The sequence below is a fragment of the Silene latifolia genome, chromosome X (genome assembly GCF_048544455.1).
Source record: "Silene latifolia isolate original U9 population chromosome X, ASM4854445v1, whole genome shotgun sequence".
In the NCBI taxonomy this organism is placed as follows: Eukaryota; Viridiplantae; Streptophyta; class Magnoliopsida; order Caryophyllales; family Caryophyllaceae; genus Silene; species Silene latifolia.
Window position 1 is genome coordinate 192,874,417 of NC_133537.1, and position 72,089 is coordinate 192,946,505.

A 72,089-nucleotide genomic window follows, 5' to 3' on the forward strand; every position below is an offset into this window, starting at 1 on the left:
ACGAGTTTATCAAGTAGAGAAAAACAGCTAAGATAGTCGGTTCACCATGATTCTCAAGAAATCTAGTCTAGGGTCTTAGGTCAATGCAAATTCGATCTACAGGGTAGTGAAAAGGTCCTTCCGGTCCGCTATTCGCCCTAAAACATTACTAACTTAGCTTCCGCCCTCATTAAAATGCTCTACTGTTCACTGCATGTCTTACCCATTCCAATCTTCCGATCCCGGTCAAGGTGTACCAAGGTTAATTATCTAATTACGTCGACTCAAGTAGACAAGAACAATTATTTGCAGTAATTAACAACATAGATCTAATTCGCACTAAATCCTAATCACCTATTCATAATTCCCTTAAAATCATGGCTCCCCTATGTCCCACCAAAGAGAATTAGCTACGCATAAATAGAAATAGAACAAGAACAAGAGATGAAGAAGAAACAAACATAATAAAGAAACGAGCAAGAGAGAAATAGCATAAAAGAAAGAGAGAATTACAAGGAATAAGGTCTGGAAGGAAGAGCGAAAATAACGTCTGACCAAGAAATGTCTACTGAGTATTAACTCTCTCCTATTTATAGGAAAGATAATTATTAAGCTAATACGATATTAAAACCCTGCGGCAGATAGAAAAGTACTCGATCGAGTACTTTAAAACTCCTCTATCTAATAACTTCTTGCAAATACTCTCGATCGAAGATTTTAGGTACTCGATCAAACACTATTAAAAAGAGGCCATTCGATCGAAGACAATAGGTGCTCGATCGAGCAAGATAGTACTCGATCGAGTAATTTTCAGCGCACAATTCCTACTTCGCGCACTTAATTTCAAACGGCCGCCATCTCTTCGTTACATGGGCAAAAAGAGCGTTTTTGGTGGCGTTGGAAAGCTAACAGGACAAGCTTTTATCTTCAATTTGAATCACTTCAATATCTTTTATAGAACTTGAGATATGGCTCCTCAAAATGGGCACTAGTAATTTGAAGCTCTTTCTTTGTCCGCTAAGCTTCCTTACTTCTATGCGCATCTCAAAATAGTAGTCTTCAAGCTACGACTCAACTCATCTCCTAAATGCGTGCATAGGTAAATGTATTAAGCTTGATTCCGCTTCTCTTTGATTCATTCCTGCAAATAAGACAAGAGAAACCAAAGTAGAAAATTCGGGGGACATTTGTAGGTAAACACTATTAAATATGCATAGAGATGCGTGCAAAAAAGGTACAATAAGTCTATTTAAAATGCACGCATCAAACTTCCCCCAAACCAAACCTTTGCTTGTCCCCAAGCAAACTATATGGAAAACTAATTGAACAAAAAAGAAAACTCAGAGCTAGCTACAATAGTGCAGCAAACTAACACTTATAGCAAAAACTGTCAAATGCAAACGAGTTGTAAGATGTTTATAGTAAAGCTGAACCGTCGACCTTGCAAGACCTTTGATGATGGACTTTCACGGGTCACTTTTCTGTCACGAAGCAAAGGGTAAGCATATGAGTGTAAGAGAGAAAGAAAAATAGTCGCTCACCTAAACTACGACCGACATAAACATGCATGCAACTAATATGATAGACAATTCTAACTACCGTACACATACATTCCAACCAGACAAGGTCCCGTCACAGCAGAGGGCTTACAAAAATATGGAAAAGTGAGGCAATGGGTAAGAAAAGGAAAAACATTTCTGGAAATGTGAGGTTAATAGCCAAGCTAGCTAACAAAACAGAACCAAATGAATCATATCCGATTCTTAATCCAATAAAAATAAGCATAGTGCCCTTAATTCGGCACACAAACTCACCAAACCAAAGTAGACATACTTCTCATAAGATATAAATAAATCATAGGAGTAAAACTGTCCTTATTCAACCTCTTTTTTTCTTTTTCTTTTTCTTTTTCATTCGATTTTTCTGGTTTTTTTTTCAACTTCCAGCTTCCTTCTTTTTCATAATTACCAACTCCAAATCAATACGATACAAACCAAACTCGGCACGATAAATTATATACCGCAAAAACATACACTAAACTAGCTTGACAAGGCAGGCTAAATTTGGATGTAGTTAAGGGTCAAAATGCAAATTTGGCTAAATGTGGAGTTAATGGGTAAAATGGAAGAAAAGGGAATGTAAGCACCTCCCTGCATGTGACACCAACCACTAACACGAATGTATGCAGGCAATAAGCAATTGAATTTCATACTTGTGCAAATTAATGATACATGTTATGCAAAGAGTAACTGCTCACAATCCTACATGAACTGGTTATAAATAACACCAGTTTTAAGGCTCTTAAAACTTAGAATTTATAAGTAGGTTGCCAAAATTTCAGGTCAAGTCTATTCGTTCAGCTAAATTTTAACATAAACTCGTAGATATGCAAAATGACAAAGCTAAAAAGGTAATTAGTTTATACAGGGCTTAAGCAAAACGACAAAAAGTAGTGCAATTTCATCATCGAAAGACACTGTTCCGACTCAACCTATATGCAAAAGTAAACGTGAAATTTTTTGAATTTTGGTAAATTTTTTAATTTTTATGAGATTTTTGATTTTTGTAAAGATAAAGAACAATGCATACTAATATTAAACGTGATAACATAAATGCAATAAAGACATAAATGCAGACACAGATATGATGGATGCATAACCTCCCCAAACCAAACCGTGAAATGCCCTCATTGTACCCAAAAATAGGGAAGGGAAATGCAAACTGGAAAGAAGAGTGAAGATGCGGAAAACTTACAAGATAACGCGAAGTAAGGACCTCCCCAAACCAGCCAGCAACATGGGAGGTCACTAACAGCTCCATAGCAAACCAATTGAAATGAAACCAAACGACTGAACTCGATCGAAAGAATTTTGTACTCGATCGAGTAAATATGACCGCGAAAGTGCTCGATCAAGGGAATATTAATCACTCGATCGAGAGTAATAAGCGTTCGATCGAAGGGGTACCTGCAGACCACAAATGGCGACAAAAACCAAGTCTAAAATTGTTTACAGTCTATGGTTTGTAAGCCAATTATTAAGCACACAACAAAACTAAAATGTTCGAAAATCAACTAAAAAGAAATTTAAACTCCGGGTTGCCTCTCGAACAACGCTAGTTTCAGATAGCTCCCAGCTCGACCTTCTTCTTATCATCCACCGACAGAAATTAACGGCCCACGACAAGGCTGTTGACTAAATGAGGTCCCCTCAGCGTCCATCAGCTTGACCTTAGGCCTCCATACCATCGCATCAACAGAAGAACAGCAACTTATCGCAGCGTAATGGCCTCCACCTTTGGCTCTCTTGTGCGCTTTCTTTTTGTACGGCCTAGCCTTGTCCTTTCCCTCGCCTGGGTCATCAATCCACACTGTTCCAGTCTCCAAGGTCAACATATGATGCCCACCTCCTGAGTCCGTTAACCTATCAGTACCTGCAGAAGAAGTAACACAGGAATTAACCTTAATTGCAGAATCATCGCCCGAAATAAATTTAGACGACCATTTATTATTATCAGCAAAAACGTTACTCGATCGAGAACTTAAGTAACTCGATCAAGAAGTTTTGTTAGCATTTGTACTCGATCGAGCAACTTGTGTCACTCGATCGAGGACTTGGTTTTCCTCATTGCTCGATTGAGAACAGACATCCTCTCGATCGAGTACTTCCTCAAGAATTTCAGTCGATCGAGCAAATAGAAGTCCTTGATCGAATTTCGGAACAGGGGCATGTGTGGCTGCATTGAACTCTTCCTCTTGAAAAGAATTTTTAACATCTGAGCCATCATTTTCATTAATAGGCAGAACCGGCCCTTCGCGGGGAATATAAGTCCTAGTGCGAACAACATAGACTGTCTCGGGTCGCCTAAAAATTTGCCAGGCCAATACTTGAGCCTACTGAGCTTCAAGTCCCTTGATAATGGCGTCTTTAGTTTGCATAACCTCTTGCACTTGAAGCGCAAGTGTCTTCACTATAGACGTCAACTCAGCAATTTCTTCTTTATGTTTATTAGGAGGAGGAGTTTGTTGTGGCGGCGGCCAAACAAATGGATGCTTTTGATAGCCTCGTTGCTGAAACGGATGTGGTGGCACATATGCAAAGAAATGACTAGATTGTCTACGTCGCCTAAACGCATAGACTACATCGTCATCCGCTAGACAAATGACAGCATCGTGCCCCGCAACACCACATCTCTCACAGTGGACCACCTGTTGCGCTGTAGTGTGGGACTGAGGTGGACTACTCCAAGACTGTCTACTCTCCAGCTTGCCAGATCTTGAATTCTGAGCTTCATAACTATGCTATAATTATGGAGACGCTAGTCATCTTGGTAGAAGAATCAAAGGTACTTAAGCCTTCCCTTTGACGATCTTTCTCCTAGAATCTTGTCTAGGTAAGACCTGTAGGACCTATCAAAATAACACTAAAGGAAAAAGATAAAAACTGCCTCAAGGAGTAAGTTGTTCCTTGAGGCGAAAGACAGACAAAAATAAAACAAGTAAATAAAATAGTTGCCTCCCCAGCAACGACGCCAAAATTTTATACCGTTGTTTAGTACCAGAAATAAATACCTTAAACAACTAACAGAAGCTAGTGGAAGTAGGGTCGATCTCCACAGGGAGGCGGTCAATATCTACTCGTTAATTTAGTCCGTCCGAGGTCACAAAATGGGGGTTTGAGTATTGTTCTAATCTACGGAGATTAATAGAGAAATAAAGCAAAGAGAAATAGAGTAGAGTTTTGACGAGTTTATCAAGTAGAGAAAAACAGCTAAGACAGTCGGTTCACCATGATTCTCAGGAAGTCTAGTCTAGGGTCTTAGGTCAATGCAAATTCGATCTACAGGGTAGTGAAAAGGTCCTTCTGGTCCGCTATTCGCCCTAAAACATTACTAACTTAGCTTCCACCCTCATTAGAATGCTCTAATGTTCACTGCAGGTCTTACCCATTCCAATCTTCCGATCCAGGTCAAGGTGTACCAAGGTTAATTATCTAATTGCGTCGACTCAAGTAGACAAGAACAATTATTTGCAGTAATTAACAACATAGATCTAATTCGCACTAAATCCTAATCACCTATTCATAATTCCCTTAAAATCATGGCTCCCCTATGTCCCAGCAAAGAGAATTAGCTACGCATAAATAGAAATAGAACAAGAACAAGAGATAAAGAAGAAACAAACATAATAAAGAAACGAGCAAGAGAGAAGTAGCATAAAAGAAAGAGAGAATTACACGGAATAAGGTCCGGAAGGAAGAGCGAAAATAACGTCTGACCAAGAAATGTCTACTGAGTATTAACTCTCTCCTATTTATAGGAAAGATAATTATTAACCTAATACGATATTAAAACCCTGCGGCAGATAGAAAAGTACTTGATCGAGTACTTTAAAACACCTCGATTGAATAACTTCTAGCAAAACCTCTCGATCGAAGACTTTAGGTAGTCGATCAAACACTATCAAAAAGAGGCCATTCGATCGAAGACAATAGGTGCTCGATCGAGCAAGATAGTACTCGATCGAGTAATTTTCAGCGAACAATTCCTGCTTCGCGCACTTAATTTCAAACGGCCGCCATTTCTTCGTTACTTCGGAAAACAGAGCGTTTTTGGTGGCGTTGGAAAGCTAACAGGAAAAGATTTTATCTCCAATTTAATCACTTCAATATCGATTATAAAACTCGAGATATAGCTCCTCAAAGTAGGCACTAGTAATTTGAAGCTCTACCTTTGTCCGCTAAGCTTCCTTACTTCTATGCGCATCGCAAAATAGTAGTCTTCAAGCTACGACTCAACTCATCTCCTAAATGCGTTCATAGGGACATGTATTAAGCTTGATTCCGCTTCTCTTTGACTCATTCCTGCATATAAGACAAGAGAAATCAAAGTAGACAATTCGGGGGACATTTGTAGCTAAACACTATTAAATATGCATAGAGATGCGTGCAAAAAAGGTACAATAAGTCTATTTAAAATGCACGCATCAAACTTCCCCCAAACCAAACATTTTCTTGTCCCCAAGCAAACTATATGGAAAACTAATGGAACAGAAAAGAAAACTCAGAGCTAGCTACAAATTGTCCACTTAAACCAATTTAGTGCAGCAAACTAACACTTATAGCAAAAACTGTCTAATGCAAACGAGTTGTAAGATGTTTATAGTAAAGCTGAACCGTCGACCTTGCAAGACCTTTGATGATGGACTTTCACGGGTCACTTTTCTCTCATGAAGCAAAGGGTAAGCATATGTGTGACACCCTCATTTTTAGCGTAAAATAAACACGTAAAATTTTACGGAAAAACTGACAGGATATGTTTGTAATTGGTTCAACCAGATAAAACCTGTAATTTTAAAAACTTTTCTAAACCAACCACAAACACTTCCAAATGAAGAGTGCCAAAACATGCAAATACTAACACCCTAATTTACATAACATGCTAAAGTCGCGAGAATAAAGTGATACAAACCAAAATAAGAGAGGGAGACATATGTCCCTTCAAAATATAAACACAACCAAATGTTTAAAGGTTTACTACAAAATAGCCAAACTAAGTCCAAGGTTCTTTTGCTCACTAGCTCACGTGACCCCATCTAATCATCATCAACTGTCAATCGCATTTTATACAAACACGAAAGCCACAATTCAGTGGGGAGTAACTTCGAGTCCTCCCAGCCACGAAATGTCATATTTAATGTAACATGTAATGTAACATGTAAACCACATCACAAATAATCTAGATATCAAATATTCTAACAAGTGAACTCTAAACTGACCAAATTAAACTATCATGTGAAACATATAACAAGCAGTAATCCAAACTTTATCAATTGTAACCGGCTTGCATCTCACCTATTACAATTCATAAAATCACCAAACAAGAAAGGACAATAGATCAAAGATGGGCATAAGTTCTTAGTACGGTCAATAGTCACTCTGTAACTCGAGTCTATACCACGAGGTAGGGAAGGTAATCGAACCGGTATCATGGATCAGAGGTTCTATCAAAACATGGCCAAGACACAACACAACCCTAGCCTAAAATCTGCGCAGACCTAGACATGCAGATACACACCACCGCACCCAAGACCCACAATTTTTCTAAAACAAAGTGAGTACCCTAAGGAGTCCACCAAAGGGTTGGCTAGTACTTAAGCTGACCACTTACTATCAAAATAAGTAACGAGGTCATGCCCCAACTTGGATATAAACCCACCAAGTCAGGAACACAGAGGCTATCAAGCAGTGAACATACACTCGTCAAGGACTATAATGGCCTATCTATGATGAAGGCCGAAATACTCACCTAGGACCTAAATAAAACCAATCTAGGTCCCAGCTTGAATACTTTAGCCCACACCACACAAGACAAGTAGGACACCCAATTAACCAAAAGAGAGGCAAAGAGTCCAAACTTGACAATATTAAAGGTTTCAGGGAATCTAGGGCCGTTTCTACAACATAAGAAACCATTCAAATCAACCAATAGCATATGTGAAATAAAAACATAATAAATGGCCTAAAACAAGAGTAAGGCCAATTATCCAATTTACACAATAATTTCATCCAACCGAATTTTTACCCGCAACCCTGACCTGCGACAGTACGGGTTCAATCGTGGTGACCAATCACACGATTGATTGACATCGATTGATCAAAGGGACTAAGGCTCGGTTTTCAAGCATAATCATCCAAACATTACAATTATCGCTATAAAATTCATTTTAAGCCTATTCATTACAATTTCATATTATAACCTATCCTAACATGTGCAAACTACTAATATAAGCATAATTTTACCAACATCATTATATCCACTACTAACATTATTCATTTCATATGATTACCCATTTACTACTTATACTAAATATAACATTAATTAACCCGAAACGACGAACAACGCATGAAAAACCGCGAATCAAGCAACGGGCCGACCCGGGCCAACCCCAAGGCAGCCGTGGGCCTGCCTGGGCCTGCCGGGCCTAGTGGGCCGCCACCCCAAACCCTCAATTTCTCCATTTTTGTTCAGTTTAACATCGTCTGAAGCATCAATTAGTCATTCCCAATTAATTCCCATACTAATATGTGAACTTAAACATACAAAAGACATGAATTAGACATGAATTTAACCCATATTATCATGTGAAATAAACCACTCAATTAACAATCACAAAATCATACAAAAAGCAAAGAATGTGACATTTAATCGTCGAGTAACTCGAAATATGTTACCTTAAGCTAGAAAAAGGCAAATAACCCTTGAGAAAACCCTAAAAACAGTAGCTACCCATCATCCTCTACTACATAGGAGTCCCCTATATCATCCTCATAATCTTCACCTATTAAAAACAACAAAAACACAACAATAATCACTAAAACCAAAATTATGCCCCAAAATCATCTTAAATCAACATAATGAAAACTGAAATTAAAACATACTAGGATGTAGATCTTGAAGAGAGGATTCCGAAAATATAAATTTTGCGAAAATCGGACTAGAAACGAAGAAATTATGATGAAATTACGATTGTAAGATTATCTTATTATTTTTTTTTTGTGTGGATTTCGGTCAAGAGGCACAAAAGAAGAACAAAGGAAGTCCTAAGAAGGAATGGGAAGGAGGAAGAGGAGGTGTGCCGAGAAAGGAGAAAGAGGAGCGGGATTTGGCGGAATTTCATTAGTCGGTTTTGACTCGATTCGACGATAATTAGAACCGTTTATCAAATACAAATTCCGACAAGGCCAAAGTTCTTAAACACGAGATTACAAGAAGATTGAGTACTCATATGACCCATTTCCAAAACCGTTTACCCAATTTTCACAGAGTTGCCATTTTTCCCGATATGCCCTTATTTCGAAATAAAAGGTTTTTACACGGTTTAAACTATTTTTAAACATTTCGAAACTATCAAAATAAATACTTTACTTCAAAATATAATAGAATTATATTTCTTTGAATTATTTTTACTTCAAATACATTAATATTAATTTCAACTTGACTAATAAATTACTTCCGCAATATCATAACGGTCCGAAATTACGGGGTGTTACAATCACCCCTCCTTTTAAAAAGTTTCGTCCTCGAAACTTAGAGGAGAAATTATAGTAAACAACATCTTAATAATATAGTCATAAGAAAAGTATAGGTATCTTTCCAATGAAACGGTGATACTCTTGTTGATCAGACAAGAACATCCACACTTCATATCAAGATATAAAAACATTTCTACACCAATAAATGAGAAAACCCATTATTGGGACGTCTCCAATAACGAGATTTAACACTCATTAATGTTAAAATCATTAAAAATCATAAAAGTATTTTCAAAATTCTAGTTCAAAGTTTTATTATCAGGGACAAATCAAAATACGAAATCATTCGCCGATAAGTGCAGAACTAGTTACTAGACATCTCTAATAACGAATCCTGACAACGAATCAACGCCAAAACAAAATGAAAGCGAAAGGTTAAATGCAATTGTTATAGAAAAATGGTAAATCATTTTTCAAACTTTCCAAAAGTCAAGTTTTCCAAATCTAATACAAAGTTTAACAATGAATTGAAAAGTTAACTCACATTGGTCCGAACTTACACAAAACGAGAAATAGCTTAGGTATCAAATCGAACACTAAAGTTGAAAGAGAGTGAGGAATCATTTTCAAATGTTATAGAAAGAAGTCAATTTGTAGATTTAACTCCCAATTCAAAATATTGAACCAAAAGTTTACTCAAACTAGATAGAATCTATGCAAGATGGAAAACCACTCGGGAACGCGGAGTGCAACTCGCGATAGGGAACTCACAACCAACAGATCAGAAGGAACTGAACTCTTGAAGGTGGAATTTTTGGATGAAGTCAACAAAGATGTCAATGAACAAGACGCTTTACTCAGAAAGTCAAATGAGTTCCAAAAAGGCGAACCCAACGGAACAAGCCAGAATAGCAAGAATGACAATTGTCGGAGATCGGAATTAGGAAGATCGGTACCTCGAGAAAGGTTCACTCAATTTCCAACCACAGAGTCATCCTACTAGGTCCTCCGAACATCAACAGGGCAACAACCAGAGGCCACACTAATCCAAAGAGCCATCAGAACCACTCAACGACAAGTCTACTTATAAGCTAATCTTTGAGACAATCATATCCTCTACAATTATAACTTAACAATTTCCCAATCAAAATGTTTCCACCAATATCCTCCACCGAACAAAATCAAAATCCAAAGTCGAAACTAGTAACAATATTATACCCTTACCAAGATTCAACATTCCCAAACGCATTCCTACTTGAAACCAACCCGCAAGCAACAAGTTGCACTATCCGATCCATAATTAGCACTAACTATAAGATAAATGGGTTCATCACACAAATCATTTGATCAGTTTACTCAAGATTCACTATCCTACTTCCCAACAATATTCCAATTCCAATAGAAAGATTCCTCAAAGAATTAAATATAAGGTCCAAACTTACAATAACATTCCACTAACTTAGCTATCAATCCCCAATACCGTAAAGTAAGGCTCAGATGACAAACGAACAATCCCCGAACGAACAATGCCCAAAACAAATCCAAAATAACCATAAGAATACTCCACCAAGGTAAACTAATCCCATTAGTCTCATCATCAAATCGAAACCAAAGTGAGTCTTATACCACCAAATAACGCGAACCTCAAATCGCAAGGAGACTACAACATTGCCATCATAAGAGTTCCATCAAAAATCCAGCTCTCATATTACATGGTCAAATACAGACACAAACTCCTACACCAATTCCCGACAAAAACCAAAATACAAAAATCCTCAAATCACATCCCACTAACTCTGTAAACATGGTCAACAAGGTACCAACTATACTAAGTAGATAAGGAGTGATAACGGAATAGAGAAACGGTAAAATATTTTCGAAGGGTACATGAGCATGACAAGTTAGGAAACTAGGGAGTCGGACCGTAAAGATAATGGTTGACAGAAATAAGAGGTACTCGAGTTAAGAAGATATCTCGGGCAAGAAGAAGATACGTAAACTTTGGCATAAATACAGGGTTCAACGAACGCTAAAGAGAAAGAGACGAGAACAGAAGCGGCATAATGAAAGGATTACCGCTTAACCAAGCGCTCCTCAGAGCTTATGATCAAGGACGAAGGGAATTTAGACAACACTCAAAACGGTTCCAAAAACTTCCTAACAACAAAACTCATAACCACATCACTCCCAAGGGTTTCCTCAATCGCTCATGTTACCTCATCCTAATTTATTCCCTGAAACAAGGTACTCCATTATAAGTGTGATCTCATCTCTCCAAATCCTCAAACATACAGAAACAATTTCACAAGCCTAAGGTCAAGGCTTCCAACAAAGCTATATTCGTATCCAACTAGGGTCAATTATGGGTTCCTCAAATATTCCCCAAAGTTCTCCTTTCAAAACAAGGTAGTAACATACCAACCCAAAATCTGAAAAATCAATAGGATCTCAAGTTTCTCTATCCTTTTACTTATTAAGGATTCCCAAAAGCGGAACTACACTCAGCTACAACATCATCACATCATCTCAAGTACCCAACGCGGCCTCAAGGTCTATAAAACTATAGGGTTAACAAATTCTTCTCCATACTAAATCTCTCTCAACTCAAGAACTCTCAAGAGCCAACTAATACCAGATCACATCACCAATCCATTATGGTCATCAACATCCCAAAGAGTATTCTTTCACATTTGACATCTTAAAACTTACTTACCATCAAATTCCTCAAGAAACAAGGGCTTAAATGTAACAACACTTTATCACCTCAAAATTCCTAAAACCATAAATTGAAACTATGTTCTTTAACCTAATAATTGGTGACAACCATACCTCAAGTAGTAATCAATACCACTCGCTAAAACCAACTAATAATCCCACATTTAACATTTCTCCCATGGTAACTTATACATTATCAAACCCTCATATCCAAAGTGATTATGGGAGCCAACCACAACCTCGACTACTCAGTCAATTCTATATCCTCAAATTCACCATTCAGTTTCATACATTTAAAGTCAAGTACTAAGCACTAGTATCCCAAACATAAACAACAATGTCATGTTCCATAACCTTAGTAACCAATGCAACTCACACTTGGCACACAAAATCCACCAATCCAACGCACTCACTTTATCAAGGATCTATGGGTTTAAGAACCATCAAGTATGTCTCATCACACTACCTAAGTCTTTCCAACATCAAATCCTCTCAAAACCAGGAAAGGGTCAAACACCAACAAACTCCTCAAAGATCAAATTTCCAACCAAGGTCAACATTCCTCAAAAGAAAGAGTACCATCAAAAGGTGTTAAGGGAGGATAAGCAAGGAACAAAGGACAAGTTAGAGAATATAAAAGTGACTTACAAGGAATAAGAAAAGAGGATTTAGAAGAAGGAGTAGGCATTAAGAAGTAAAGAACGGGGCAAGGTACACAAAGAATGAGAAACATCTTCGAGGAAGTAGAAACATTCTTCAAAGTTGAACAAATCTTCAATCCTCAGCAATAGGCACCAAATCTTGATCACCACATTGTTAAGCTCACAGTCATTGATCCAAGGACACAACACTCATTAAATAACAATCAACAAACATGTTAGAACCTACCAAAGAGCAATCACAAAGAGACTACAACATAAAATCCTAAATCTACCCATCCTACCCATCTCTCAAGTTTATTATTTTAAAATCAAATTATTTATATTGGGGTGCACAAACGTGCGTCGGGAGCAACAAGCTCTGATACCAACTGTGACACCCTCATTTTTAGCGTAAAATAAACACGTAAAATTTTACGGAAAAACTGACAGGATATGTTTGTAATTGGTTCAACCAGATAAAAACCGTAATTTTAAAAACTTTTCTAAACCAACCACAAACACTTCCAAATGAAGAGTGCCAAAACCTGCAAATACTAACACCCTAATTTACATAACATGCTAAAGTCGCGAGAATAAAGTGATACAAACCAAAATAAGAGAGGGAGACATATGTCCCTTCAAAATATAAACACAACCAAATGTTTAAAGGTTTACTACAAAATAGCCAAACTAAGTCCAAGGTTCTTTTGCTCACTAGCTCGTCGGTGACCCCATCTAATCATCATCAACTTGTCAATCGCATTTTATACAAACACGAAAGCCACAATTCGGTGGGGAGTAACTTCGAGTCCTCCCGGCCCACGAAATGTCATATTTAATGTAACATGTAACGTAACATGTAAACCACATCACAAATAATCTAGATATCAAATATTCTAACAAGTGAACTCTAAACCGACCAAATTAAACTATCATGTGAAACATATAACAAGCGATAATCAAACTTTATCAATTGTAACCGGCTTGCATCTCACCTATTACAATTCATAAAATCACCAAACAAGAAAGGACAATATATCAAAGACTGGCATAAGTTCTTAGTACGGTCAATAGTTACTCTGTAACTCGAGTCTATACCACGAGGTAGGGAAGGTAATCGAACCGGTATCATGGCTCAGAGGTTCTATCAAAACATGGCCAAGACACAACACAACCCTAGCCTAAAATTTTTGAGACCTAGACATGCGGATACACACCACCGCACCCAAGACCCACAATTTTTCTAAAACAAAGTGAGTACCCTAAGGAGTCCACCAAAGGGTTGGCTAGTACTTAAGCGGACCACTTACTCTCAAAATAAGTAACGAGGTCATGCCCCAACTTGGATATAAACCCACCAAGTCAGGAACACAGAGGCTATCAAGCAGTGAACATACACTCGTCAAGGACTATAATGGCCTATCTATGATGAAGGCCGAAATACTCACCTAGGACCTAAATAAAACCAATCTAGGTCCCAGCTTGAATACTTTAGCCCACACCACACAAGACAAGTAGGACACCCAATTAACCAAAAGAGAGGCAAAGAGTCCAAACTTGACAATATTAAAGGTTTCAGGGAATCTAGGGCCGTTTCTACAACATAAGAAACCATTCAAATCAACCAACAACATATGTGAAATAAAAACATAATAAATGGCCTAAAACAAGAGTAAGGCCAATTATCCAATTTACACAATAATTTCATCCAACCGAATTTTTACCGCAACCCTGACCTGCGCAGTACGGGTTCAATCATGGTGACCAATCACACAATTGATCGACATCGATTCAGTCAAAGGGACTAAGGCTCAGTTTTCGGCATAATCATCCAAACATTACAATTATCGCTATAAAATTCATTTTAAGCCTATTCATTACAATTTCATATTATAACCTATCCTAACATGTGCAAACTACTAATATAAGCATAATTTTACCAACATCATTATATCCACTACTAACATTATTCATTTCATATGATTACCCATTTACTACTTATACTAAATATAACATTAATTAACCCGAAACGACGAACAACGCATGAAAAACCGCGAATCAAGCAACGGGCCGACCCGGGCCAACCCCAAGGCATCCGTGGGCCTGCCAGGCCTGCCGGGCCTCTTTGGGCCTTGTGGGCCGCCACCCCAAACCCTCCATTTCTCCATTTTTGTTCAGTTTAACATCGTCTGAAGCATCAATTAGTCATTCCCAATTCATTCCCATACTAATATGTGAACTTAAACATACAAAAGACATGAATTAGACATGAATTTAACCCATATTATCATGTGAAATAAACCACTCAATTAACAATCACAAAATCATACAAAAAGCAAAGAATGTGACATTTAATCGTCGAGTAACTCGAAATATGTTACCTTAAGCTAGAAAAAGGCAAATAACCCTTGAGAAAACCCTAAAAACAGTAGCTACCCATCATCCTCTACTACATAGGAGTCCCCTATATCATCCTCATAATCTTCACCTATTAAAAACAACAAAAACACAACAATAATCACTAAAACCGAAATTATGCCCCAAAATCATCTTAAATCAACATAATGAAAACTGAAATTAAAACATACTAGGATGTAGATCTTGAAGAGAGGATTCCGAAAATATAAATTTTGCGAAAATCGGACTAGAAACGAAGAAATTATGATGAAATTACGATTGTAAGATTATCTTATTATTTTTTTTTTGTGTGGATTTCGGTCAAGAGGCACAAAAGAAGAACAAAGGAAGTCCTAGGAAGGAATGGGAAGGAGGAAGAGGAGGTGTGCCGAGAAAGGAGAAAGAGGAGCGGGATTTGGCGGAATTTCATTAGTCGGTTTTGGCTCGATTCGACGATAATTAGAACCGTTTGTCAAATACAAATTCCGACAAGGCCAAAGTTCTTAACCACGAGATTACAAGAAGATTGAGTACTCATATGACCCATTTCCAAAACCGTTTACCCAATTTTCACAAAGTTGCCATTTTTCCCGATATGCCCTTATTTCGAAATAAAAGGTTTTTACACGGTTTAAACTATTTTTAAACATTTCGAAACTATCAAAATAAATACTTTACTTCAAAATATAATAGAATTATATTTCTTTGAATTATTTTTACTTCAAACACATTAATATTAATTTCAACTTGACTAATAAATTACTTCCGCAATATCATAACGGTCCGAAATTACAGGGTGTTACAATATGAGTGTAAGAGAGAAAGAAAAATAGTCGCTCACCTAAACTAAGACCGACATAAACATGCATGCAACTAATATGATAGACAATTCTAGCTACCGTACACATACATTCCAACCAGACAAGGTCCCGTCACAGCAGAGGGCTTACAAAAATATGGAAAAGTGAGGAAATGGGTAAGAAAAAGAAAAACATTTCTGGAAATGTGAGGTTAATAGCCAAGCTAGCTAACAAAACAGAACCAAATGAATCTTATCCGATTCTTAATCCAATAAAAATAAGCATAGTGCCCTTAATTCGGCACACAAACTCACCAAACCAAAGTAGACATACTTCTCATAAGATATAAATAAAGCATAGGAGTAAAACTGTCCTTATTCAACCTCTTTTTTTTCTTTTTCTTTTTCTTTTTCATTCGATTTTTCTGTTTTTTTTTTTCAACTTCCAGCTTCCTTCTTTTTCGTAATTACCAACTCCAAATCAATACGATACAAACCAAACTCGGCACGATAAATTATATACCGCAAAAACATACACTAAACTAGCTTGACAAGGCAGGCTAAATTTGGATGTAGTTAAGGGTCAAAATATAAATTTGGCTAAATGTGGAGTTAATGGGTAAAATGGAAGAAAAGGGAATGTAAGCACCTCCCTGCATGTGACACCAACCACTAACCCGAATGTATGCAGGCAATAAGCAATTGAATTTCATACTTGTGCAAATTAATGATACATGTTATGCAAAGAGTAACTGCTCACAATCCTACATGAACTGGTTATAAATAACACCAGTTTTAAGGCTCTTAAAACTTAGAATTTATAAGTAGGTTGCCAAAATTTCAGGTCAAGTCTATTCGTTCAGCTAAATTTTAACATAAACTCGTAGATATGCAAAATGACAAAGCTAAAAAGGTAATTAGTTTATACAGGGCTTAAGCAAAACGACAAAAAGTAGTGCAATTTCATCATCGAAAGACACTGTTCCGACTCAACCTATATGCAAAAGTAAACGTGAAATTTTTTGAATTTTGGTAAATTTTTTAATTTTTATGAGATTTTTGATTTTTGTAAAGATAAAGAACAATGCATAATAATATTAAACGTGATAACATAAATGCAATAAAGACATAAATGCAGACACAGATATGATGGATGCATAACCTCCCCAAACCAAACCGTAAAATGCCCTCATTGTACCCAAAAATAGGAAAGGGAAATGCAAACTGGAAAGAAGAGTGAAGATGCGGAAAACTTACAAGATAACGCGAAGTAAGGACCTCCCCAAACCAGCCAGCAACATGGGAGGTCACTAACAGCTCCATAGCAAACCAATTGAAATGAAACCAAACGACTGAACTCGATCGAAAGAATTTTGAACTCGAACGAATAAATATGACCGCGAAAGTGCTCGATCAAGGGAATATTAATCACTCGATCGAGAGTAATAAGCGTTTGATCGAAGGAGTACCTGCAGACCACAAATGGCGACAAAAACCAAGTCTAAAATTGTTTACAGTCTATGGTTTGTAAGCCAATTATTAAGCACACAACAAAACTAAAATGTTCGAAAATCAACTAAAAAGAAATTTAAACTCTGGGTTGCCTCCCAAACAACGCTAGTTTCAGATAGGTCCCAGCTCGACCTTCTTCTTATCATCCACCGACAGAAATTAACGGCCCACGACATGGCTGTTGACTAAAGGAGGTCCCCTCAGCGTCTATCAGCTTGACCTTAGGCCTCCATACCATCGCATCAACAGAAGAACAGCAACTTATCGCAGCGTAATGGCCTCCACCTTTGGCTCTCTTGCGCGCTTTCTTCTTGTACGGCCTAGCCTTGTCCTTTCCCTCGCCTGGGTCATCAATCCACACTGTTCCAGTCTCCAAGGTCAACGTATGATGCCCACCTCCTGAGTCCGTTAACCTATCAGTACCTGCAGAAGAAGTAACACAGGAATTAACCTTAATTGCATAATCATCGCCCGAAATAAATTTAGACGACCATTTATTATTATCAGCAAAAACGTTACTCGATCGAGCACTTAAGTAACTCGATCAAGAAGTTTTGTTAGCATTTGTACTCGATCGAGCAACTTGTGTCACTCGATCGAGGACTTGGTTTTCTTCATTGCTCGATCGAGAATAGTCATCCTCTCGATCGAGTACTTCCTCAAGCATTTCAGTCGATCGAGCAAATAGAAGTCCTCGATCGAATTTCGGAACAGGGGCATGCCTGGCTGCATTGAACTCTTCCTCTTGAAAAGAATTTTTAACATCCGAGCCATCATTTTCATTAATAGGCAGAACCGGCCCTTCGCGGGGAATATCAGTCCTAGTGCGAACAACATAGACTGTCTTGGGTCGCCTAAAAATTTGCCCGGCCATTACTTGCGCCAACTGAGCTTCAAGTCCCTTGATAATGGCGTCTTTAGTTTGCATAACCTCTTGCACTTGAAGCGCAAGTGTCTTCACTATAGACGTCAACTCAGCAATTTCTTCTTTATGTTTATTAGGAGGAGGAGTTTGTTGTGGCGGCGGCCAAACAAATGGATGCTTTTGATAGCCTCGTTGCTGAAACGGATGTGGTGGCACATATGCAAAGGAATGACTAGATTGTCTACGTCGCTTAAACGCATAGACTACATCGTCATCCGCTAGACAAATGACAGCATCGTGCCCCGCAGCACCACATCTCTCACAGTGGACCACCTGTTGCGCCGTAGTATGGGACTGAGGTGGACTACTCCAAGACTGTCTACTCTCCAGCTTGTCAGATCTTGCATTCTGAGCTTCAAACTGTGCTATATTTATGGAGACGTTGGTCATCTTGGTAGAAGAATCAAAGGTACTTAAGCCTTCCCTTTGACGATCTTTCTCCTAGAATCCTGTCCAGGCAAGACCTGTAGGACCTATCAAAACAACACTAAAGGAAAAAGATAAAAACTGCCTCAAGGAGTAAGTTGTTCCTTGTGGCGAAAGATAGACAAAAATAAAACAAGTAAATAAAATAGTTGCCTCCCCGGCAACGGCGCCAAAATTTGATACCGCCGTTTAATACCAAAAATAAATACCTAAAACAACTAACAGAAGCTAGTAGAAGTAGGGTCGATCTCCACAGGGAGGCAGTCAATATCTACTCGTTAATTTAGTCCGTCTAAGGTCACAAAATGGAGGTTTGAGTATTGTTCTAATCTACGGAGATTAATAGAGAAATAAAGCAAAGAGAAATAGAGTAGAGTTCTGACGATTTTATCAAGTAGAGAAAAACAGCTAAGACAGTCGGTTCACCATGATTCTCAAGAAGTCTAGTCTAGGGTCTTAGGTCAATGCAAATTCGATCTACATGGTAGTGAAAAGGTCCTTCCGGTCTGCTATTCGCCCTAAAACATTACTAACTTAGCTTCCGCCCTCATTAGAATGCTCTACTGTTCACTGCACGTCTTACCCATTCCAATCTTCCGATCCCGGTCAAGGTGTACCAAGGTTAATTATCTAATTACGTCGACTCAAGTAGACAAGAACAATTATTTGCAGTAATTAACAACATAGATCTAATTCGCACTAAATCCTAATCACCTATTCATAATTCCATTAAAATCATGGCTCCCCTATGTCCCACCAAAGAGAATTAGCTACGCATAAATAGAAATAGAACAAGAACAAGAGATGAAGAAGAAACAAACATAATAAAGAAACGAGCAAGAGAGAAATAGCATAAAAGAAAGAGAGAATTACAAGGAATAAGGTCTGGAAGGAAGAGCGAAAATAACGTCTGACCAAGAAATGTCTACTGAGTATTAAGAGTAAAAAGTACAGAATGAAAGATGTCTAAAACCTAATTAACTCTCTCCTATTTATAGGAAAGATAATTATTAACCGAATACGATATTAAAACCCCGCGGCAGATAGAAAAGTACTCGATCGAGTACTTTAAAACTCCTCTATCGAGTAACTTCTAGCAAAACCTCTCGATCGAAGACTTTAGGTACTCGATCGAACACTATCAAAAATAGGCCATTCGATCGAAGACAATAGGTGCTCGATCGAGCATGATAGTACTCGATCGAGTAATTTCCAACGCACAATTCCTTCTTCGCGCACTTAATTTCAAACGGACGCCATTTCTTCGTTATTTAGGCAAACAGAGCGTTTTCGGTGGCGTTGGAAAGCTAACATGACAAGCTTTCATCTCCAATTTGAATCACTTAAATATCTATTGTGGAACTCGATATATTGCTCCTTAAAATAGGCACTAGTAATTTGAAGCTCTTCCTTTGTCCGCTAAGCTTCCTTACTTCTATGCGCATCTCAAAATAGTAGTCTTGAAGCTCCGACTCAACTTATCTCCTAAATGCGTGCATAGGGACATGTATTAAGCTTGATTCCGCTTCTCATTGATTCATTCTTGCAAATAAGATAAGAGAAACCAAAGTAGACAATTCGGGGGACATTTGTACCCTAACACTATTAAATATGCATAGAGCTACGTGCAAAATGGTACAATAAGTCTATATAAAATGCTCACATCATTGAGATCCTTATGTCTAGTCTCATTCTAGATCTTAATGCTATTATTACATAAAATAATAATTTTGCTGCTATTGATATGAACATTGTTAAAGATAATGTCATTTCTATAAAACCATGCATTCCACCAAATAAAGATTATTTTAATGAAATCATCTTTTCGAATTAAGTCTTTGAGATAATTGAGTTTCATAAGAAAGCTTTGACTTGTATTATTATCATAAATTGACAAAAAAATTGTTAAAGCTAATAATATTCATGTCTTAGATGACCGAACCAATCAAGGGACATTCGTAAAAGAAATGATCTTTGTTTTCAATATGATGGTTGCACAAAACAAAAATAGGTGGGATATTAATATAACTTTTAAAAAGTCTGCTTTTCGTTGGGAGGCCATCAACACAAGCTTTCCAAAGGAAAAATTTTACTTTGGAGAATATTCATTTCAAATCCAGTGAAATTCACATTTTTCAAGACTTTGATCGAACAAACCTTATGCTAACCATGTTGCTGTTTTGGTAGAAAAATTTTCATCTACGGACAACCCCCAAAGGAAGGTATCCGGAACATCATTATGTGGCAGTGGAATGTTAGAAATCTGATTAACAATATCGTTGTTCACTAAATTGGGTAATTTACAAATATCCCATTGTTTATCAGAGGTTATGAAATCTTTAACCAAAAGATTGAGATCACGGTTACTATCATCACCAATATTGCTGGTAATTGGGTATGAAAAGACTCAATTATCAGTCCAAAATTTAATATTGTTACCATTCCCTACCGCCATCTCAATCCTTTTCTAAATAGAGCCCGAAGACTCATAAGTTTACGCCATTGCCACGAAGAGACTGAATTAGGCTTATGATCAAAGAGTGAACAATTTCTCAGGTGTTTTTTAGTAATCACTTTGACCCATATGTTTTCTTTATCCATAAGAGTTTCATTTGAAGAGTTTTATTAGCTGCTTCAGAAGATTTTATCCCCAGTCCACCAACCGATTTCGGTAAATAAACTTTATGCCAACCAATTAAATTAGGGGATCGCTGAGAAGGATTCTTATTCCAGAGAAAGTGTGACACCCTCATCTATCGCGGAAAAGTAAACACGTAATTTCTAAATAAAAACTGCATGGATATGTTTGTAATAGGTTCATTATAGTAAAAACCTGTAATTTTTAAAACCTGAACCTGTTATAAAGATATCCAATTGGAAGGTGTCAAACATGCAAGGTCCAAAATAAATCTCATGAATGAAACATCGCTAAAGTCGCGAAACAAAGTTATACAACCCAAATATGAGAAAGGGAGACATATGTCCCTAAAATGTATGTGAGATAAAAAAAATGTTTAAGGGTCACAATAAAATAAAACCAATCTAGGTTCCAAGGTTACTTTGCTCGCTAGCTCGTCCATGTACCCCATATATGCATCACCAACCTGTCAATCGCATTTTATACAAATACGAAAGCCACAGTCAGTGGGGAGTAACTCCGAGTTCTCCCAGCCACGAAATGTCATAATTAATATAACATGTAAACATAAGAATATGAATACGAATCACACAATGCCTTAGCATATAGATGCTAGACAATCGTGCTTATCATGTGAACAACAATATAACACCACATAGTCCTAGCATGTGAATACTAGACCGACTCATACTACACTATCATGTGAATCACATAACATCCAAGAATCCAAACTCTATCAACCATAGCCGGCTTGCATCTCACCTTCTATGATTCATAGAATCACCATACAAGAAAGGACAATATATCAAAGACAGGCATAAGTTCTTAGTCCCGTCAATAGTCACTCAGAACTCGAGTCTATACCACGAGGTAGGGAAGGTAATCGAACCGGTATCTTGGCTCGGAGGTTCTATCAAAACATGGCCAAGACACAACACAACCCTAGCCTAAAATCACTTGAGACCTAGACATGCGGATACACACCACCGCACCCAAGACCCACAATTTTTCTAAAACAAAGTGAGTACCCTAAGGAGTCCACCAAAGGGTTGGCTAGTACTTAAGCTGACCACTTACTCTCAAAATAAGTAACGAGGTCATGCCCCAACTTGGATATAAACCCACCAAGTCAGGAACACAGAGGCTATTAAGCAGTGAACATACACTCGTCAAAGACTATAATGGCCTATCTATGATGAAGGCCGAAATACTCACCTAAGACCTAGTCCCTGACTAGTCCCACTTGAATACTTTAGCCCACACCACACAAGACAAGTAGGATACCCAATTAACCATAAGAGGGGCAAGGAGTCCAACTTACCAACATAAATGCTAACATTCTATCATGTGAAAAGCTATATTAATGTCTATTCAAATGAGAAAATCCAACAATATCTACAATATCAATAATAATCCAAATTCCAGCTAACCGTTAATCTCATAATTTATGAGAACAAGCTAAAATGGCAACAAGGCAAGAAGACTCAAGTATAAGGCAACCAATTCATCCAACAACCAACATGTGAAATGATAATTACAAATATCAAGGCATAACATAAAATTTCCAATAACAACCAATCTCACCTCAAAGACAAACCCTCGACCCGAGTCCCACGACGGGTCATCGGTCAAATCGAGGTCGATTGGTTTAAACCTAGCTTGACCAAACTCGTTCGGTCAATAAAGTGACTCGAGTCTTGGCCTACTTTGGCCCAAATTACAAATTTTATCGCCATATTATTCTCATGCTATTTCCAATTTCTATCATGTGAAAAATGAAAGTAAAACATTATCAATCACCTAAACACTTAACAAACAACAAGCACCACATTTACTACTAATGTGACATTAATTAAATCGAGTAACTCGGAATAGTTACCTTACGCTAGCAAAGAGACAAGTAATAACTTGAGAAAGCTTCTAAAACCCAAAATTACTCTTCATCTTCAACCACATATGAGCCACCTAAAATAATTATGTGAAAGGACGCTATTAACGAATTATCTTTATATAAAATATGAGACGGAAATTAATTTAATTATATTTTAAATAAACCAAACTAGCGTCAAAACAATTTATAGACACGGCTCAAAAGTTATTATGACAACCTCAAACTCGGCCTAACCACCAACTACACATGGCCTCAAACTCGTGACTTAGCTAGGCCACGGCCGGGCCACTGAGCTAGGCCACTGGGAGTCCGACACGACCACCACCCGACTACCTATAGCCACCCTTCACCCTACTTCATAACTGCGACCCAAAAATCAGTCCAAAAAAGAACCCAAAAGATGCCTAAGTTCGACCCCAACTCCAGTCCTCAAATGCAAAGTGAAAACCCACGATGACGGCTCTCGTCCCCGCCCAAAAGCAGTACCAATCGTCCCCTTAAGACTCCATTCTCGCGCCTAAAAATGATCATAGCCGAGCCAACTAAGTCGGCATTTAAAACGGTTTTAGAGCGGAAATCCACAAGTATAAAGCAACTCAAAAACAGACCCTAAAGACTACAAAAATCGCCCCAACACAGAGTCCAAATTAGTCCAAAACAATCCCTACATGTCAGTATACACCGTCTCAACTATAAAACACACCAATTATCACCCAAAACAGTCCATACATGTCAGCATACACCGTCTTAAATATACCACTTACTAGCTAGCATCCCAAATGATCCCTAGAGGTCAGTATACACCGTCTCAACTATCTCCACATATCAGTATACACCGTCTCAACTATACAACTGACTAATTAACATCCATAAGGATCCCTATATATAATTATACACCGTCTTAATTATAAAACAGACTAACCAGCATTCGAAATAAACATATCTTACAAGTATTATCGAGTAATCCATAATTGTTACCTTTTTCCGATTGAACTAATCATTTATGACTAACAAATCTTCTACAAGACCGTCTATTTTAGTACATACAACCGTCTTATAATAAATATAGCTGAAAATATAAATTGGGTTTGTAAAAATACGTAACGAAAATGAATTTTACTTACAACGGATTGACAGGAACGATGGGAGCAGCAATATGGAACGAAAATCATTGATAACGGATGACAAACGGAGTGGCAGGATCAATTAAAATAAAAAAAAATCAAAAACAGAGCGAAAAGAAGAAAAAGGAAGGAGAAGAAAGAATCTGCGTGAGAAATGAGGGAAGCGGCTTGCCTGCCTGCTATTTATTATACGTACGTTTCTTCATCGTTAAGAAACTTCGATAGTTATTAAAACCGTTTCGAGTTAAATTTAACCGATTTAAGTAAAAGTTTCAGTAATAAAACGGAATCAATAATAAATAAATTTAATGAGTGAAAATAAAATAAACTCAGCTAGTTAACGTAAATAATAAGAAATCGGCTTGAAACGGAATTATTAGCGATTTTTACGAAACTAACGGATATTAATAAAAATTGCTAATTTAGTGAAATAAGCTCAAAATAGCTAATTGGACGGTTTTGTTCCCAAAATCCATCTCGGGTTCACTTAAAACAACTTTCATAAGGACTCGTAAAGAAACGGAAATTATTAAATAAATAAACTCGAACTAACTTCAATAAACTCGAACTAACTTTAAATAAACTTATTAATGATTATTAAAATTAACGTATCGAATTATGATGAAATTAATTAATTAGCTAAGCATATATATATAAATCGTTAAATGATGTAATTAAATTCAAAATAGCAATTAAAAGAATTTTATCCAACTTAATAAAATACGGGGTGTTACAATCATCCCATCTTTTTAAAAAGTTTCGTCCTCGAAGCTTGAAAGTATAAATGAAAGTTTATAAAAATAAAACTGAAATTGGAATCGGTAACCAAAACATTTAAAAGGTCACTTATCGTAAGAATCAAAATTCTTTCAAAAGTTTCAAATAAAATTTTCCGATAGAACCAGATTCTCATCAAAGGAACGGAAGTGCTCTCGTTGCGCATTCAAGAACATCACATTCCAAATCCAAGATAAGGTCAAAGGCAAATCATTTGTATAAATCAAAAATCAAAATACTTTCGAAAACATTAATGAAGAGTTTTCAAAAGTATAAGTCTCATTCATGGAAGGAAATTGCTCTTGTTGTGCACACAAGAACGCTAACTTCCAAGTCAGAGACAAATTTAAAACAAATACTATTCGCCGACAAACGTAGAACAAGTTATCAAACGTTTCCAATAACTAGTTCTAACATCCGATCAACGTTAAAATCAAAATAAGCGAAAGGTAATCTACTCAAATTTTCTTTTGCAAAAAGCCAAAATAGAAGTAAAGGTTTCACTTTTAAACCCAATTGGGGGTCAAATCCCTAAAAGTGTAACATTAAACTTTGACAAAGAAGTCATAAATAGTTCAAAGTTAACAGAAATTGGACAAAACTTAACGAAATCTCGGGTCTAGTAATTAAAATTACGATAAATGAGTTTATATTCAAGGAAGGAATAGGGAACTAAATCAAATTTTCATTTTCAGATCTTTAAAAATAGGTTAGGTTTGCAGAAGTGACATAAACTTTTAAGAATGAATAAAGCTGGTAGCTTGAAAGTTTAGAAGTTGTACAAAAAGGAAAGTAACTTAGATAGCATAGAAACAAAGTATGTTAAGAGAGCTCAAACTTAAGCAACAAGAGAGCTATAAAGAATTTCATAGGGTAGAAATTGAAGTCAAAATTACAAGGATGTCAAAGATAGAGTTTCACAGGATACGAGTGTCAAACTTAAAGGAGGAGCAAGATGAAGCGAGGAAATGAGGTATGAACGGTAATGCTTATGATCAAGGAGAAAGGAAAATTAGACAACAAGGAAACTTAAGCAACATGTCAGGGTGTGAGACTAAAAGAGTCGAATCATAAAGATAACTAGTTAACAACCAGTAAGAGATATTAGAATTAGGAAGGTATTCAAGACAAGGAAATAACGAGTAAACTTTTATACTTAAGAATCAAATCCAACCAAGATATGAACGAAAGGGAGGAAAACGATTAATGGTATGAAAGAGGATTTTAAGGCTTAAACCATACGCTTCCTAAAACTTAAGGTTCTCTCTAACAAGGTCACGTCTATTAGGGTATTGTACCTTCATGACCAAACGACCAAATCCCAAACAAGGGTCAAGGTAAAATAAACGCTCGCTTAAGGGGTGATAAATCGGTTAGATACTTCTTCCACCTATCTTATCACATATTAGGATTTCCCTAAATCAAATCTACCACTCAATTATAAAAGCATCTCTTTATCTCAAGCACTCGACACAACCTCAATGTTTTAAAAACAAAAGAATGAATTGACAAAGACTTCTCAAGAAAGTTCTCAAGGAACAACTAACACCAAATCACATTCCCAAACTATACGGGATTGTTAACATCTATAAATGGGTTTTCTTCCAAATTCATATTCTAAACTTATCTCATGTTTACTCCTAAGGTGACGACGCTCAACCTACTAAGCTTTCAAATCCCAAACATAAACAACAAAGCCAAGTTCTATAACTTTAATTACATAGGCAACTCATTCCTAACACAAAGAATCCACCAATCGATTATACTCACTTTGTCAAGGAACTAGGTATAAGAATCACTAAGTATGTCTCATCACATTACCTATGTCTTTCTAACATCACATCCTCTCAAAACCAGAGTTAAGGGTCAGACACAAACAATCTCCTCAAAAGTCGAATTTTCCAACCAAGGTCAACATTCCTCACAAGAAAGAGTACTATCTAATGGCGTTAAGGGAGGATAAGCAAAGAACAAAGGTCAAGTTAGGAGTACAAGCGTAGCGTTTAAAGTAAAACAGAAGGGAGTTTAGAAGGAGGATAAGCACCAAGAGATTAAGAATAAGGCGAGATACAAAAAGAACGAGAAACATCTTCAAGGAAGTAGAAGCATTCTTCAAAGGTTGAACAATCTTCAATCCTCAGCAATAGGCACTAAATCTTGATCTTCTTAAAATATATAAGTGTCCTTTCAATGGAACGGAGATACTCTTGGAGATCACTCAAGAACATCAATATTCCAATTCAAAGACATAAAAATACATTTTTACACCAACAAATGATAAAACTAATTATCAGACGTCTCCAATAACAAGCTTTAACACTAATTGACGTTAAAACCAGTGAAAAACATTAAAATATTTTCAAAACCTTTAGTTCAAATTTTTTTATAATAAGGGTAATAACTCCATTAGCTATAGATAAGCTCACGGTCATTGATCCAAGAACGCAACAATTATTAAATGACAATCAACAAACAGGTTAGTACCTAACAAAGAGCAAACACATGGAGACTACAACATAAGGTCCTAAGTCTACCCATCTTACCCATCTCTCAAGTTTATTATTTTAAGGTCAATTTATTTATATTGGGGTGCACAAACGTGCGTCGGGAGCAAATATGCTTTGATACCAACTGTGACACCCTCATCTATCGCGGAAAAGTAAACACGTAATTTCTAAATAAAAACTGCATGGATATGTTTGTAATAGGTTCATTATAGTAAAAACCTGTAGTTTTTAAAACCTGAACCTGTTATAAAGATATCCAATTGGAAGGTGTCAAACATGCAAGGTCCAAAATAAATCTCATGAATGAAACATCGCTAAAGTCGCGAAACAAAGTTATACAACCCAAATATGAGAAAGGGAGACATATGTCCCTAAAATGTATGTGAGATAAAAAAAATGTTTAAGGGTTACAATAAAATAAAACCAATCTAGGTTCCAAGGTTACTTTGCTCGCTAGCTCGTCCATGTACCCCATATATGCATCACCAACCTCTCAATCGCATTTTATACAAATACGAAAGCCACAGTCAGTGGGGAGTAACTCCGAGTTCTCCCAGCCACGAAATGTCATAATTAATATAACATGTAAACATAAGAATATGAATACGAATCACACAATGCCTTAGCATATAGATGCTAGACAATCGTGCTTATCATGTGAACAACAATATAACACCACATAGTCCTAGCATGTGAATACTAGACCGACTCATACTACACTATCATGTGAATCACATAACATCCAGGAATCCATACTCTATCAACCATAGCCGGCTTGCATCTCACCTTCTATGATTCATAGAATCACCATACAAGAAAGGACAATATATCAAAGACAGGCATAAGTTCTTAGTCCCGTCAATAGTCACTCTGTAACTCGAGTCTATACCACGAGGTAGGGAAGGTAATCGAACCGGTATCTTAGCTCAGAGGTTCTATCAAAACATGTCCAAGACACAACACAACCCTAGCCTAAAATCTACGCAGACCTAGACATGCGGATACACACCACCGCACCCAAGACCCACAATTTTTCTAAAACAAAGTGAGTACCCTAAGGAGTCCACCAAAGGGTTGGCTAGTACTTAAGCTGACCACTTACTCTCAAAATAAGTAACGAGGTCATGCCCCAACTTGGATATAAACCCACCAAGTCAGGAACACAGAGGCTATTAAGCAGTGAACATACACTCGTCAAAGACTATAATGACCTATCTATGATGAAGGTCGAAATACTCACCTAAGACCTAGTCCCAGCTAGTCCCAGCTTGAATACTTTAGCCCACACCACACAAGACAAGTAGGATACCCAATTAACCATAAGAGGGGCAAGGAGTCCAACTTACCAACATAAATGCTAACATTCTATCATGTGAAAAGCTATATAAATGTCTATTAAATGAGACAATCCAACAATATCTACAATATCAATAATAATCCAAATTCATTAACCGTTAATCTCATAATTTATGAGAACAAGCTAAAATGGCAACAAGGCAAGAAGACTCAAGTATAAGGCAACCAATTCATCCAACAACCAACATGTGAAATGATAATTACAAATATCAAGGCATAACATAAAATTTCCAATAACAACCAATCTCACCTCAAAGACAAACCCTCTACCCGAGTCCCCATGACGGGTCATCGGTCAAATCGAGGTCGATGGTTTAAACCTAGCTTGACCAAACTCGTTCGGTCAATCTGGCCCAGCTCAGAGTCTTGGCCTACTTTGGCCCAAATTACAAATTTTATCGCCATATTATTCTCATGCTATTTCCAATTTCTATCATGTGAAAAATGAAAGTAAAACATTATCAATCACCTAAACACTTAACAAACAACAAGCACCACATTTACTACTAATGTGACATTAATTAAATCGAGTAACTCGGAATAGTTACCTTACGCTAGCAAAGAGACAAGTAATAACTTGAGAAAGCTTCTAAAACCCAAAATTACTCTTCATCTTCAACCACATATGAGCCACCTAAAATAATTATGTGAAAGGACGATATTAACGAATTATCTTTATATAAAATATGAGACGGAAATTAATTTAATTATATTTTAAATAAACCAAACTAGCGTCAAAACAATTTATAGACACGGCTCAAAAGTTATTATGACAACCTCAAACTCGGCCTAACCACCAACTACACATGGCCTCAAACTCGTGACTTAGCTAGGCCACGGCCGGGGCCACGAGCTAGGCCACCGGGAGTCCGACACGACCACCACCCGACTACATATAGCCACCCTTCACCCTACTTCATAACCTGACCCAAAAATCGGTCCAAAACAGAACCCAAAAGATGCCTAAGTTCGACCCCAACTCCAGTCCTCAAATGCAAAGTGAAAACCCACGATGACGGCTCTCGTCCCGCCCAAAAAGCAGTACCAATCGTCCCCTTAAGACTCAATTCTCGCGCCTAAAAACAGTCCTGGTGAGCCAACTAAGTCGGCATTTAAAACGGTTTTAGAGCGGAAATCCACAAGTATAAAGCAACTCAAAAACAGACCCTAAAGACTACAAAAATCGCCCCAACACAGAGTCCAAATTAGTCCAAAACAATCCCTACATGTCAGTATACACCGTCTCAACTATAAAACACACCAATTATCACCCAAAACAATCCATACATGTCAGCATACACCGTCTTAAATATACCACTTACTAGCTAGCATCCCAAATGATCCCTAGAGGTCAGTATACACCGTCTCAACTATCTCCACATATCAGTATACACCGTCTCAACTATACAACCGACTAATTAACATCCATAAGGATCCCTATATATAATTATACACCGTCTCAATTATAAAACAGACTAACCAAACATTGAAATAAACATATCTTACAAGTATTATCGAGTAATCCATAATTGTTACCTTTTTCCGATTGAACTAATCATTTATGACTAACAAATCTTCTACAAGACCGTCTATTTTAGTATATACAACCGTCTTATAATAAATATAGCTGAAAATATAAATTGGGTTTGTAAAAATACGTAACGAAAATGAATTTTACTTACAACGGTGACAGGCGATGGGAGCGGCAATATGGAGCGAAAATCATTGATAACGGATGACAAACGGAGTGGCGGGATCAATTTAAAATCAAAAAAAAAATCAAAACAGAACGAAAAGAAGAAAAAGGAAGGGAGAAGAAAAAATGTTGCGTGAGAAATGAGGGAGCAGCTTGCCTGCCTGCTATTTATTATACGTACATTTCTTCATCGTTAAGAAACTTCGATAGTTATTAAAACCGTTTCGAGTTAAATTTAACCGATTTAAGTAAAAGTTTCAGTAATAAAACGGAATCAATAATAAATAAATTTAATGAGTGAAAATAAAATAAACTCAGCTAGTTAACGTAAATAATAAGAAATCGGCTTGAAACGGAATTATTAGCGATTTTTACGAAACTAACGGATATTAATAAAAATTGCTAATTTAGTGAAATAAGCTCAAAATAGCTAATTGGACGGTTTTGTTCCCAAAATCCATCTCGGGTTCACTTAAAACAACTTTCATAAGGACTCGTAAAGACACGGAAATTATTAAATAAATAAACTCGAACTAACTTCAATAAACTCGAACTAACTTTAAATAAACTTATTAATGATTATTAAAATTAACGTATCGAATTATGATGAAATTAATTAATTAGCTAAGCATATATATATAAATCGTTAAATGATGTAATTAAATTCAAAATAGCAATTAAAAGAATTTTATCCAACTTAATAAAATACGGGGTGTTACAGAAAGTCTCGATTAATTTTATCTAATCTATTATGGATTGATGAAGGAAGAAGGAAGCTTTGCATTTGCAAAGTTCCCTTAGCGACTAAATTAGCATTTACCAGAACTAGTTTACCTGCTTGCGATAATAAATTCGCTTTCCATTTCGATAATTGAGTGCAAGAAGATTGAACAATACTTTCAAAAGTATTTTTAGTCACTCTGCTGTCAGTTATAGGACATCCTAAATACTTACCTAAATGAGCTTCCTCGTTCATACGAAGAATACCCCTAAAAGATTCACGAAGAGAGCGATCAATATTTCTAGTGCATTGAAAAGTAGATTTGTCAAAATTAACAAATTGTTCTGATATCGTGCAAAATTTATCTAATATAGACTTAATGGTTCTACAACTCTGATTAGAGGCTTTAGCAAAAATGATAGTGTCATCCTCAAAAGTAAGAAAAGGAATTTTCTCCACCTCAGCTCCAATTCTAATACCAATATCACTAGAACAAAGATCACTATATTTTTTGTAGTGATCTTGCTAAAATTTCGGCGCACATAATAAATATATACGACGAAAGCGGGTCTCCCTGTCGAATACCTCGAGTGGGTCTAAAGACATCACCTGGTGTTCCATATAATGAACTATATAAACACGGAGTATAATAAAACAGTACATATCGACACTCTAAAGACGAAGCTAGGCCTTAGCCAAATTGGCCATGGCCTAGGTAAGGTTGAAAAGGTTAATTAATAAACAAGGAGTCGACTATTCATTATAGTGCAATTTCATAGCGGCAACACCAAATGTAAGTGTAGTATCGGACCTCACGCGTTCGACCCATTCCAGTAGACTAGCGGGTATGTTTTTACTTTTGTTGAGCATTTTTACAATTCTCTCCCAATTACGTTCTCTCTTTTGTTGACCACTATCATATTTTTTTAACTTTTATTTTTGTTAAACATCCTTTAACGGGTAAATATTTGCATAATAATATTTACAGAGTAGGAGACCGTTTTATTATTTCGGGTGGTCCTTTTTCAGTAAATAATTTTACAACTAGACGTTTTACCTTAGATAAACAATTATGAAACCAATTTATAGAAGCCTTATTTGTTTCTAATTTTTTTTCATCTGTAAGTTATTATCAAATCAGTTTCAAGACTATACAACTGAATGTACAATAGCATTGTACATTTAAGGTTATTTTAATCTTTTTTCAAATTCTTTTGCAAAAAAAATAGGGTAACGTAATCCAATTTTCAATCCTATCTCCCTTTTCTCTCTGACTCTTCCATATTTTTCCAACTCCTCTTTATCTTCCTCCATCATCCAGTTAATGAATTATCTTCTTCCTTAAATTATTATAACTAATTGACTATGCGGAACAAATCATATGACGTGACTCGTGAGCATCATCTTGAAGTAACTTTTTTATCCAAATTTTCTAATGCATGAAAATAGTTGAAACTCGTATTCTTATCTTAATAGCTTGTATTCTTATGTGCTCGTATTATAAAGCTCGTGGTCTTGTTAAACTCGTATTCTTTTTACATTAGCTCGTATTCTTATCTTAATAGCTCGTATTTTTAAGCTTGTGATCCTTTAAGCTCTTTAACTCGTATGGTTTTACATTAACTCGTATTCTTATCTTAATAACTCGTATTCTTATGTGCTCGTATTTTTAAGTTCGTGGTCCTTTTAAGCTCGTATTCTTTTTACATTAGTTGCTCGTATTCTTATGTTCTCGTATTTTTTAGCTCATATCCTTTTAATAATACTTCGCATGATTGGTGTAGAAATTTACCTCAAAGTATTGTTAGATGCATTTTTTCTTCTTGATGATGATGTAAATTGCTTATCGTTTACCGAAATATTGTTAGATGCGTTTTTCCCCCTGATGATGATGATGATGTCAATTGCTTCTCTTTCATCATTTTAGAATCAGAATTATGGAGAAAGGAGATTTGTCGACTATCGTTTAAGAGAAATTTAGAGAAGGGAAAGATGAGGGTTTGTCGACTGAAAAGAAATCAGAACTAGGGAAAAAGGAGATGCATAAAATTTTTTTATTTTTATTGGGCTTAGGTAGTTTAATATATAATATATGAGCCTGTTGTACAATGCTACTGTACAGGTTGTAGGATCCTATTTATAATTGTCAAATACTTGTTTATAATTGATTCAAGTTGGCTATTGATTTTCAAGTATTTTTAAGTATGTGTATATTACATGAATGGATTTCTTTTTTTTTTTGGTGAAATGTGAGTGTGTGTATTATATATCAACAACAAAAGAACCAATTACAGCTTATGTGACAAAATGTATCAGCTGCTAACACCATACATGAATGGATTTCACTATTTGCTAGTGAAGACCTATACTATGAGGACAAAAATTAAAAGATAGTCTTTGATGCCTAGGTGTTCATCATAATGAGTTTAGAGATAACAATCTCACATGGATTAATGGTTGAATCACGTCAATCCTACCATTGTTTTCTTGGCAAGTAATTTGGAGTTCAGGTTTAACATATTAAATCAAACAAAAAGAATCGAATCGAACTGAACCGAATCATTATTTAAAAAATGCTTTAAACCAGCCATTGTTATTATAATGTTCATATCTTTTATTTTTGGTAACTTTATTAATGACATTGTCATTCTAGTAAATAAAATGGCTATTTGGCTATTTTGGCCAATAGTTTGAGATAAATGACTATTTTGGCAAAAACTCCTATATGTTGAGCATAATAATCTAAAAATCATACTCACATTGTGTCAATCATTTGGTATAATTGATTGAAATACTTCTCACAAGAAATGTCATAAAAATTAAACAAATAATTGGGACAGGGGGAGTAATAAATATTGATAGTACGAAATAAAGGTGTGGGTTGTATAATGAATGGGTGTAGACATCGACAAAATTAATCAAATCGGCCCTGGTCATTATTATGTCCTAGCTTCGTCTCTATAATAACATTAACTTTTTTATTAATAACTCATAAATTTGTTTAAAATATAAAGTTTCATTGTCTATTAATAACTATCATTAACCGTTTGTCAATAACTAATATTATTAACAATCTATTAATAACTAATAAAAATAGTCCCTTCAAAAAAAAAATAACTAATAAAGATAGACTAAGTTGTAGTTGTTTGGGTTGTGTATGTTTTGCTCTGTTGAATGCTTTCTTAAATATGTATTTCAATCGGTTCTTATTAAAAATCCCAATTAATATCATGAGTAAACTTTAGTACTTCCAATTTTTTTTGCAAATATTTTAAAATTGATAACAATTTAAAATAGAAATTATGTGAAGTATGTAGGTCGTATTTTTACGAGTTAGGGCAAATAGGAAACATATGATATAGCTTAAAATGCTTTATATCTTCACAAATTATTAATATGAGATCGTTTTCTATTAAGAATATCAAATATATAACAAGTATACTTTAGTAGTTCCAATATTTTGCAAGTAAATGAATACGGAGTACTAACTAAATATGAAGTCGTTTTACAATACAGACTAGTGAGTGTTCCCTATAATCTTTTTTTTTGGTTTAAATCGGGGTGTCCACCATTGACAACAATGTATAATCCCCTCGCCGCAAGTACTCTTACGAAAAGGTAAATGGCCGGGCAAAGAGCTTGCTCCATTCCCTTAGACAGCGGACAGGGATCGAACCCATGACCTCACGTAAAAACTATAACCAAAAAAGGGAATAACAAAGCTGAAATGGAAAGTGTAAAAAAAACCAGAAATAGAGAAAAGGGCCACGCGTGGAACCAAAAAAAACAAAAACAAAAAAAGATGGAGGAGAGATTAAGAAATAATGGCGTACAATCTTGTGTGTTGAATGCTAGGGTAAGAGTGGAATTATGTTACATGATTTATTTCTAAAACCCTTATAAATGTCCAAAGTTATGAAAATTGGGGGCCTATGAACAGTAGGCCAATAAACTTCGTGCCGCTCACGTGAGATACAGTGTATGCACTGTTGCTCTCTCTGTATTCTACTTCTATTATTCCTGCTCTCTTGCTTCTCTTCGTCTATCCTCCTCCTTCTTTCCTAGATCTGGTTAGTTTCTACTCTTTCATTCTCCTTTTCTTCATCTTTAATCATCTCTCATCATTTTATTGCACACTCATCTCCTATTTTTTTTTCATCTACTGCTTTCGATCACTTAATTAGGGTTTTGATGTATTTTTCGTTTGGGTACAGTTTTTAGATATTGTGTTTGTTGAAGCTGGTTGATTGATTACTTGAATCTGGATGTTCTCAAACTTTCGGGGATCATTTCAATGGTGGATTTCAAAAGTTCTGGTAATTTCATTTATTATTGTTTGTTAGCATGAATTTATTGGCTTTACGATTCCATTTTTTAGGTGATCAGGTTCATCCAGTTGATGATTTATCAATTTTGATGTTGTCTTTGATTGTTATTTCAAATTGTGATAGTTTGTATCGCTGGGTGATAGCCACTCATTCATTATTCCTCTTCAATCTCCTCTTCATTTTTTCCGGCATTTATCCCTTCTTCATTACTCATTTCTTAATTTTTTCTTATTTTTCCTTTCCAGGCTTCCCATGTACTCCCTTCAATTGCCTTTAATTTCCTCTTCTATATCAATTATTTATATTTATACATACTTTTCAATTATTTATATTTATACATACTTTTTATACAAATTACATACCTTTTATACAAATTCAAGGGCTTTTAGTTTGTTCCACAAATTAATTTGGTATGATGTCCTTCTTGTACTTATATTGTGGTTATATCACCGCTTTAGCCATTGTTGAATAGTTGGAGTTTTGATCGAGGCTGATCATCAAATTGCATCGTCCATAGTGAAACGGAGTTCCTTTAGATCTAGCTTGCCGGCCAAATTTATGAACCTATGAATTTATTCATCTTTATTTATTATTTAATTTCCTTTTCATGTGCTCTTGAAGATTGTTTCTTGTATTTGGGTATTTGTTTTGGGTAGGGAGATGTTCTTGAAGACGAAGAAAACTGGACTCGGTGTTAAAGCGGTCGATCGGGTATTCCTCTATTCAACAATAATATATACATCTACTGTTTCTCTTGTCGAATTTTGAGTTCCTATATTCAGTGTTTCTCTTCCCAGCATTCCCAATTTGAAAATGATTCCTTGCGATCGCAACAAACTCGATTTCTCCAGCTTAATTTATTTCTATCAATTCCATTATAAGTTTTATTGTACGCAATTAAACATTAGAAACTATCTATAAGATTAACTCAAGATTGGTTTTGAATTCGTCATTAGGTTAGTTAAAGATAATAAATGGTGAATTAGGGACTTTCCCCTATCAATGGGTCTTCTTTTTGTGGATCATAGGTTGGTCAGAATATGGGTGTTCATTAATTCATTCACAAACCCATAACTCATATTGTATCTGTTGTTGCATGTATTGTAAGTTGGGTGTTTTTGGTTCTTATTTAATATGCTCGCTTTAATTTTGGTTAACACTGTAATCGCTATTGATTGGTGGTAGTGACTAGCTATTGGGGGTCAGGATTGCAGGTGACGACATCCACTGTGGTTGAAAGTGGTGAGTGACAGTGGACTGGACAAAATTGCGGGTACAGGGACTGGTATGACTACTGACTACTACTTATTGAGTTTGGAGGCCTAATTATAGTACATGTGCTATTTTGTACAGGGACTGGTTATGTGCAGCTTCTAGGGGACCTGTTATTTCAATATGAAACATCGGTTGGTTGTTCACAATGCTATGCCATTTGAGTTTTTTAAGATCGGTATAGGGCGGCTAGAAGGTTCGCTCACTTACTGCCCACTAGATGTTATGCATACTACTTTGAGGGGCAATTTAATTCTGTCATATGATGGGTAATTTACTAATCTAATTTCATTATTGTTGACTTGTCATCCAATGACACTACTGACGAATGGTCCCCTCCCCTCTCCTTTGTCTTTATGCCAAAAGCAAAGGTAAAAAAAATGTCCGAGACAGAGGGAATAAAACTTTATCCGTAATTATATGGTGATTCTAGGGTACCAGGAAGGCAGCTGTTTCTTTTGAGACGGTCGCATATTTATATAAGACATACAATTAGCTATGTTTGGCTTAAAGTAAATCACAAAAAAAGAGTGGTTATGTAAACTTGTTTTGCTGAACTGAATATGCAAATGATTTACTTGAAACATAAACTTGTTTGATCGCTATCTTCTGTCTTCATTTCATAGATTTGTCCATAGCTGATTTGAGAAGCATATTTTTTCTGTATTCCCTAGCTAGAAAAACTGACTTAAGCTTCAATATTAGATCCTTACTGATTTGATTGCAGTGAAAGTTTGCCCTGAACATTAGTAGATTCTAAGCCTTACTTTTAACCTGGTGGTTGATGGGGGGACATAATGTCAATATCTCATGTTACACCAAGAATATTCTGACAGTCATTGTCACATTGAAGGGATGTTTTCACCTTTCCTGGATTTGTGGACTGTGTATATCTTGACGTACCAAATGAGCTTGGAGATTGGAGCATCTTCTGGCTGGGTACCAATTGGGTAGATATACTCCGACCACAGACTATGTTGTGAATGTGAAGTTGTCTATGGAGTGAGATCATTGTAGGGTAGTGCCCTTGTTACAAAAGCAAGCAAAAAAACAAATTGTGGAGTATTTTATCGGCTATAGTTGGAGTACTATTTTTAGGAGTTCAATTTTCTATCGTATTGACAATCTTCAAGCGGTTAGAGTCTAGATATTGCCTAATGTTATGGACATTCAGGTGCTCAATTTCGGGGAGAGACAATTTTGTGATAAAATTTGATGAAGAGAGTGATATGTCCGAAAAATAACAAAAAAGGAGCGACTTAGGTATGTGTCAGCTTGATCACATTAACATAGCCTGTTATTACTCTTACATTTGTTTACTAAATCAAAATTCATGTTGCATAACTCTCCATCTAAGCAAGATGATAGTAAGAATGGAATGCGCTTGGTTTGGTTTAATATGAATTCAATAATGCGCTTGCTTGGTTTGGCGCGAAAGACTTATATTAAGATATAGAAATCGGAGCTTGATAACGCTCCTCGTGTTGATTTATATTATATACGATATTTTTCTTTGCATAAAATAGAAACAACTACAAAAGCAGCTGTTGAATCACATTTTAATTAGAATCATCTTATAAAAAAAGAAAAAAAAAAGAAAAATTTAATTTTTTATTTTACTTTATTTATAATTAGAGGCGGGGAGATCCTTTGTACCTTTTCTCTTTTGTATTAAGTGTTTGTACGTTTGGGTTGCTCATATAGTATGTAGCTACATTGGTATAGACAATTAGATGGTACCAAATTACATAGGCATTTCTTAACATTATCATATGTGGTGCATTTTAAAGATTTTGAAATAAATCAAGTATGCTTGTCTGACTATCTCTAAGATAGTTATTTGTGTATGGGTGTGAAATCTAGCTCCTTTTGTCTTTATTTTCAAATGTACAATTTAATGGATTAAGAGTTTCAATTTGTAAGTGCCAGGTTATATACTACTCTACTCATTACTATGGAACACGGTGATACAAAATCTTAAAAATATATTACGATAGCTCACCCTTTTTGGTTTGAGTCGGTCTTTCATTTGGTTCTTATATAGATGGTGTATAATTGAGTCACTATCGGATACTTGGGGATTGAGGGAGAGAGGGTCGGTCGGTGAAGAAAATAATTAATTGTAAAAAGGAGAAAAAAATTAGGTTAGGTTATGATGTTATGATGAGTGATTGAAGGAAGAAACGAGGGAGAAGAAAAAAGGTTAGGATCTGTTATTATAAAGGATATTGAATTTGAATTTTTTTCATCTTTATTTATTATTTAATTTCCTTTTCATGTGCTCTTTAAGATATTTCTTATATTTGGGTTTTTGTTATGGGTAAGGTGAATGTTCTTGAAGACGAAGAGAATTGGACTCCAGTTTAGGCTCAATGACAAAACAGTCGATTAGGTATTCCTCTATTCAATGACAATATATGCATCTCTGTTATATTGTCGCATTTGTGGAATGAATTGTACCAATACTTTCTTCTGTAAATATTATTATCTATCTACTTTGAAGTTTGAATGTTTAGTACTATGTTTTTTTCACATACTAATTTCGCCATCTATCTACTTTGAATTTCATCTTAATTGTTGTCTTCTTTTACTAAATTCTCCAGCTTTTGCTGCGCTGGAAATCGTTGATTTTACCCTTGTGGTTCTCTTTCGGTTCCAATTCGGCAAACCCAGCCCTTTCTCAGGTATTGCCCCTCCCTTGTTCCTTGTTCTAGACGATACCATCCTATTTAACTAACATGAAATTAAACTCCCTTTAAATCATGTGCGACAACCCTTTCAATCACGTGCAACAATTTAAGTACGTAATCGGTATTGATTTGATCTAATGGTAATAGCCTCGGTGCTAATAAATAGATCTCAGGTTATTGAGGGGTTTTGGGTGATTAGTAATTGTCTGCAGCTGTATTAAGGGTAAGGATAGTCAATCAAATCAATGAATTCATCTCGATTTTCCTTGTATTCCTTCTAATTACAACAATGGATTGTGAATGCTGTAGTATCAAAAATAAAACAAAAGAAAGTAGTGACAAACTATGGTGATATGTATTATGAAGCAGAAGAATTTGCGGTATGAATTGTGTGCCTAGCATATGTGTTTTTGTTTTAGTTTATGCACCGATTTCTGAGGACACTAAGGTACTTGTAAATCTTGTCCGATTTCAAATCCAATGTCATGAGAACTGATCAATGATTTTATCAATCGAGCTTGTTGACACCACAACCACCAACCACTACTCTTTAGATTTGGCAATGAATAACTCCATTTTGGATGGTCTAAGTTTTTTTTATTCTATTTTTGAAACTGAGATTATATGAAGCACCAACGGCTTTCATATCAAACGTTTTGGTTCTTTGTATATACATCCTGTCTTCTCTTGTTTAATAGTTGACTATTATGAATCCTATACCTGTTGCATATCTTTGCCGAGGAAGGCAATCCGACGAGAGGTTTAACATATTAATCTGCTCTTATATTTAAGATTTGGGATGAGTTTCTTCGCTTCCCCTTTGTCAATTTTTAATGTTCACTCTTTTGGCTTGCAGTTCGAAGCGATGATGGTGATGAAGGAGTCCGGGGTGGTGGCGAGGATTGACATTGATCATGGAGATACGAGAATTAGAGGAAGCAAAGTTAAATCGAGGTGATTGTTAGTATTATTTTCATGTCGATTAGTGTTGGTCTTTGGTGGTTGTCTTTACTCTTCGTGACGCTCTTTTCCTTGGTATATCCCCTTTTCTCTTCTCTGGTATGTTATATTGGTTCAGTATTAATTGTGTGTTTCGTTTTCAAGCTAATGTTATTCAACTGTGTTTGTCTGGACATCAGTATTAATCCCCTTTTTCTCTTCTCTCGTATGATATTTTTATCTCTAAAAAAGAGTAGTCTAAATAAACATTTAGAAAGGTACTTTTATGCCTGGACAGCAGTATTCTGTTGTTAGTGGCCAACCACCACAAATTGCTCTGTTATGTGCCTCTCTTATTCTATATATTCCTAGAGTATCTAAATCCATGGTATGTGCATAACAGATTGAGAGGTGAAAAGGAAGGAGGGTGATCGGTGGGAGGGAGAGAAAGAGAGAGGGATACGTTAGGAGGGAGAACTATACAACTAACTGTATAGAGTATACCTATCACATCATCACGGAATCACAGGTGATGGAGAGGGAAAGGGAGAAGAGGAGAAGGGGAGAGGGATAAAGAGAGGAAGGTAGGGAGGGAAGGAAGAGAGTATTTGCTTAGTTTAACTCAGATTTAGAGAAGTGGAGAGGGTTGTAGGGAAGGAAGGGGGTGGGAGATTCCCTGTTTAGTTTTGTTCAGATTGAGATAGAATGGAGAGGGATAGGGTGGGGGTGGGAGTGAGAGGAAGGAGGGATAGAGTTTGTGCATTGTTTTGATCAGATTGTCTTTGCATGATGAATCTGTTAGGATATTTGTCATACTCAGTTTTTCCCTGCTTTTCTCAACATCCTCCCCATTAAAATCATTCTTCTGGTACTCCATCTCAATCTTACGTGTCTCCGTACTGATGGTGACTTTACCGTTTACCTATGCAGGGAAGTGAGGGAACTGTTCTTATATGTTGCCATTGCCTTGTGGTCTGGGCTCATCATTGGATTTGTGAGGAAATGCTACAATAGCAATGCATACGGGTATTAATATGAAAAATAGAACAATAGTTTATTCAATTTCTGACAAGTGTCTTGCAAAACTGAAGCCACACCAAATATTATTTTCGGGTTGGCTTTGGACTACAAATCTGTTGTTATCCCCATCTTTGCGATTGCTGTTAGTATTTCCGTGAGATGTAGCTTTACTGCTATGTATAGTTGTTGATGCGGCTCTTGGTATGTGGAGCACCATAGCCGAGATAATAAAGATGGGTTTAGACTGGTGATTGAGTTCAGTTACATCAGGACTGGTGGTGTTCATAGATAATGAAGATGCATAGGGAGAAGAAGACGAGGACCGGAGAGTGAAGGATGATGCATTTCATTTTATGGAATTAGGTTATCATAGTGAGAATGGCGGAAGTCGCTACTTTTTAGCTATAACTATTGTCTTATACATTTGACTTTTTTGAAAATTGCTTGTTATAACTTTCTTTCATTTATCCTATTTTAATGGCACATTCGTAAAACATTTCAAAAGTAAACAATCAAGTCGGTCGTTAATTACAAGCAGCGATGGCGAAATGTTACAATTTATACTATGTAGGTTTCATGATGTATAAGCTGATACTATTCTTTTGGATGGTAGTACATTGGGTATGTATACTTTAATGTTGGGGTTTAAGAGTTGGTCAAATACGACAGTCAATGTATACGTTCAATATATAATGTGGGTCAAATAACCTGGAATGCTCATAGAATGTATCGTGAATTTAAGCTAATTATCTAATAATGTTTTTGCTATACAAAGCTGTAGTTATTATTAACAATTGTTACCATAAAAGGTGTACGTGACCAGATATTATTTACAGTTCATGGCAAAGCTAAATATTTTCAGAAGAGACGAATATGGTCCTTGGAGCTAAAGATGCTCAATTCTATTGTTTCTTGGTGCACCGAATAATTTGATAGAGCACAAATGACAATTCTATCATTAAATATTTGAAGACATTGCAATAGATTAAGAAACTAAAACGTCAAATTAAGGCAACTACGTTGAACATTACACGTAAAAAAAAAAGGTTTCTACCCTAGAACAAAACGCAACTACATCTACATAGATTCGGTAATTCTCGCCAAAACTGAGCCATAAACAGATTCGCTGCAATAACAAATAGAAACGCGTCTTGGATCTCCGCGCGCAACGCGCACGGAGAGACAACTAGTATATCATAAAAATGAGACTTTGTAGACATTATTGCGATGCCTTTTTTCTTGCATTTGCATACCGTGTGGGCGCCTCTCCCTGGGTTATAGATAAGAGGCCCTCAAAGTATTTAAGCCTACCATTGAAATCTCCTTTTTATTCAAGTTTCACAATTACTACCATCTTTTTCTTCTTTTTTGAGCACTTTTTAATCCTGCAAAGTACGCTATGTTAAAAGAAAGAGGGTGAAGACAGATAAGAGAGATGCATATATTGACGGGATTGTTTTCAGAATCCTATGCTGAAATTCTTCACATTATCATTTTTCTTATAAAAGATTTATTCATAAATTCCCTTCATTGTAGTTTTTACAATGGATGATGCAAAACGTGCATTTCTAAACTAATCAACATCTTCTAACAATATTCAATATTCGTATATAAGTACTCCCTCCGTCCCGGTCATTTGTTGTCTTTTGGTTTGACACAAAGACCAAGGAAAGGGGAGAGAGTCAATTAGTAAATGACAAGTGGAATAAATTGAGCGTGAATGATCAAATTACTAAACAAGTTCCTTCTTAAAATAGAAAGGACAACAATTAACCGAGACACCCTAAAATGAAAAAGGACAACAAATGACCGGGATAGAGGGAGTATTATTTATTATTGAGGGAACCTTAAGTATCACTCTAAACTTATCGTTAACATGGTCTTCTCATATGTTTAGAGCTAGCAAGTAGCAAGTCTGACCTGATCCGAGTGACTCTACCTGAACCCAACCCGACAATGTTGCAAATAGATGTATTACTCCGTGGTCTCCGTCCACTCTATGATTTAAAGATATACTCCGTATAAGTCCGTGGTCTCCGTCCACTCTATGATTTAAAGATATACTCCGTATAAGTAAAAGTGTTAAAACATATGCTCTCCGTATGATTTTCCAAAAGAGTGAGTTTACTGTTGATTATTCCCGTGATAGATATTCATATGCTCATACTACTGATGTCTGCCAGTAAACTGTTTTCTAAAGCCCACTGTATAGTACTGTCCAATAATTATAGAACACTAGATACTTTTGACTATAAACCACCAACAAGACAGCTACATGCCTACAAGTATTAGGCAACAAACTGCATTTCCACTCAACAAAATGGGTAACTTACTAACATACTTTTATTCTCTAAGACCATTCTCAAGCAGAGGTCGCGCTAATTAGGTCGCGACCCGATTTTACTCTTAATCCCACTTTATTTATCTTGATCTACTTTCACCCTCCCAAGCAGAAGGTCACGACCTAGGTCATCAACTTAATCATTTTTCACTTTCCAACCAATTACATCTCTCCACATTAAATAACCTTTTTCATATATATTTTTTTTATTAATTATTAATATTGTCAACCAATCATATATCGTCACATATAGGTCATGAGGTAGGTCAATTTGCTCCACCAAAGGTCACAAATTGACCTCTTCTCTCCAAAGGTCACCATAATTTTCTAATTAAGTGGTGATTAGTGTGACCAAGCAAGGTCATGACCTAGCAATTGACCTTGCTTGCAATTGACCTTGCTTGGGGATGGTCTAATAATAACTAATAAGATGCTGCTACATGTCTACATAGTCTTTAATATACTCATCAACTATAACAACTAAGGCACAACAAATTAAAAATGCCTTTCGTAGCATGCAGCATGCCTCATGCCTCTGATAATACTAATGCAGTGAAAGAGGGTAAATACGGAAGTTAAAGATAAGCATGGTCAAAAGCCAAAAGCCAAAAACCAAAAGCCAAACAAGAACAAATTATCTAGGTCTAGCTTCAGTGTATAGGTTCAAAAACAAGTTATGGTTCGGTCTAGTTTTGCCTTACACGTTTCATCTTTACCAGCTTGCAAGGGAAGGGTAATAATTTAGAGCTACCCCAGAAAATATGGGGTATAGGGAACCTTATTGGTGTCAGTATTCCTGGTGCCACTACTGCCCTCGTGCCCACCTTGTTAATCATCTTTTCAAGCACTCACTACATCATAGTCTTAGTTCATCAATATTATATTTGTATTTATGTACTCCGTACTTCTAATCTTCTACTCCGTATATAATGTTATTATTGGTCATTCAGGTCGGGTATGGGTCAGGCCACTTGGGGAAAGTTTGTAGTCGGGTCAGTATGTTGGACTCAACAGACGACACTTGTAAACTAGTCCGAAGAACATAACATAGCATACACGATTACACGTATAGCTTCGCTTCTATACAGGACACTCAACTTGCGATAACAAAGAGGAGACGATCGATCATTCAGGGTCAGAGTTCAGACGGAGTTTCGAACATTAATCCAAGTATAATAAGTTGAGACCCAAAAATCTACTGAAAAGTATAAGAATACTATACTGATCTGACTGCAGGGTATGTGTAATGTATCTAAGTGATTATGTTTGAAGCATGATCACATGACAATGAAGGCAGCCAAAACATGGGCATTTCCTTAAAATCATTTCCATTCAGACAATAATAATCTAACATATCCTTTATAAAAAAACACCCATGATGTTATGTTTGTGGAAGCAGGGCTCACAGAGAACATTATAGATATCTACAATCATTTCATTTAGTAATTTAAAATCAAATCAAGGGAATAAAATAACTACCTATTAGGAGCCTAGTCTTAGAGGAGTATCCTATATAAAATCAGTCAGCATCTGATTGTTCAAATTTGGGTATTTCTACATGCTTAATCAGTCAAAGTAAGGTAAAGCTAACAAACTAAAACCACTACATGAATCCTCATGTCCTTAAAACAGAAACTTAATTAATTAATCATCAAATTTAGGAAGTAAAGACTATAATGTCATGTCATTTGTCGTCGTGTTACTGACAATAATTGAGCCTAATGATTTTATAATTCGTTTCTTCCTGAATAGTTAGTTTTCAGATAAAAAATCTTTATATGAATGAATCAATAATGAAAGTCTTTAAAGCTCCAAACAAGGCTTGATAGTAGTAGATGACATTCATGAGTGGATAGTTCCTGTACTTATTGAGGACAAGAGGAACCACAAATTGGACCTGTCCTGCAGAATCACATTCAATCACCACTGTACTTGTGCAGTTTAATGGTGGAGCCCCAGGTTTCCAAAGCTATTACTCGTATTGCATTCCATAAACTATGTCCTACTCTGTACTTCACCTCCTACCTACATAGGTAGGGAATACCAAATTCAACAATCTTCTACCCCTTCCTTCTCAGTTGGGCTTAGCCCATCAACAATCATGCACTAATGACTTATGACTTCCCACCATGGTTCAAAATCTCGTTTGATATCGCAATACGTCAAGGTCAAAGTATTGCCCGAGACGGCCAATCACATATCACCCAAGTCGATCAGATACGGCCACAAAGATTCAGAGATGTTTCGCCTACCCTGTTTTTTCCCCTTAACAAAAGCACCTTCCGTGGCCTTATTTATTTTTTCTTTCTTTCTTTTTGGTAAAATGTGAGCTTTTCATTAATAAAGAGATCAACTTACATCATTCCATTACATCTTACATATTCATTTTTCTACTCTATTCTTTCTAGTTTCTACCTTAATACAACTTAGCATAGGATATCTATTCGTTGGTTCCAACCAAGGTTTATCAACATTCAATACTGGCGCCTTAATCAGAGTCTACCTACAATCTTCCATGCACAAGCCGTTTACTATCTTTCACAAGTCTTTCTGGCCTAGTTAGCTGCATCTCAACTCTACATTTGTTCCTCTCTAGCCATATACTATTACCAGCACGCAATTGTTGCCATTCTACAAATATTCTGTTGCAGCAGAATCATGTTTGGAGTGCCACCATCCCGTTTAACCTGCAAACAAACCTCTACCTGTTCCAGAATTCGAGCACTATACTGACATTCAGCAAATAAGTGCTTGTGCTCCATTTATTCTTTAAAATGATACGAAACTGATGATATACCATTAAAATAGGTATAAGAGCATCTCTATAAAAACTGCGAAATATCCACAACTTAGTCCGAGACGATCACATCGAGTACAATTCCAAGATTGCAACCCAATCACATCCTATTCCGTGATTTCAAACCTTGTTTAGCACGTGTGAGGTTTCTTTGGAATTTTATCAGAGATGTTAATATCAGTTGTCAAAAGGTTAGTAGTTTTGATTCTTGATTTTCTCTCGCGTACTAATACTGGGGGAAGCGATCCTTACACTGAAAATAGATTTTTATAAACCACAGATTAGTCGGTGTACAGTGTTTACAATGATTCTATCATAGGGGAGAGTCTGAATCATTTGGAGGAGTGTGAGTATCAGTTATCAACCTTGGATATTCGGCACACAGATGTTGGATCTGTGGGTTTCCCAGGTCTTGAATATGAATAACACACTACTCTGATTCTCATCAGACTACTATATCTAGTCACGAAATGGCTTATAGAAGAATCTAGCAACACGAGTATTAGAAGTCAGTTTTCATTTCATTCATGATCCTCACATATTTGCTCAACTCGCTATAGTAATTGTAGCCAACAACATTTCGTGGCTCCAAAGAAACAGCCGTTGTTTCAGAAGGAAAAGAATTACAGCTTCACCAACAAAATATGTACAGACGCGAGCAATTACATTCCCATGATTGGCCTTGTTTACTCATTGCAAGCATGTACATGATCAATCGTAAAATGGAGGGTTTAAATTTGGCATAGGAGCTTAAAAACACATACCCTGTGGATAGCTTGAACGAAAGTCACTTCTTTACATGGGAGTTTGGACTTTGGAATCCCTCGATAAAATTCTTGCAGGGGTTGTACAACGCTACTATGATACCGTAGTACAAAGCTCAAACAATCTGAACAATGCTGATAATTTCCCGACATTTGATAAGAAATCAATAAGCCAAAACACTATGAAACTCTGATGGCAGACACATATACACATTATTACCCTCCATAAGACTGAAACCATGCAACATCTCGTTGGCATTATGGCCAACTTCGGACATTTGTGTCTAAATCTCTCGGGGTGGTTGAAAGCCAATGCCTTCTCCTTATATCCCTCAATTCGCTAAGGTGAAATAGGTTGATCACATCAAGAAAGGACAACCATCCGTGCATATACTCAGATAAAAAGATTACATTGAAGCATGAACTCTTAAACAAGATCATCATAGGTAATAGAAACATATATACTTGTATAACACAACCAATTATTATTGATACATTTGACTACAAAATTACAACACAAATTACAGGCAGTAAATCAATGTAACCAAAAATAAAAAAAATGTACATACCTTCTTAATTAGTCCAATTACTAACAAATAAAGAAGGCAAAAACTTGGAAAAGACATTATTGCAATTAGCCCTCGTTTCTTAAAGCACCACATGGATTTACTGGTAAGACGGTCTTACACAAGACTTGTTTACGCGAAAACAACTGAAAATCAAAACCCTTTAGAAGCAGTCTGTTTAAGAATAGCAGGGTTATCAGTCATTGAAAGACAATACTTAGCAATTTCTCTGAATTTAGGAACACTTCTCAAATCAACAACAGTACCATCTTTAAGAGTAATAATAATATCACCCCATTCACCAATAAACCTAGGTACAACCTGAACATCTTTGATGACTTTATAAGAGAAATCACTCCTATCTTGTCCAGTAAAACCAGAAATGACAGTGACTCTTAAATTAGTAAACCTGTACCTCAAGAAAAATGCCCTTGAAACAGCAGCTAAGGTTAATGGAAGCCATAGAAGAGTAAAACCCAGAAGTAAATTAGCAACTAAATCACCATAATGAGCACCACCATCAAAAAAGATGGTTTCTTTGGTGGATTTGGTGTCAATGGTGGTGGGTTTGTTTGTTGGGGAAGAAACATGGATTTTTGTGATGGGTCTAATTGGGTTATTCAAGGTGGGTTTTAAAAGGTAAAGATTGAGTCTTTTGGGTTGGTTTGTTTTTGTTGTTGAAGGGCGATGTGACAGAATTGAGGTGGTTGTTGTTGCGGTGGAAGACATTGTGGTTGTTTCAGGTTTATTGAATGAACAAGAGAGTATGGAAGTGGATGGGGTTGTTATTCAGGTTTTGCACATTTTTTCTTGTGGCTAACAGACTGGAGGACAATTGCGTGGCTTATCATTAGCCAATCGTCCTTTAAAGTCACCCACTATTATTCTAAAGATTTAAGAAAAATGATATGTTTTCCCACCAAAATGCATCTCTATTCTCTAAGATCATCCCCAAGTAAGGTCATTAACCGGTCGTGACCTTGTTGGGTCATGCTAATGACGTAAGTAAGTATTATTAAGATGTTGTTTAGTATGATCTTGAACTAGATATGGGCAATTGGTGACCTTGAGTTGTGACATTGGTCAATGTTGGTGACCTTCCATGTGTCGTATTTCATTTGCTTTACAACATTAAAAAAATAGTACAAAAAGCTGTCAAAACGTGTGACAGCAGTACACAGCTAATATCTCGTTTCTTTATCTCCTTCTCTACTTCTGTTCTCTGCTTCTCTGCTTCCATTCCCCAACTTCCTTGCTCTGAAAAATAATCTCATTGAGCATATTTGACAAAACTTCCGTAACTCGAATTAGTTTGGAATGCATTTTATTATTTCGTAGTATTTAATGTTTTTTAAATATCATGTTTTTTTTTAAATTATGTATGCGGTTTTTTATAGGTTGAATCATGTTTTCAATAAAGTTTATTTATTACCAATAAAATTTTAACTCGATTTTTTTTTAAAAAAATTTACACTATAAAATTAATTTACTTAACATATTTGAGTAGTTTTATTTTATTAAAATGACAAAAATAACGTAGTTGTAGTATGTTAATAAATAATAATTGTAAAAGTAAGAGAGATGTTTTGGTGGGGTAGTGAATGTGGTAAATGATTGGAAATATTGGAAAGTGGAATAATGATTGGGTTGGTGTCCTAGGTCGTGACCTTCTACTTGGGAGGGTGAAAGTGAGACAAGATTAATAAGGTGTGATTAAAAGGAAAAATTTTGGTGACCCGATTAAGTCGACCTTCTGCTTGGGGATGGTCAAACCATCCTAAGCAGAAGGTCGAGTTAATTGGGTTACCGACATTTTAGTTCTAAATCTCATTTTGTTTACTCTGGTCCATTTCGCCCTCCCAAGCAGAAAGTCACGTACTATTTTTCACTTTTTCAATCATTTCATACATTTTCTAATCACATTCAACCCTATCTCCTACTTATTCAATTACCAATATACTTAATATTATAACTCGTTTAGACCCTGTGCAATATATGACACGGTATATATAGCTTTATATTTTTATAAAATTATTTTTATAAAATTGGTATTTCATTATTTGTTCACATTTCCTATTATTGTATTTTGCTTTGATAAAAAATCTTGGAACTGGAAATTAATCATGAGAATTGAGTAAGAAGCTAAAATGTATTTAATGAAAATATTTTATAGGAGTGCCAAAAAGATAATAATCTATATTTATAAATTCTTCTGAAAAAGTTTTCTGTCACGAAACTAATAACGATTTACAGTTTTGTTTTTATATTTTGATTAAAAAATTCTAATTTAGAGTTTAGTGAAAATGATGTTATGTGATGAGGATTAATTTTAATAAAATAATTATTTAATGAAATCAATTGTAATTATTGGTTTCCTTATTTAGTGAATGAAATTAATTGTTATTATTTTCTATATTTAAAAACATGCATTTTGGACGGAAAAGTTTCGAGTTCACCTATTCATTTAGTAGATAGGGGATTTTAATCTAAAAAAAACGTAACGATGTAATATGAGTCGATGATAGGAAAATAACTAGGTGTCGTTAATTACTCTAATTACCCTATCAAATTAAAAATTTAATAACTAAACTAAACTCTACTACTTATAACAAAGACAATAATAAAGTGAAAGTAAGGGTCGAAACCCAGAAAAGGAAGCTAAGCTAAAGACTCGATTTCTAAACTAAATATCACTACTAATTACTCCCTCCATTCAACTCCACTTTGCAAGTATTCCTTTTTCGTCCATTCAACTCCACTTTACATGTTTCTTTATTTGGCTAAGAAAATTACTATTCTATCTTTATTGAAAAAAAAAAAATCTATATTTACAAAGAATGACATCCATACCCCACACTAATCCACCATAAACCCCCACTTTTATATTTTTTTAATATTTTTAACCTCTCCATTTTCTTCCCCTATGTACTTTTAATAGTTTTTTTAATACGCTCCTTAATATCCGTGCAAAAAGCAAACTTGTAAAATGGAGTTGAATGGAGGGAGTAAGATACTAAAACCAACAAAGGATTAACAAGACAACTTAATCACAAATTATGGCTATAAACAATGGAAAACAAGGATGAACATATAAAGGAGATTTTCATGTGATGGAAAGAATGGAAACAATTACAGTTTAAATCTTTACTAAAGAAGACAATTCACCAAACACTTGTTATGCAAGATTTGATAATATTTAGAGAAAGACTTGATGTAATTCAACCTTATACCAAAACTAAACTAATAATCCCCTCTTCCCCTTCCCCTTCTAACAATCTAACACAATTACTCACAAGATGATAGCTAAGTGCATGAAACCATGTGAGAAGCCCTTCTAGAAAGGAAACATGCATAAGACCTACACATACCAAACAATCTAGAGAAACAAAAACAAGTCCAAGTGAGCAATTAATAGATGAAACCATTATAACAAGAACATACAAGCGTAACCTTTCCCTAAAGATGCAAACTTTAACCAAAGCATACAACAAAAGAGGATGCTTCTACTAAACAATATTAGACCAATAAGCTTAGAATATGCAATAGTTCAACAATTGTATCTAAGGATGATCAATTCTAACACACAACAATTCAACATAAACAATGAGAACAAAGTAAATACTTTAATTAAACAAAAAGAAGGTTTAGAGGTTCATACAAAGTTTAGAGATGGCAAAGTGAATGAATTACACCAAGTAATGAAAGATTAGCCTTCCATAATCATCTTACAACCCAAATATTGAAAAAAGATTAGCATAAAAATGGAAATATTAAGTCTTGAGGAACTACAAGATTAACCTAATACAAGCCTAATATGGTGAAAGATGAGATCCCCCTTTCAACTTCAAAATCTTCATCTATTTATATGGATGCACGGCCTTCTAGGTTAAAACATCATTTGGGCATCAAAAGAAAGCTTAAGACGGATAAATGGGCTCGGGAGCAAAGGAAACCGCAGGCTGCGGTTTGAGATGCAGACCGTAGTCTACGACGCAGGCTACGGTTTTGACTGGACTCTGCTCTTGATCTTCGTCCTGTTTTGAAATCCCTTGGTCACTTCACTATTACACTAGTTCACCAAGAAGCGTCAGCTTTATTCCTAGCTTTCTCGGCCACCGATCTTAACTAGATTGTCTACTTGCTCCGGGATGATGATTAAGACTTTTGGCTTGGAAATCCGAACTCATTTCTCACCATAATACTTCACGTAAATCTTGCAAATAGTTACAAAACACAACTAACTTGGGATTGGGTGACTTATTCAAAATAACCAACAACTGACCCTTATTTAAAACTAGAATGGTGCTAAGAACAACCTATTAACTCGACAAAGTTTGGCACTATCAAACTCCCCCACACTTAGACTTTTGCTTGTCCCGAGTAAAACTCAAGACAACTGGGTTAAGAAAGCCTACGATTGAGTATGGGGTAGTTTTGCGCACTCTTCCCTCACCACAACCTTCTTATAACTCCCTCTCAAACATCCACCTATTAAAATAAATTCTAGACTCAAATGACACAAACTCTTTTCTCACACCCCCTCCTTATATCTCCTTCAAATAAGGATATATAAACCACCTACTCTGACTCATCATCCCACAAACCACCCTCCTTATATCACCAAGCAGGAGATGATCACTCTCAAGTCTCACCTTATCTCAAGGTGATAGCAAATTGGCCTAGACATTCTCCAACATCATCACATCTCCCACTTATAACACCCGTTATCACTGTATGCAATGCAAATCATGCTACTTGGCTGGCCAACTCCTTCCAAGACCCTCCTTATCACTCCCTTCTTATCCCCCCATCTTTTTGATCTTTTTCAATTTGTTTTCTTTTCTTTTCACTTTATCCATTTTTTTTTTCAAAAATCCCTCATTTTGCCTAAGGTTCCCTTTCGGGTTTTCACCTTAACTTTTCCTTTCCTCTTATTGGTGGTGATGTGACTTCTATTTACGCACATTTAGTCCCCCAACTAGCCTAGTTCCTATGCTTTTTAGTATGCATTAGGGTCATTTCTTGTCTTTAGCTTCCTTCTATGCATATTCTATGAGGTTTGGTGTCCTTTGTAGGAGAAGAGCACTAACTTGGCTAGATGGAGCGAAGCGGAGCTAAATTGATAGCATATAACGACCAAGTACCGAAGAGGAGTCTAACACTAAAGGCCTAACTCAATAAAGTAAGGAAATAGGCAATGACAAAGGACCCCCACGGCTCCTCAATGATCCCCACGGATCACGAGGCGGCCAAGCAAGAAGAAGAAGAAAAGCCCTTGAGGACGGGCGATCCAAAGTCGCTCGACCTCTTGCTTGAAGATAATCATGCTGTTTGGGGAGACGTCCCCAAGCTCTGGACGGGCGTCTCCCATGCCAGGTCGGGCGTCTCCCCAAACAGCATGATTATCTTCAAGCAAGAGGTCGAGCGTCCCTCCCTAGGACTTGCAAGGCTTTGGACGTAAATTAAAAGGTCTAATCGTCATTTAAGCCCTTAGTTAACCTAATCCTTGTATCACTATATAAACTCCATTTGTAATAATCAAGAGATAAAAGCCTTCTTAGAGTAGATTAAACCTCCTTAGATTAGATTAGGAGTAGATTAGTCTTTAATCTTTCCACAAAGCACTTCAATCTTTCAACAATTGTTCTTTCAATCTTCAATAGTTTACATTTGGATCTCTTGGGTATGTATTTGAAGACTATGTGATAAGTTTTCATCTTTATGTAAGGATCATCCTTTATTTATGTTCATCTTGACTTTCCAAGTTGGTAACTTTCTTAATCTCTTTATTTACTTGTTAATCCTTTGCTTAATATCTTGCTTAATGATCATGTTTACCTATATTATGATGTGTGACGCGATTATTAGCATGATAATCATGATGTTTTGTGAGTAGTCTCTTAGCTAGGGTTAGTGAGGGATTAGGGGAGTAATTATGGAAAAAAATATATGCTTAATGAGTTCATATGAATGCTTGATTATTGTATTTTCAACTTATGCACATGTTATGTTTGATGAAATGCTTGATTGACAACCGAGCATGATTCTATTATCCTTTCAACAAGACTTTTAAGACGTAAACCAACTCAAGGCTTGTTAGACCATGCATATAGTTGAATAGGAAGAATTAAGTCGACTTGTAGGTGTTGTAAAGTCTTGACCGACTCGGCTCCGAGACCTAAAACTTCCTAGGAATTGTAAGATATAAACTAACTCGATTCCAACAATAATAATTGCTTGCATCCATGTGACTCATTTATGCTATCTTACCATGATTCCCCTATGATCCCATGATACCCTAGTATCTTTAATCAATTGTTTACATCTTCATTTCTATTTACATGTCTTGTTTTTCAATTGTTTACATTTCCTTGTTGTAGCTTAGAGCACAACTTCAAACCCAAACCAATTGTGACACTAGCATAAATTGAGATAGATAGACTTAGAACCCAAAGCACACCGTCCCGTGGATTGACCTCGACTTAACCACTATCTAGTTGTTTGTTGAGAATATAAATGTGTTTGATTGAGTGAACAACGACTCACTCACCATCATGTGGCTCACAACTCGGTTTTTTATTTTACCGGAATGCCCTTTCAAGTTTTCATCCCGTCCTTGGCCACATTTCCACTCTTGCCTAGGCGCCCACCCTTGTGAGTTTTCACCTAGCCGGGATTTCGTTTTTCATTTTATTTTTCTCTTTTCTCTCTCTCTCTCCCTCTTTTTTTTTGCTTGCCATGAACTTACATATATGTTACAATTCATTTCCCTCCCTCACACCCAGATAACACATTGTCCTTAATGTGGAGAGGGAACCATCATTTCTTGCTCATTGAAAGAAATTGGAGCCCGATGCTCCTCCTTGATTGCTTGGATCTCGGTATCGGTTCAAACGATTAATCCTTTATTCTCGTGTTTTGCCTTGCTTGGGTGAGGTGTTGCTCATACTCGGTAGGAGGTGTAATGTTTGGGTTGGCCGAAATGGTCATCCCGAAAAAGGAGTTACCCAAGAGTGCCCTCATGCACTTGAGCATCTTGATATGAATCGGCGAGGTACATTTGTTGAAACCGTTGCTACTATTCATACCTCTTGAGCTCCTCTTCTCTCCAAGCATTTTGAGCTTTCCACATTTCTTGTTGTGCCACCCAATGTGCATCTTGTGTCCTTTGCCATAGGGTGTCTTCCTCTTGTTTCTTTTTAATGTCTTGTAACATTTGAAAATAGCCTCTCTCGGCCTCCTCTCTCAATTTCTCCCTTTCATTGATCAATTTTTGCCGTTGCTCTATGTTTGGGAGCCTTGAACTTGTTCTTGTTGCCATTGGAAGGAGCTATCCATCTTACCACTTATGTGCTCAACAACACTCTTTGTATCATTGTAATATGAGCCCATTTGTTGTTGCCATGGTGTTATAGCGGTATTTGCTTAATCCCCGGCCTCATGCGTTGGAGTATCGTGATCAAAAGAGGTATAGGTACTTGATGGTTGATTGGGGGTATCCTCAATGCAAAGAATTTTCCATTCCTTCTATTCTCTTTCACTTTCTTTCCTTGATCTACCACCACCACCCCTCTTTGACTCCAACCCCCCGCTCTTGGACTTCCACCTTGAGATTGACTGTAACACCCCCATACACCAAGGTGCCTTACCAAGACCACCTAATGCATGAGAGTGCTACCATCTCGGTTACTCGAGACAATGAATATCAAATAGACCATAAAAGAACGTACTTTAGATAAATGGTTTCAGTGAATACATCAAAACCCACAAACTATGAAGTGTGATACAACCGTTCCAAAACCAAAACCAACTAAAGTAAATATAAAGTTCGATAACACAGCGGAAGACTTCTAATAGACTCCTGGTGACTCATACCCAGCTATTCCCTCGCTCATCCAAATCATACCTGCTCACCATCCCCGAATGGATCACCTTAAAACAATTAAACGGGGCCAATTACTGATTACACAATATAAGATAATACAACAACAACAATACACACAATTCTCCAACACCGTCACAACACCAATCACCTGACTAGCATGAAGGTCTAGTCCTGCCAGATTACGGCCGCAACCAGTAATCCACACCGCCAGTGGGGGACCGCAGCCGTTCCCACCTAAGCCCCGCTCATCTTTACCGAGCGCAAACCCATGTTCCTTAATGTGCACATCCCCTCTTGTTGTGGGTTCCACAAGGGGTGAATCAAGGGCGTTAAGCCACTCCCGTAAGTGACTCCACTCAGCCGAGGGTGCACCTCGCGAACCACAGACAAACAACAACAACCAACTACAACAACAATAATTACCAATTCAAATACGCTATAGACAAATGCCATTAAGCAACAATCAAAAACCAAACAACCATCTCATATTCATGTAAACAATAACTGAGTAGGAAACCCTACCTGGAAATGCAATCACCACAATCGTCACAACAGCAGATCAGAATCGTTCCTCTACGAAATCACCTCCTATCAACATACAATCATACAATCACCATCTAATACTAAAAATACTCCCAAAACCCCCAAATCACCCAATTAGGGTATAACCAATATTAACGAAACAACATAAAAACTGTACTAGGATCTTACCCACAATGCGACGGTCTCAACGGTGTAGAGAACTCTGAAATCCGACGACTCTAGCCCTTGGATTTGATAGCAATGAGAGAAGAAGAATCGACGTTTCTTTGTAAAAAGTTCAGGTTTTAGGAAAAAGGTAAAAAGAACTGACGTACAAGCTTTATATATTATTTCACACATTGCTATCAAAACCCGGCAACACCTGTATAAAACCGGACTTACTCGATCGAGTAACTAACGTATTCGATCGAATTCCCGCTACTCGATCGAGTTGCCCTTACTCGATTGAGTACCATCAGGCAGAACGTACTCCAGAATGCCAATCTAACTTACTCGACAGAGTAAGCCCTACTCGATAGAGTACCCAACAGCTCATAAATTCGAGATATTACATTGACCCCCTCCTTGATTCTCAATACCATCCTCCTTTAGGCAGAAGAAATCACTAACCCGTTGTCCCCGTAGAAGTTGTGCACGAGGTGGTCAATTAAGATAAGGAAGGTTGTCACTGCCTAACCAAACCCCGACGAGTGAGTGATCAAGGTTACCCTCTTGGATTCAGAACATGCCATACTCTTGTAGAGTCCACTCATTGTAATAACATATTCCTTTTGACTCATTCACGATTTGAGACTCGGGAATGTGTCCCTGAAAGTGGCGGACAAAGAAGGTGACTAGCCCGCCATTGTATATCTTTCCTTCTGTTTTATTCAACTTGTGATGCAAGCATGCATCCATGAACATGTTTGCCTAATCGGGGATCCCAACTCCCTTCGAGAGCATGGTCCATAGGGCGATCCAGACCCAATCATTGACTTTGGTGAGTTCCCTGGTGACAAATAAAAGGGATGTGATAAATCGGCTATCACTCGGATTAGGGGGGCGGGCGCTTGTGATGGATGCAATTTTTGTTGGGAAATGTGTCCTCAACGATAGTGCGATCACATGATTTAAATATCATTATTAAATCTCATTACAAGAATACGGAAGGGATGATACATAATATATATATAGTCAACTGGTCCACACATATCGGTAATGATTGACTGGCTAGAGTTTGACATTACTGTCGTGCGACGGTGGTGATCAGTTGATCCCTTGAGGTCACACCTAAAGGACGATTCCCTTAATTGAAAAGGTTAATTGGTTGTATGCCGATACAGATTAATTAATTCCTTAAAATTGAACAAATTATTATCATAAGAGAGAAATGACATCTTATTATAATGTGATTAAATGAGATTTTATTTAGTAATTTAAGAAGTTATATTACTAAAATTAATCGGTGTTTGCGAAACACGCGAGATGAGAATGATAAGTTAGTTATAATTACAAGATGTTGTGAATTATACTAACTAGTAATTAAATGACCATTTTATGAGAAAGTAATTTTATATTACTAGTCAATTTGTTAAATAGGATTTATTTAATTTGTAAATGATATTTAATTTGTTAAATATGCATTTTAAATTAAAACATGACATAAGACATGTCACATGTCACATGACATACAATTGTACAATTGACAAAAATAAAATGGACTCCATATTACATGATAACCGAAATTGGGTGGCTCTTTTTAGTAGTTTTGTCTTATTCATTTGTCTTGTTCATTTGTCTATGACAATTGATAGTGACTTGACTATGCTAAAGACTTACACATTTTTGTCTTGTGAAGATAAAAAGGAAAAATAAAAGAGCCTATAATGACCCCCACCCAACCGGTTTTCATACACAACATTAGAGAGATTTTTCTCAATAATTCATTCTCTTACATTTTTATGAAAATACTTACCTTCTCTCTCTTGTTCTTCATAAAATTCATTTTTATGAATCTAATTTGTTTAAATCAATTACTAATAATACTAGTAGTAGTATATGAGTATTAGTAATCAATTTTAAGGTAAACCACATTACAAATATCTAGTACATGTTAGTTTGTGGGATTAAGGGATAGTTTTGGGTGCTACTAATTGGAGGGCTTCTAATTTGAAGTCATGAATGTTCATCCATTAATGGAAAGCTCAAGAACTAACAAGAAGGAGATCTTGTTGGTGCCCATATGATGACCGAAATTATCATAGTAAGGAACATGATTTCTTCTCTTACCTTTTTAGTTTGCATGTATAATATCTAGAATTTATTTTATGACTAAATAAATTTGAAACATATAAGAATATGTTAAGAAATGAGATATAGATTTCCAACAATTTTGTCATCTTTGCTTGTAGTTTGCTTTGGTATGAGTCCATCCCAAAGGTTTTCGGGAGTACTTTTTTGGGAGAGTATTGGTTCGGGATTTTTGGTTATTTTGAGGATCTCTCTCACTTGGGAAAGAGTGCAATTGTGCCAATTTTCGCTTAGGCAAAAACGGTAAGCTTTTTCGGCATTATTTGGAACATCAAGTTTGGTGAGGGTTGTGAGGAATTCATTAGTGTATTACTGGTAATTGTTATCCCATGTATCCTCATAAAGGTAGGCTTCAAGCCCGACCTCGGTAAGGAGTTGGAACGCAATGTCATACATCCTGAGTTTTTTCAATGTGGCGGGACAAAGAAATTTTGTGGTGACTACGTTTTGAGCTTTTGGTTAGAAAAATTTGTTCCATATTTTCAATTGAGCGGCGGTCATGCCCTTATGTGATACGGATATCGACACCTTAGACGAAGTGGTACTCGAATTAGGAGATCCTATGGGCATCAAGAATGGTTTGAATCCAAACACATCAATATTGGCGCATAAAAAATGAATGGGTACTAATAAGAGGCAAGAGGTTTGCATGATCTCGACTCAAGAATCCAAACACGTCAATTAAGACTTCCACTTGCGATACACATCATTATGTCCCAAGAACACCTCCTCAACATCCGACTCTTCTTCCTCCACCGCTTTTTTCTTTCCTTTTCCTTTCCCTTCGAACAATTTTGACAATTTTGGGGCCATCCTGAAACCTATAATTGACAAGCTACTCAAATAAATACCACTCAAAAGGGTTTTCACTCTTTGAGACAAATCAACAACCACTTGGTGTGCACTACTAAAAAAAAACCCTTCAAGTTGTGTTTTGTTGATTTTCTCTACTTTACCTAGAAATTATTTGCCACAACAACAATATAGGACAACAAAAATCTAGAAAAAAACGAAATTTAAGTCTAAAAGACTAGAATTTCAAAGCAAAATAAATGATGAAAATAAGATGGGTTAATGTTGTTATACCTTCCCGATTTTTGCATAAATTTGCTTGCTAGTTGTTGAAAATGATGGAAGAAACCCGTCTTGAAGCCTTAAAACCTTTACATGAAGTTGACGGCAGTGAAAACCGCATGTTGTGTAAATGTCGCAGGCTGCGGTTTTTACTGCCTCGGGAGATTTTTTTCCTCCAATCTTGAACCTGCACTTGGTTGCACTCTTGCTGACTTTCCTTGCTCCTTGACCTCGTCTTGACCCCCACTCTTAAATTTGACCCGAAATCCGCACTTTTCATCTTTATCCTATCGCACTTCTTGACACGTTTCCCAAGGTGGTTCCATGTCTATCAAAACTTCACCAAATATGAGAGTAACTTCATGGTAATGATAAGCATGCAAATTCTAGCTAAAAAACAGGAAATAGATTGTGGACACAGCCACCCGCGCCGCGCTTTTTGTGTTTGAGGTGGCGACACTTCTCCGACGAAACTTTGTGAACAAAGCACGTCATGAGCCGTTACCGATTTGTGAGGCATTGAAACCGATGAAAGGTTTGACAAGCCTGCATTTGTGGGTCGCCACTCATTTTTATGGGAAATTGGAACCGTGCGAATACTTCATGTCATGTCAAGACACAAAGTAGTGACATGAACACCAAGAAATTCGTTACCCTTAGCATTCTATGTCTAGAATGACTCTCATGATGCCAATGAACACGAATGTTCACAGAGATCTTGAGTTAGGGGTGAGGGTACGTATTAGGAAGCTCTTTATTTGAACACCTAATCCCGTCCGCCTCTATAGCGACCTCTACTAATGATCAGGGAAGTTATTTATATTCGACACGTTGTTAATTGTATGCATGCGATGCAACAAACATGGATTAATCCTCGCATGTGAGATTAGACTATGTCGGTTAACAAACAATTTAGCACTCAATTGGGTCAAAGTAAGAATTTAGGTTGAATACATGTGGATGCCAAGTAACTAAATCATGCAAGAATGAAATGAAATGAAGAAAGAATTATAATAAATTACATGATATAAATTACAATGGATTAACTTGATCTTACGTCATAAATATGCTCAAAAGGAAGGTTTGAAAAGAAAATAAAGGAAAAAGAAATAAATATAAACATATGTCGAATTAAGGGTGATAATAAAGATAATAGTTGGTTAGACTCCTAATTAGAAAGCCTACGTCAAAAAGAGAAAGAGTTCAGAGATAGAAATCAACCCAGAACAAACGCAGCAACAAGTGCGTCCTCTGGAAGAGGCGAATCAAACCTTGCGTTTGTTCTTGAGCTGGGTTCTGACTGTGAAAGTCAGACCCGCGGATTAGTTATTGTTCGTTGGTTAATTTACATTGATTATTGATATACGACTCAAGTAGAAGTGATTTAGCATGTTTATGTACTGAAGATCGTCATAAAGCGAAAAAAGGGAATTTGATGGGGCATATTCTGCACCCACTGACCGAGTCAACATATTGACCAAGGTCAAAGCCAAAAGACAGCAAGTCAACATATTGACAGCCTAACCGACAAAGCCTGTCGGCCTGTCACTTGGGTCTCGACTCGGTAACTAGCCGGCCGAGAGGCATATCCGCGTACTCACATCCAGTCCCCTCGGCATGGAGTCAACCAGGCCCGCCGGCCTGTCATGGGTCTCTCGGCCGAGGGTAAGACGTTCTTTCCACCTGCTATGCCACTTGGCCACTTGGCCACTACGTGACAAAAAGTGAAAGTCTATAAATACTCATCATCTCTCATTGAGAAACTAACTGAAAATCTGGTATAAACTCCCTTATCTCTCTACAATATACTTTGCCAAGTTAACACACAACTTATCTCTCTAAGTTTACTGACTTGAGCGTCGGAGTGAGTACGCTCGGTACCAAGCCGAGCCCTCAGTTTGTTCATCTTTACAGGAGAGAGTGAAAAGAAGAGACGAGCAACGACATCATTCCACAAGCTTAAGTGGTCACAATCCTGCTCCGGAATTACACCGGAACAATTGGCGCCGTCTGTGGGGAATAGATACTAAAAGCTAGTCACCTACATTACAAAAAAGAAAAAACCATTCAAAGAGCTAAGAAGATGTGAAAGCAACAAGAAACTGTGATTGAAGGAACTGCATTCTTCCAGGATGACACGTTCCGTAATTCGAGATCGAAGCGATCCCCACCGGCCGAGTCGCCGAGCGGTGATGTTCGGGATGCCGAAAGAGCCGAACACCGCACGCCTACCGACCAAGTCACCGTCATGGGACATGTGGTCGATGCGGCCAAATTAAAGCTATTCCTGGACCTGATGGGTAGTACGCCGATCACCCCTGTCACGACGACGGTGACGGCAGCGCACCCACAGGTGACCAGGGCCCATAAAGTGACTCCGAACAACTTGACCGGAGCGATACAAGGAGCTGGGCATGCTAGGACGCCGGCAGAGCCCGTGGTGCTAGTGGCAGACCTAAGTCTTTCCCCCACTCGCGGGAGGACAGCGTCGCCGCGGCAACAACGAGGCCAGCCCCGAAGGAATGAAAGAAGTCCGACAAACCAAAGTCGGACAACAAGAAGCCCTTCCCGCCAGAGGGAGAGAAGCCGGACTAAGGTTGCGAGAAGCCGATAGCCGCGTGTCATTCGACACGTGGTCAGACAGCCCCTCAGTACCTATGTCCTCGAGATCCCTGTGCCAACTAAACTGAAACTGCCGCCCTTATCATACAAAGGGGATAGCGACCCAACCGACCATGCCGAGGCTTTCGAGTCATACATGTCGGTATGGGAGCAGCCTGATGAGGTGTGGTGCCGAGTCTTCCCAACGACCCTGCATGGGATGGCTCAGAGTTGGTACAAGGGACTACCTAATGGCTCGGTATACTGTTATGCCGACCTGAGAAACAATTTCCTAGCCCAGTATGCTTGCAACAAGAGAAGGGCCGTGGAAACATCAGATCTCCTAACTATCCGACAGGGGGAGGACGAGTCCCTCCGAAGCTATGTGAAAAGGTTCGACGCTAAGGTTCAGCAGATCCGTGAGCTGAACACCGAACTGGCGGCCTTCGCACTGATGAAAGGCCTCCCGAAAGGCGAGTTCAAAAACGAGCTGATCAAGTGCGAAGACCTCAATTTAGACTCCGCCAGAAAGATGGCCGACCGAGCCGTAAAGGTGGAAGACTATCACAAAACCTGGGTAGGCCACAGTGAAGCTGGGCAACCAGAGAGGAAGAGCCGTCGTGACAACATAGATGAAGGTCGCCGTGACGGGAATAGGTCACGGCCTGACAGATTTAATAGGAAACAGCACTCGGCGGGCGCCGGGGGGAGTTCGGGACCGTACAACCAGAAGCGGTACAGTAGTCTCACCCCCGGTCGCATCTCCGGCCGAGGTCTTTACCCTAAGCAAGAATGATGGGAGTGGGCAAGACCCCCAAGGCGAGGGGGACAAAGTGACGCAAGCCAGTTTTGCGAGTACCACGGCCACACCGGCCACAAAACCGACAACTGCCGACATCTAAGGAACGCCATCGAGGAGCTAATCCGAAAGGGGAGCCTCAGTAAATATGTAGCTGGAGGCCCAGGAGCGAGCGCCGACGGGGCGAATAGAAAATCAGTATTCCAACGGATAGGAGTGATCCAGGTTGTCATCGGGGGAAACGAGAACGGTGGGTCAGCTAATGGGCACAAACGGCACCTAAATGAGTTATACCAAGCCATCAACTTTGTGCCCAAAACAGCGATCCCCGCTTCCACCATCCCCGATATAACCATTGGAAAGAAGGACTACGAGGGAGTTGTCGCCCCGCACAACGACCCGCTTGTAGTCCACCTGGATATAGCCAACCACTTGGTCAAAAGGTGCCTGATTGACACAGGCGCCTACACGAACATCATGTTCGGGAGTGCTTTCTTAATCTCGGTCTAAAGATTGGAGACCGAGCCCCCGTACTAACCCGCTATCTGATTCTCGGGGCCGCCTGTACCCCGGGGTCAATCGGGATGCCGGTGATGTTCGGTCAAGCGGATGCGGCTAAAAATGTTTTATCCGAGTTCGTGGTTATCGACGGTTTGTCTGCCTACAATATTCTCATAGGCCGAGTCACTTTGAGCGAGGCCGATGCAGTGATGTCCATCCGGGCCCTGACATTGATGTACGTCTCGGACCGGGGGGAAGCACAAAAGCTCGTCTCAAAGGACGAGAGAGACGAAATAGTCAATATCCAAGTATCGGCCAGGGGGTGCAACATGCAATCCCTCAAAGTGGCGAAGAAGTCGGAGAAAGGGAAGAGCCCATCCTTGCAGCAGGAGGGCGACCCGATGAATACTAATGTCGGCATGGTCGAAGGAGCCGGGACCGAGGAGGTGGAAATTGACCCAGAGCGCACCAGAATCGTCGGTGTCGACCGGAGCCAAAATTCGAGCGATCTCCTAGACCGCCGAGGAAGAACAAAGATGTCTTCGCATACTCAGCTGCCGAGATGCCAGGCGTGTGCCGGGAGGTGATCGTTCACAAGCTGAACGTACTCTCCACCGCTCGGCCTGTCAAGCAGAAGATGAGAAACTCCTCGGCCGAGAAGGATGAGGCCATCAAAGCTGAAATAGACAAATTATTAGCGGCGGGCTTTATCATACCTTGTACTTACCCTGAGTGGCTAGCAAATGTTGTAATGGTGAGGAAATCATCAGGGGCGTGGAGGATGTGTGTTGATTTTACCAATCTGAATAAAGCGTGCCCTAAAGATTGCTATCCCTTGCCTCGAATAGATAGTTTAATTGACGCCACGGCAGGCTACACTATGCTAAGCCAGCTAGACGCCTTCTCAGGGTATCATCAGGTATTTATGGCCGAGGAAGATATGCCTAAATGCGCATTCATCACCATACACGGCACATTCATGTATAAAATGATGCCGTTCGGTTTGAAGAACGCTGGCGCAACTTACACTAGGTTGGTGGACAAAGTGTTCCAAGATAAAAAAGGGCAAAACATCGAGGCTTACGTCGACGATGCTATTGTAAAAAGCAAGTCTGACAGCGAGCACTTAGCCGATTTGAGCGAAACATTTTGTTCACTAAGGAAATATGAAATGAAGCTTAACCCAAAGAAATGCAACTTCGGTGTCCGGGCCGGCAAGTTCCTCGGCGTGCTTGTCAGCGCCAGGGGAATTGATGCCAATCCAGAGAAAGTCCAAGCAATACTAGACCTACCGGAGCCGAGAAATCGAAAAGGAGTTATGACGCTGACCGGAAGGATGGCGGCTCTCGCCCGCTTCATCTCTCGGTCGGCCGATAAGAGCACTCCGTTCTTTAAGGTGCTGAAGGGGAATAAAAACTTTAGCTGGGGGGAGGAGCAGAGCACGGCTTTCAAGCAACTGAAAGCCCACCTTCTGACACTACCGACCCGTCGTGTCGACGCTGGGGAGACGCTATATCTATACTTAGCGATTACCTCGGCCATGGTCGTCGTCGTAATCGTTAGGGAAGAAAATAAGCAGTACCCAATCTACTTTATCGCCATACATCGCGGCCGCCGAAAGAAATTACCCACTAATCGAAAAAGCGGCCTTCGCCGTCGTCGTTGCCGCAAGGAAGCTGAAACCCTACTTCGACGCACATCCCGTGACGGTCTTAACCGACCAGCCATTGGAGAAAGCATTGGAAAAATTCGAAAAATACGGCAGACTTATCAAATGGGCGGTGGAGCTCTCCGGCTTTAGCATTCAGTACAAGCCGAGGCCTTCGATAAAGGGGCAAGCGCTTGCAGACTTCCTGGCTGAGTGCACATATCAAGAAGAATCACATCCCGGCGTGTGGGAAGTGTATACCGACGGGTCCTCCACGGCGAACAGCTCAGGGAGCCGGCATCCTTATCATCAGCCCTAACGGAGACGAGTTTGAGTACGCCTTGAAGTTTACCTTCTCGGCCTCAAATAACGAATCCGAATATGAGGCGGTGATAACTGGAGTCGTGTTAGCTAGAGCTGCCGGGGCGGAGCATATTGTGTTGAAAACAAACTCGCTCCTAGTGACTAATCAAATCAGAGGAGAGTATGAGACTCGAGACGATGGGATGGTAAGGTACCTGGAGAGGGTAAAAGCTGACACCTCAAAATTGAAATCTTTCCAAATACAGTGCATCCTCAGGTCTGAGAACAACCGAGCCGACGCTCTCTCAAAACTTGCCAGTTCAAGCATCAAGAATGTCGGTCGAACCGTCTTTGGTGGATATCGAAATGCTAAAAGCATCACCGAGACCGTCGGCATGGTGGGCGACATCGAAGCCGAGACGACGTGGATGACTCAGATAATGAAATACAAGTGATAAAAGAGTTCTTGGGAGGACCTTGATCTGTCTCGGAAGATAAGAAGGATCGCTGCAAGGTACTTAGTGTTCGAAGGAGAATTGTACAGAAGGTCCGTAATAAGACCACTCTTGAAATGTGTCGGCCTAGCCGACGCGGAGCTCATACTGACAGAGATTCACGAAGGCATCTGCGGACATCATATGGGGGCGAGAACGCTAGCCCACAAAGCTCTCCGAGTCGGCTACTTCTGGCCTACCATCCGAAAGATTCAGGGCAAAAACCAAGAAATGCAAGAATTGTCGGATGCATGCTCCGTAATACATGCACCTTCCCGAGACTGCGGACAAGATTACTTAGTCCCCTACCCTTTGCAGTGGGGGATGGATTTATTAGGACCATTTCCGACGGCCTCCGGAGGAAGGAAGTACTTGATCGTCGCCGTTGACTACTTCACCAAATGGGTTGAGGCTGTCGCGGTACCGGCCAAGACCACGGCAGCCTTAAGAAAGGTGATTTGGGAGAACGTCATAACTCGTTTTGGGTTACCCCAAGTCATTGTATTTGACCACGGCCGAGAGTTTTGGAGGGACATGGTGATGAATTGGTTGGAAGAGCTCGGTATCAAATTTGCATACTCCTCCGTCCCGCCACCCTCGAGCAACGGGCGGGGCGGAGGGCGACTAATAAAACAATGCGAACGGGTTGAAGAAGAAGGTTGAAGATCTAAAGGGAAGATGGGTGATGAACTACCGGCGTCCCGTGGTCCCTTCGAACCACGGAGAAAGAAGCAACAGTGGCAGTCCATTCCACCTAGTCTATGGGTCCGAGGCCGTCCCGCCAATTGAAGCGGCGGTGCCGACATTGAACGCAAACCTTTAACCCAGCCGAAAATGAAGAAGGCCTGAGAGCCTCCCTAGACCTGGTCGAAGAAAGTCGAGATACGGCACGGCTCAACTTGGCAGTATATCAAAACCGAATGAGAAGAGCATACAACCGTAGGGTCCACAAAAGGGACTTAAGAGTAGGAGATCTAGTCCTGAGAAAGTCGGCCGCAACAAACAAAGGAAACATCCATGGTAAAATGACGGCCAATCGGGAAGGACCTACGGGGTGGTTGAAGAAATGAGGCCGGGGACATACCGGCTGACAGACATGGAGGGTGTGCCTCTAATGAGCCATTGGAACACAGACAACCTTAGGAAGTATTTCGTATAGCGGCGGAGGTATCCGAGACCGTTGTGGGCACCCCAACGTGTGATTACATCTTATGAAGAGTGATCCAAGTTTTCCATCGAAATGCTTGTCCCCTCCGTAGTCGTACCAAAGTAGACGCCACGGCCAAAGCCGGGCAGTCACTAGTAGACGCCACGGCCAAAGCCGGGCAGTAACTACAAATGCAGTTGATACTCGCGAAAGAGACCAACATGCTTAAGAACGTATAAGTACAGTTGAGAAACGCAAATCTGACTGCCTCGGCCAATCCGGGAGTAGCAGAGGAAGCGATCAATATGTCTATAGATACGAATGCAGTCGAGCCGTAACCTCGATTGCCTCGGCCAAAGCCGGGAGTGGAGGAGGAAGCGACCGACATGCCAACATGTTGCTAAGCAGATTGGGAAACGTGAACCTTGCTACCTGTTCAGGTGCAGCAAAGGACACGACCAATATGCTAAAAACGTTTAAGTATAGTTGAGATACGCAATCTAACTACCTCGGCCAAGCCAAAGGTAAAAACGAAAAAGCGCTCAATATGTTTAAAAACGTAATAAGACAACTGAATGGAGGATGAGATCAAAGCCTCGACCAAGCCGAAGGCAAATAAACAAACTTTATTAAAAATGTTTACAAGTGAGGCAAAACAAAGTCGACGGCCGTCCCCATAGGGATAGCCTAAACACAACCTACCAAAGTTTAACAAAAAAGAAGGAACAACAAAAGATTACAACATTAAGACATGAAGCGCCAAAGGGATGGCAGGGAGGAAAGGCTCAATAGTTGGCCCCGACAGTGGCCGTCCGAAGGGCCGGGTGAATCGGTGACGACCGCCCGTCTCCCTATGCTTGTTCTTTGCTCGCCACCGGCGCAGAGAGCAACATCACCAACGGTGGGTGGCCGGAAGGACGGCTTGGCGGCTTCACTTGCCTTTGCCCTCTCGGCCTCCTCTCTCGGCCTCCTTCACCTTATCATCATGGGCCGCCTTGGCGCATGACTTCTGAGCGCCTTCGCCTCGGCCCGCGGCCTTGGCCTCCGCAGCAGCCGCCTTCTCATCCAGAAGCCTGTCAAAATCTTGCCACGGGAAGGTGCCTTCAGGAAGGAGCTCTTTAATCGCATCCCTGGTAGCGTCTTGACTTGGTCCCGTCATGCAGGGCACACATGTCAGGGATGATGACGGTTTTCAACATCTCAATATCCTTCTCCCTCTGAGCAAGGATAGCCTTTGTGCCCTTGTGCTCCTTCGCCTCGGCCGAATGCAGGGACTTCCATCTTTCCCTCTGCTCAACCATGGCCTTATAGCCGCCCTCAAATTTGTTTCTCTCCTCCCGCAGCTTAGCGGCATCAGCCAACGCACACTCAACCTTGGCTCTCTCGGCCAGGACCATCTTCTCGGCGTCCTCCTTAAGCTTTCGCTCAGCGAGGAAGTCCTTCATGGTGGCCAGGAAGTCCTTCTTCGTCCTCTCGGCCTCCTTCTTAGCAGCGACAAGCTCAAGCCTAAGCCGTTCGAGCGTAGGGGGCGTTTGAGCCACGAGCTTTTCTTGCTCGATAAGATGAGTGCCGGCTAGTTCAGCCCACTTCACCAGCCTCTTGGCCAACCTTATGCCGTCCGCCCTGAGCTGAACGGAGGAAACCTTCTCGGATGAGGAGTCGGCGGCGGTATTTTTATCGCCCGTCTGCACAGGCTGCTTCTCCAATTGCCGTTCAGTGAGAACAACAGCTGGCGACGGCTGATCTATAAAAAACCCAGACAAAGCGTCCATGCCAACATTCATTGACATATCAGAAAGCCTGTCATCAGGAATGCCTAAAGAACCTACTAAATCCGAGCAATGGGTTAGATCCGTACCAGTCTTAGCCTTCTTGGACAGAGGGCCGGTGACCCCTTCTCTTTGCTGCCTCGTATGCAGCGAGCGGGCGTTGTTTCCTTCCTCTTATTTGAAGGAGGAGGACCCTCCAGAACGGTGACGTCCTCGTCAACATTAACGACCACCTTATCCTTTTGGACTGCGGGGATTGGAGATTGAGTGGGAGTTGACGTCGTAGCTGCCGTAGACGTTGTTTTTGGTCTCCGGCGCGGCACGTTACCGCCAATTTCCGCTTGAGTCGCCCCCACATCCATTGCCTTCAACGCCTGCTCCATGAGTTCGTGAGGGGCCTGTCTGCGATCACGCGGCGCGGCCTTAGGGTGCAGCTCAACAACTCTCCCGTCCTGGTCAAGTCCCAACTTGTTTAGGATGGAGACAGACAGATCCCGGCCAAATCGATCTGCAAGAAACAAAGCAACAGTTAAGCAAAAGAAGTAAACCAAGGCTCAAATACAAAAGCATAAAAGCAAAGGTGGGCCTCATACCGACCCTACTCACCCTGGCTGAGGGCTGGTATGAGGCCGACGTGGCAAAGCGGCTCGTCTTGAAGGACGATCTGCGTCGGAGGCATCCATCCCTTCGGCGTGCCATCCCTCTCAGCCTCGAACAGGCTCATTGCCCGCACTTCGTCGTCCTTAAGATAGACCTTCTTGGCGTCCATCTTAATCTTATTACGGGAGACATATCTTTCATGCTCCCCCTGACTCTCACACCGCAAATTGACGTGCGCTTTGGAAGGACCGCAAGGCGGTGGGTAGTCCTCCGGAACCTCGACATATACCCACCGCCCCTTCCGGTCTTTGCGGGATGTCACTTGGAAACAGTAACATAACCCGGCTCGATGTCAAGTCGTACCACCCCGTGCCGCCTAGGTAGAGGCTAGAAGATGGTGGAGCCGGCGAAAATGGTTCACCGTTGGGGCCTTCCCTTTAAAAAGACAAAGCCATACGAAGCCAATAATCGTCCTAATGGCCAACGGATGCAGTTGTGCCACGGCGACATTCATGGCTTTGATTATGGCCGCGACGTGTTCATTAAGAGGAAATCGGAGCCCATACTCCTGATGTCTGATATACACGCCAATATAGCCTTCGGGAGGGCAACAGACCGCCTGATCACCCTCAGGGATAATAATTATATACCCCCTGCCGAAGGAGTAATGGTCTTCAAAAAGTTCAGGCCCGGAGACACTTGCGAACTTGTTCGTCCAAACACGATCGGGTTTAATCGAGCAGGCTTCGCCGTGCCACAAGAAATGCGGCCTCTCTGCATCAGAATGGGTCTTTTCCTCCTCCTCATCATCAAAATCCTCCAAAAATTTCTCATCAATTTCAGGAGAAGGCGACAAGCGACCACCGAACCCTATCGGGGTGACAACCAGTGGCTCCTGTTCATCGGGACGCGACGGTTCGCCCCCCGGAGTTGAGATAATAGGCAGAGCATCAGCAGCAGACATGGTGGCAACAATTAATTAACAAATCAAAGTTGGGGAAGAATTTGTTTGTTTACCTTGAAAGAAAGTGTTACGCCGAGTAACGCTTCGAAAATTAGAGAGAGAAAAGCTCTTCGAAAACTAGAGAGAGGAACTTTTTTGAGAAAAAGAAGTTTGCAGGTCAAAATGAGGGGCATACTGCTCTATTTATAGAGCAAAGCCCATTCAGTGGACCAATCAGAGCAAAGCCCATGAAGCGTCCACCAATCAGCACCAGGCCAAGTGTCAAGCATGCAACCACGGAATGTCAATCAACATACAGTGACAAATCTTCTTTGACACGCTCCTTGGTATCTATTTTGCCAACGGCCAGCTGATCAACCAAGCTTGACAGCGCCGGCCGGGGGCAATCAAAAGCACACGGCACTCTCAACCTTGGTCTCGGCCAGCGCCATTCTCTTTTCCACATTCGATGTCCATTACACAACCATGTGGAGGGGGGATATGGTACGGCCTGAACAGAACCAAGCCGAGGAAGAAGTTCAACATGCGCAGAATACGCTCAACACACATCGAAGGTCCATACCACGGCATAGACTACGCTGGGGCAAATTGATGGGGGCATATTCTGCACCCGCTGACCGAGTCAACATATTGACCAAGGTCAAAGCCAAAAGACAGCAAGTCAACATATTGACCCTAAATTTAACCGGCAAAGCAAAAGCCGGCCGGCTGTCACTGGGTCTCGGCTCCGCAACTAGCCGGCCGAGAGGCATATCCGCGTACTCACATCCAGTCCCCTCGGCATGGAGTCAACCAGGCCCGCCGGCCTGTCATGGGTCTCTCGGCCGAGGGTAAGACGGTCTTTCCACCTGCTATGCCACTTGGCCACTTGGCCACTACGTGACAAAAGGTGAAAGTCTATAAATACTCATCATCTCTCATTGAGAAACTAACTGAAAATCTGGTATAAACTCCCTTATCTCTCTACAATATACTTACCAAGTTAACACACAACTTATCTCTCTAAGTTTACTGACTTGAGCGTCGGAGTGAGTACGCTCGGTACCAAGCCGAGCCCTCAGTTTGTTCATGGTTACATGAGAGAGTGAAAGGAAGAGACGAGCAACGACATCATTCCACAAGCTTAAGTGGTCACAATCCTGCTCCGGAATTACACCCGGAACAGAATTAAAACGAGATATTACAACGGTTTACAAGTTATTTACGATGTCGGATTTTACGAAGATTGAAACTTAAACTATAAATAGACGAGAACAGAGTTACATTGATAAAACTGGAAAACAAAACAAAGTATGTACAAAAGACGAATTCTAAAGACTCGATATGGAAGAATCGAACCTTTAAAATCCGGGTTTGAATTAAGTGACGAAAACCCGCAAATATTGATTATAAGGGATTTAAGTCGAAAAGGATTTTAATGAAAATAATTTAGAAATAGAAACTCAGAAAGGCTTGGAGAAATAAATAAATAGGAAACGAAAAGAGGAAAAGACGAAATAAAGGGACCCGAGGGAAAAGAAGAAGAGAAGTAGCTGATAAGCAGCCCTTGGAAGAGGCGCATCAGATGCTGCGACCATTCCAGAAGGCGTATCAGTTGATGCGTTTCTTCTCGACGTCGT

At 38.6% G+C, this 72,089-nt stretch overlaps 1 protein-coding gene and 2 long non-coding RNA genes across 3 annotated transcripts; 2 read left to right on the plus strand and 1 right to left on the minus strand.

Moving 5' to 3' along the window:
* The first annotated feature begins 35,121 nt into the window (after window positions 1-35,121).
* Window positions 35,122-36,154, plus strand: LOC141621678 (uncharacterized). Its single transcript, XR_012532567.1, has 3 exons — window positions 35,122-35,206; window positions 35,351-35,452; window positions 36,121-36,154. It is a non-coding gene; the product is annotated as an uncharacterized LOC141621678 (long non-coding RNA).
* A 1,783-nt stretch (window positions 36,155-37,937) lies between these two features.
* LOC141621679 (uncharacterized) lies at window positions 37,938-39,517 on the plus strand. Its single transcript, XR_012532568.1, has 3 exons — window positions 37,938-37,999; window positions 39,062-39,128; window positions 39,340-39,517. It is a non-coding gene; the product is annotated as an uncharacterized LOC141621679 (long non-coding RNA).
* Window positions 39,518-48,006: 8,489 nt separating this feature from the next.
* Window positions 48,007-48,582, minus strand: LOC141619011 (uncharacterized). Its single transcript, XM_074436054.1, has one exon. The coding sequence runs from the start codon at window positions 48,580-48,582 to the stop codon at window positions 48,007-48,009; it is 576 nt and encodes a 191-aa protein (XP_074292155.1).
* Between the last annotated feature and the right edge of the window lie 23,507 nt (window positions 48,583-72,089).

Excerpts from the sequence above, each read along its gene's own strand:
- LOC141619011 (XM_074436054.1), bottom strand. The coding sequence starts at position 48,582 with ATGTCTTCCACCGCAACAACAACCACCTCAATTCTGTCACATCGCCCT.